This window comes from Coenobita brevimanus, chromosome 17, assembly GCF_032717465.1.
Source record: "Coenobita brevimanus isolate Jiangsu-jjx chromosome 17, ASM3271746v2, whole genome shotgun sequence".
Taxonomy (NCBI): Eukaryota; Metazoa; Arthropoda; class Malacostraca; order Decapoda; family Coenobitidae; genus Coenobita; species Coenobita brevimanus.
The window spans coordinates 7,056,388-7,128,476 of NC_136970.1; positions in this window are offsets into that span (position 1 = coordinate 7,056,388).

Genomic DNA, 72,089 nt, shown 5'->3' on the forward strand with positions numbered 1-72,089 from the left:
CTTGTACTACATATAAATTTGTACCAAATAAATAAATATTTACATATAAAGAGTGGTTTGGAATAGTTATCCCTCCCAAGAAAACGTCTTCTCTGGAGCCTGGCCTGAGAGAACACAGTGACAGTACCAAGGTGAGGCTACTGTCAAATGTGTTGGTATTTCTAAACTCAACTGAGCGCGTTCTTTCTAAATTTTCGATGTTTCTTATAAAAAGTGGATGTTTTAGCCCCCCCAAAAAAAATAAAAATAAAATAAAATGAATAAAAACTCTGCCAGGAATGGGGGTGGTCATTGGTGAAAAATTTTCCAGGATGTGGCAGGTTAATATTTTGCATACCATAACTAGCTATCAGGATGAGAGTATTCCCCACCTTTCAGATCCTTGGATTACCTGCGGTATATATACTGTACTATTTCTCCCGGGTTTCCCTAAAACATTGCTTACTTTTCTTATAAAGTATTGTTAAGAAGCTAGATTGCTAGTTAGATTGGGCTGAAGAGTTGCCGTCGATTTTTTTTTTCTTCCGTACGTGTCAGAGTTGCAAGTTGTCCTGCAATTGTGAGTGTAGGATTTTTTGTTACTAAAAGGGGTGAAAAGTTTTTATGTAAATAGTAGAGTGTGTGTAAGAGTGGGAAATGCTGTGAGTGTGGGGCTGTGACAGGGATGTGTGATGTCGTCTTGGTTGTTTAATATTTACATGGATGGTGTTGTAAGGGAGGTGAATGCAGGAGTTTTAGGTGGAGGTCTGAGTCTGGTGAATGTTGATGGTGGAGAGTGGAATCTGAAGCAGCTGCTGTTTGCAGATGATACTGCACTGGTGGCTGATTCAGAGGAGAGATTGAGACAGTTGGTAGAGGAGTTTGGAAGGGTGTGTGAAAGGAGGAAATTGAAACTAAATGAGAATAAGAGTAAAGTGATGAATTGTACGAGGTTGGTACATGGTAGGGGGATGAATATAGTTTTGAATGGCGAGTTGCTTGAGGAGGTAGAGTGTTTTAAATATCTAGGGTCACATGTTGCTGTGGATGGAAGAATAGATGCAGAAGTGAAGTTTAGAATAAATGAAGTAGGAAAGGTGCCGGGAGGAATGAAAAATGTGTTTAGATGTCGTTCGCTTAGAATGGATGTAAAGAGAAGGTTGTATGAGGGTGTTGTGGTACCGACTGCATTATACGGGGCTGAAACATGGAATATGGGTGTAGCAGAGAAGAAAAGTTTGAATGTAATGGAGATGAGGTGTCTGAGGAGTATGTGTGGAGTGACGCATATGGATCGAGTGCGAAATGATGAAGTGCGAAGGAGAACTGGAGTTGTTCGGGAGATGGCTGGTAGAGTTGAGCAGGGGGTGTTGCGATGGTTTGGGCATATGGAGAGAATGGATAATGAGCGATTGGTGAAAAAGATAACTATATCTGATGTGAGAGGTGTAAGGCTGGCAGGAAGACCACGAATAGGATGGATGGACAGTGTGAAGAGAGCACTGGATGCGAGAGGGATGTCTGTTGAGCAAGGAAGAGTGGCTGTGCGTGACAGAAAAAAATGGAGAGAAATTGTGAATGAGTAAGTGATGACACAGCCCTGAGGGGATATTCTCCCGCATTTGATCTGATCAGCTAGTCAGGTTAGGTGCGGGTAAGGGGATGGGTCTGTTATGATGTGGCAGGGGTAAACCAGCTCTGCTGTCGGGCCCTGCTGCGGATGTCACTGATTGCATTGCGCAGTTGACCCTTGTGCGGTGTGGTGCGGTGAGGATCTGTCCGTTCTCCCCTTGGGGCTAAGATGCGAATGAATGTGTTTGAATGGATGAGTAATTGAGGAGTGTGTTGTCATGTCTTGGCTACCTCCCTTTCCTTGGGGGAAGCAGCCTAGGTATATAGATAGATAGATAGATGTAATTTTATCTCAGTTTGTATGCTAATAACTTAGTGTTATATAATGTAAGAAAACTCTGGCATATTTTGAATGTCTCCGTCTTGCTAACTCTTGTATCTGTTGCTCCTTTGAGGATGCACAAGAGCTTCATAGAAGTAGTAGATCACTCTTGAATACAGAAAGCTTATATGAGGATGGGGAAGAGACAAGAGCAGTTTCAGTTAGTTTCAGTTCAGTTTGAGTGTAGTTCAGTGTCAGTGCATATTATATATCTTCGGCACTAGTGAAAATATTGAAGTGTAGTTGGGAAACATTAAGTGCAATTGGAGTTAGTAAAGATTGTATATCTTCGGTACTTATGAAAACAGGGAAGTGTAGTTTGCAAGTATTAAGTGTAATTATTTGGAAAATAAAAACAGTGAACTTTAGAAGCCAGTGTTTACCATGCCTGAGTTGATCCTGCATACTGAACACCAAAAGGCTGCCTCTAGGTAGAACATCTCACTGGGCAACATCCTTCCTATACTGAACTACTGCTGTTGGAGCCTGTGGCAGTATGTGACAGGGACGTAAGTGGTGTCAGGAGTGGGATCATAAAGTGCTGCAGTGAGTATAACCTTCGACATGGAAACAGAAGGTGTACAGACACAAGGCCAAGCAAGGCAAGAGGGGGCATCGCTGGCTGGAATCGTGAAGCTGTTGCAAGCACAAAGTGTACAACTACAAGAAGAGTTACAGGCCCAAAGTGAAGAACAGAAAGAGCTCAGTGATGAAATCAAAGAACAATTATTACATGCACAAAGTAAACAGTTAGAGGCATTACAGGAGCAACAGAGGAAGGAACAGCAGATGATGCAAGGACAGCTAGATGCTTTCAAGGGGGAAATGAAGGAAGAAAAACAACAACTGAACGAGCTACAGCAGCAGAAGTATAAGGTAAGGAATAATGTGATGGCGTGCATAAAGAATGTAGACAACCAGCTGAAGGCTACTGAGGGAATAGGGACAGAGTGCAGACAGCATGTAGACAGCCAGCTAAAGATTAGTGAGGGAATAGTGATGTAGTCCAGACAGCATGTAAAATACCAATTGAGGCATGTAGTCGACAATGTAAAGATAGTTGTTGAGAAAATTGAGGCTCTAAAGAAATATTGCTCTGCTAAGCCTCGGGTTAGTGGACAGGGAGCATATGAAAAGAATAGACAGTTTAAGGTGAATCTTGACAGACCCCTAGCATCGAAATGTAGCATTACAGGGTTGAACAATCAGAATGAAAGAATTTTAAGTCCTTGAGTTAATTATCCCCTAGGGTACGCAATTCTCCAGCCTTGACTGCCCCCCAGGATGAAAAAAAAAAAAAAGGCCTATTTTTCGACTTTCTCAAATGTTAAAAGTTTTATGCCCGATTTATAGAGCTTGAATTTACACACCTGAAAACGCAAACCCCACCCTCCTAGACTCAATAGTTACCGAGCTATGGCCCATCAAAGTTTATAATAGTTACCCGTCACAGCCCCGGCGAGAAAGAAAATACGCCGTACAAAAATCACCAAAATCAATTTTTTGGTATGTATTGATGTTATAAACCTTTGTAATGTGCTTAGAAAAAAATAGAATGGTGACAAACCCTCCAAATAAATATGATAAATAGTAAAAATTATCCTCCCCTCCTGTCCCCTCCCCATACCTCCAATCCCCTCCCTCCCCTTCCCTTCCCTCCCCTCCCCTCGCCTAACTTCCCTTCCCCCCTCCCCTCCCCGCTGAGCTGTCAAATCTAGCTAGGGAAAATGGTCATAAACCCCCCCAATAAAAGTATGATAAATAGTAAAAATTATCCTTCCCTCCCCATACCTCCAGTCCCCTCCCCCCCTTCCCTTCCCTCCCCTCCCCTCCTCTTTCCCCCCTTCCCTTCCCTCCCCTCCCCTCCTCTTTCCCCCCTTCCCTTCCCTCCCCTCACTTAATCCCCCTCCCCCCTTTCCCCTCCCTCCTCCCCTCCCCTTCGAGCTGTCAAATCTAGCAAGTTTTCGTTTTTTTCTTTTCGTTCTTGAAGGCTCCAACGTGTTTGCATGCGTCGGCATATTTTTTTTTTTCAAGTGGGTTTCGAATACAGACAGCTAAAATAATTGTGGTGTGCTTATCGGTATGCAAAGACTCGAATGAATTACAGGTAATGATTCAAGAACACGCGCCATTAAGCGTAAAAAATATGCAGTATTCGAGGCTGGGAAGGTAAAGATACTGCGTGCTAGGGGTTGGGGGTGAGAGTAGGGGTTGGGGTGGGGGGTTTGGGGTCGTGGTGGGAGGTGGTAAGGCCAAGAGGGGGAGTATGGGGATGGAGGGATGGGAGGAGACCACCACCAGACACAAAGGAAGGGCCCCAGTGGAGTACGGGGACATGGAGGGAGAGCAGTGGGGAAATACCCTCCCCCAGTCATGGGGGGATCCACATGGGAGGGGGGGGACGCATGAGGAGGGTGTGGGAGTGGTGGTGGTGGTGGTGGTAAGAGCGGTGGGAGGTAGGGTAGCAACAAGGTAGTGGGGTAGAGGGACGTGGCAAGAGGGAAGTGGAAGGTACACCCCCACCGTCTGGGTACGGGCCTGGGTCCCCCCTCCAGTGTGTCCCACACTTAGTTCTGATTGGTTAGAAGCCATCTGCGTCACAGTTGAGGTGGAGCCAGCTGCTGCCAGTTTTTTGTGGATGTTGCACGCTCGGTGTTGCTCGTCCTTTTAATAAATTGCACGAAAATCCTGATCGATGAGATTAATACTTTAGGGGTTAAGATGCCCCAGTTTTTAGGCCCCTAACTAGTGAAGTGTATGGCTATAATGAGGGTCCAATTAAAAAGAAACCTCCGGAATATGGTGGCAGAGTATCTCGAGAAGCTTACAATGACCAGTTTGAGCTACTTGTTGGTCACAATGGTTGGGATGATAGGCAGGGGGCAGTGCAACTGGGTACTAGCCTCAAGGTTGCTGCAATGGAAATTCTGGGCCAGATGTCAGTAGAGGAGAGGAATAGGTATCAGTCCTTGGTATAAGTACCGGGGCACAGATATGGGATCATGTACCGGACTGGCTCGAGGCGAATCCCCACAGCATCTTCCTTATGACATAGACAGTATGGCATACAAGGTGTGTGTGTGGGGGTGGGTGGGGGGCTGTATTGACATTGTTTTAGGGACTCACTAGGACAACTCTTCTAATTATTTTAATATTACACCGTTATAAGCTTTGGTGTCAATATGTACAGTATATAAAATGTGGAAAGGGGGAGATGGTAAGGAGTGCCCTTAACCAATGACAATATAAGCCAGTGATGTGCAGCGGTGGTGAAGGAAGGGAAAATGCTGGGAGGAGGGGTGAAGATATGTGGTACGGGTTTAGATTAGGCCAAGTTTGCCATCCACAGTTGGAATTTTTGAGGTTGGCCTGCCAGCAGGGCGATCTGTTTCCCCATCTCATTCCCAACTTATTGCTTCTCACTCCTCTTCCCAGCATCTTGCCTTTCTCATCCCACATATGGCCAGCTCAAATGAGTTTCCCCCTCCACTCAAAACCTTCATCAAGAGTGACTTGACTCAGTCCCTCTCCTTAGCCATGATGGTTTGGGATAAACTGATTCAGTCAGCAAAGTCATGGAGGTTGCATAGCAAGTCCATGTGCAAGGCTTGGCGGAGGAATACCTAGTGATGCTTTGTATAGACAGCTCAGGGTTTGAGTTCTGGGCATTCCATTGCTATCTGGCAGTTGGATTTAATACATTCACTCACTTGAAGTCATTGGGTTGCATTGTGTTTAACCCCTGGCATGCTCATCGCCTCATATGACGCGATATGCAGGCCACCCCTGGCCATGTTGATCGCCTCATGTGAGGCGATGGGTCTCAGCGCCATAATTTCAACCACAAGGAAGCGTCAGTGGTTTCCATGGGACGTTGAGTCTTCTACCCCACAAGAGCTGTTGCCAAACTCTGCCATACTTCAGTTGCCAAATACTGCATATTTAGTAATTCAGATATGCAGGCCACCCCTGGTCAGGCTGATTGCCTCATATGTGGCAACAGGTCACACCATAATTTCAAGTTTGAAGAAGAGCCAGTGGTTTCCATGGGAACGTTGAGTCTCCCTCTACCCCATGAGAGCTGTTGCCAGAGCCTGGCGTACTGCAGTTGCCAAATATCAAATATTTAGTGATGCATTTCTTGTTTGTAGTTCAGCAATGGCGAATTCACGCCAATCTACATCCCATGGTGCTGGTGACTTATTGCCACCCTCACACCCACCCAAGAGAAGTAAATTAGAAAAAGACGAGGGTGATGAAGAGTTCGCGCACAGAAACACTTGACCTGATGACAAAGAAAAAAAAAAGAACTTAAAATAAAAACTCTGAAAAAGCGACTCAGGGAAGGTAATCAGATTGATAAAAATTAGAGTTGTAGGTGTTAAAGACTGGAAGGTATAGATAGAGAGAAACACTGATAGGGATATTATAATTTACTTCTGTAAGTGTAAGTTTAAGTAAAATGGATCTAACAAAAAGAAAATAGTTTAGGAGAGAGACAGACAGACAGATAGACAGAAGGCTGGCGAACTGGACGTTAGGTGGATGTTGAAAAATTTAAGGAGACGTGAGAGAGGACTGGAGGAGGGGGAAGAAGAATAAGGAATGTAAAAGAAGAGAGTGAGGGGGATCATGGAGTGAAAAAAGAAAAAAAAAAAAAGGATTCTAGCCGAAGAGAAGGGGGAGGGGTTAAGGAATTTATGAAGGAGAGAAAAAATTGGATGCCATAGGAGGAAGAAAAAGAGAGGGAGAAGAAAAGAAGAGGGACAGGGAAAGAGAAAGGGGGAATAACGAAACAGGAGGATAAACACGACAAGAAGAAGGGAGAAAGATCTCGTCAATGAGAGGTAATAAATGTAGAAGGGGAGTGTGAGTGAGAATGGGGAATTAGGAGAGAAAGCATAAACGAAATTTATAATAACGAGAGGCAGACGAGATGTAATAACACTGGTTAACAGCCAAAATGGTTCTGACTTATTTTTAACATTTACTAACTGGTTTGTTACCCCTTATTTCTAAACTGACCCTAAAATTTGGCTGTCATGTAACCTTGAAGTAACACATCATAATACGTGAGGGAGACTTCCAAGAGACATGCAAATTCGTCAAGTAAGTGTCAAAGTGTCAATATATTGTCACAAAAATATTAAACTTAAGGTCTCTATTTATATCACATTGGTCTACTAAGCACAAACTGATATATACAAAACATTCTTAAAAGACCTTTGAACATTAGAAGTGCTTCTGCACTTTACTTTTGCGTTTGTAGTAGCAATTACTTTCAAGCCGTACAGTCCAACAATAGTCGTTCATCATGTTTGGACTGAATCGGCCTTGATATCGGCTCTCCATTATGACAATTTCGTGTTGAAACCTTTCACCACGTTCATCACTCATATTGCCAAGAATAAATGGGAATAAGTCCAAAAGAGAATGGAAGAAATTTATTTTGAGTAACATTCGAGCACCGAGTGCATAGAAACTTCAGCATCTTGTACACAAGCTCCTCATACTTCAGTGCTCGAAAATTTTCTAGGTAATTCTTGGTAAGAGCCATGAAGCTCTCCCAAGCAGCCCTTTCCAGGTCAGTTAAGCTCTTTACAAAACCCTGATCATTGAGTATGAGATGAATTTGAGGGATTGTTATAATAATCCTGTCTGTACTTTGGTCTCAGAGACAATGCCTTAGAACTTTGTTAGCAAGCAGTGCAAGCCAGCCCCATCTTGATCCAGGGTCTTCACAGAGGTCTTCGTCAAATCAAGTTTCAAATGAAGTGGAGGCAAGAATACCTTTTCAGGGTGAACAAGAGGTTTGTTAAGACAATTGAACCTTCCAGTCATATATTTCGGTCACACTGGGCATTCCTTTAGTGTCCAATGCATAGCACCTGCTCAGCTGTCCTATGGACAGAGAAAATACATGTGCTTTTTGTAACCTTACTAAAGTTCTAGAAGCAAGCATATCACTTTCAGGTCCCCACAGATGCTCCATTCATATGTATTGTAGTCAATAACGGTCAACAGAGTACTCATAGTTTCATAACTTTCATTCATTCCATGGGCATGAGCAATTGGAACAGAAGGAAGCTCTTTACCATTATGGAGAAGGACTGCCTTCAGTGGATTCTTCCCAGAATCTGTGAACAACCGCCATTTTCCATTTTGATAAGGACGAGACTTACGTAGGTGCTGTACCGTTATACATCATACCAGTAACAAAGCATGTCATTCATCCTGAAGTACACTGACAGATTTTCATGTCTATGGTGGAAGGTGGTGGTACAAACTCCACCTTGTAGCATGTTCCATTGCTTGAGTCGAGACCCAAGAAAATCATTTTTCTCCATGGGGGAGTTAAAGTCGTTTATAAGGTCATGCAGCTCTACCTGACTGATGAGGTGTGGCTCCTTGCTCTCTAAATCTTCTTGAAAGTCGGCATCCACCCAACACTCCTCCTTACTAGATTCTGATTCACTTGTGGTACTTAATGGAGGATCTGGAACTGGAAGCTCAGGGCCTTGGGGTGTTTGCCTTTGAGAATGTACGTAAGGATACCTGACCTTGGACAGAGTTTTGACTGAACTCCCTTTGGTGTAAGTGAGGCAAAAGTAGCAGTCAGGACAGTCATCATTTGGTTCGCGCCAAACCACTGGTACAGTGAAAGGCATACCTGATGGCCGTTTCATGTGGTTTACACCAAGCTTGCATGCCATACAGGGTGCCCACTTATTGTCTTGATTACCTTTAGGATAAATGAAGTAATGTTTGTAAGCACTTTTAACATTCCTTGTAATTCGTTTCTTCAGGCTTTCAGGTGTAAGGAACCCACAGATGTAGCAGAAAGAGTCTGGTGCCTTCATACAGTTGCGGTGCTACATTGCTTGCCAACAAAGATCAAGGCACTGTCACAGTAAAGAAAAGCTGAAATGGAATAAGAGCATATATAAGATTACCATTGCATACACTGGAGTCATTAAAAAAAAAAAAAAAAAAATCTGCTTGATGGTGGGAAAATTTTACGCAACTTTCGGCTGAGGATGATTCACTTTGAGTTGCTAAATATCTTGTGGTTCAGGTACTTAACTGAAACTGCATGCCAAAATGACCAGCTGAATGCAACTTTGCAGGGTATACAGTATCTATATGATTGGAGCAGAGTCGGATTTTCCAACACACCAGCAGATTTTCCTATGGCGTAATGGTTCTCGAAAACTGGATGCTCTGGCGAAAGTGGATACCATATTCGAAATTTACACGTTGATGTTGCTTAGAAACATTTAAAAATATACTAGATCCGTAACACTTTTTAAATTTTGTCGGCTAGTGGAGAGAGAGAGAGAGAGAGAGAGAGAGAGGAATATTATAATCAGTAATTCACATGACTGTCTGTGCCCTATCGTTCAATTTCAAAGGCACGTTGTTTTTTTATCTCCTCTCTCAGAAGGCCTTATAACTTATTATACAGTAGGTCTGTATCTTACATTAAGTGCAGATACCTGTATGTACTGTAGCTTTTTTTTTGGAAATTTCTTCATCCTTCTTTTCAAAATGGCACAGCAGATTATATATATATATATATATATATATATATATATATATATATATATATATATATATATATATATATATATATATATATATATATATATATATATATATATATATATATATATATATATATTATTATATATATATATATATAATATATATATATATATATATATATATATATATATATATATATATATATATATATATATGTATATTTCTATCTGTCTGTCTGTCTATATATGTATTATAGTTGTAAAAACAGCATAAACTTTTCAGTTCAATCCCCTCTCTTTAGCGCGGTTAAGGCTTTTTCATTTCAATGAAGACTTCGCCAGCGATTCCAGTTCACTTAGAGAGGAACCCTTGTACTGAAACGATTAACCCCCTCATTGGTCAGAGCAGTCCTAGTATTCTGTACCAACTAACGCTAGACGATATTATTCAGCTAAGAGTGACTCATACGAGCCTGGCAGGCAACAATGACATCAGTAATTAATGAAGTTTCTTGAACGTTTTTTTCCAAAGTAAGAGTGATATACACCTGTTAAAAACACAAGTCCATGGGAAAAAGTTGCATAGTTTGTAGGGTACGACAGTAAATATGGGTTTGTGTGTCATCAAAATGTATTGCCTGAATAAAGGTCAGATTATTGTACTACTTAGGCATTCTCTCTGTATCTCCAGAGGTAGATAGTTCAACTTTCTGTACAAAGGAACTGCTGAACTCAGCTGTAAATAGAAATCTAATCTTCTCAACAGCAACAATGGCTATCTGGAAACATTGCAACACCAGATTTGGTCATAAAAAGGGTTTTTGGGACTTCTCATAAGTACGCTGTGTATGCAAAGACATGGTAACGTAACAGGTGGATAGACAACATTACCAGATAGGTGAAGTGTTTTCAGAAGTCATTATTGGCCTTAGCAGTTGCCACGTCGGACAATTCGAGTCAGTTATGCAGTGTACTACAGTATCTGGAAAGTGAGTATGAGTTAAGCAAGCAACACTGCGATACTGAAAAGAACTGTGTAGTATTTATTTACGAATTTTCAGAAAATTAACAAACATATGAAAGACTGAACGCGGAGTTATTATGGAAAGTATTAACGTCTGTATGATATGCAACGCTTCCTGATTGTTGTCAAAAGTTTTGATGGAAGGGTCGTTCAGTGAGGGGACATACTAATGGGTTGCTGTCAGAAAGATTGGAGGATCGATCCTAAAACTGTAAAATAATTCCCCCCCCCACAAAACATTATGCCAAGCATTGTAATTTCATTCAAGATATATTAAAAATGTTCTTTTGCATGCAGTAGTCGTCTAGAACTTAAATCAATTCCATTTGTATTCTTAAGCCAAACAGCGTTGAAACGGGTTGCTGTCAGAACAGTATTGATATGTTTGCTGTCAGAAAGACTGGAGAATCGATCCTAAAACCCTACATTAAGTGTACCCCAACACACACACACACACACACACACACACACACACACACACACACACACACACACACACACACCATTATGCCAAGATTTATAAGTAATTTCATCCCAGTGGTATTAAAAAAATTTACCTTTGCATGCAAGTGTCACCTAGAAGAAATTAAATAAATCCCATTTACATTCGTAACCCAAACAGCTTTGAAATATGTTATGAAAGTTTCTGTTTCAACCCAGACAGCTTCCGACCTGATAATCCTATCACATGACTGAGACTGACCACGTAATGAGTGGTTGGGGTAAGGCTATTGTGATATGGGGCGTACTGGGAGGTTTGGGGGTTAAACAAATTATTTCACATCACCTGTCCTTCATCACCATAATAAATCTTGTAAAATTAGTGAGTTTTGAGGGTCATCCTGCCTTTTCCTTCCTCAGTTCATGTATATTTATATCTGCTTTCTTATCACATTCAAAAGGTATGTGTTATTCATCCCCAATTTTTTTGCTTCCTTCGTCACTACCCTATACGACATCTAGGTATTGTTAGGCATCTTCCTACAACTCTAGTGTTTCAGTCTTACAATGAAATAGGGGTCATACCCTCCATAACCTTGGGCCATTTCATTGATATTAAGTGTTTCTATGAACTGTAAATAAGCATCACATGACATATTTATCAACACAATATGCCATTTTTGTATTAAATGGTTGATCCATTACGACCTGTTCAACTTTATTATCATCATCATCATCATCATTATTGTTATTATTATTATTATTATTATTATTATTAAATCAATTAGCACTCATGCAGTCCTGACTAAGTAATATCCCACACTTACCACAACCTTGTATTGTATTTGTAGTATAAATAATCCACTGTGATGTACGTCACCATTCTGGTTATGTACTTTTAGGACAGCGTCATCCAGCAGTTTGGTGAGCTTGGTTTCTTTGCCCATTATGAATGGGTTAAAAGTTCTGTATTTCTTTCCATGACAGTTATGCCAAATTCATCATCTATTGTTACAAGTGTTACCATATACGAACAAAACATATTTGTAAAAACTGCAATGTAATAATTTTAGAATTGTGAAGTTTTCTTGTCCCCAAACTTCTTACCCATATACCATTCTCTGTAACACTGTATTATTAAACCGTTCTAATTATAGATCTCTTAGTAAACAGAATCGTCTGAAATTGTTGATCAATGAATACTTTGCTCGACTAGCCCAAGACTTTAATTCCCTTTAGTATTTTTAAAACTGTATTTGTAATTCATTTATATATCGATGTTCTTGAAATTATTAACAGTTTACAAACAGTATCGTGTTCACTTCACTTACAATCTCTTGTGCATTCAGTCTCTCAACATGATTCAGAGTGCATTTGACCTTGTCACAGTTGATAAGATTATTTACCACACTATACAGTACTCCCATTTGATTCTTGGTTATTGGTTGTAGTGCATACACATAAGCATAATAAGACAAGTCTGTACTTTAGGAGTTACTAATCTAACCATAAAATACACAAAACATTACTTTACTTTTATACTGATCTGCTCTAACCCTAGCTTTAAAAATACACATCAGATCTTTACATAAATCTAGGTGGTAGCAACCATCATCCACTCACTTGATGTAGTGCTGCCTACTTCATCCTTAGCCTTTATCATTTTTTCTTTCTGTGCCTGCCCTCCTCTCTTCCTATTACTCCCATCTTTCCTGTCACTTCTTATTGCTTTTCTTTCCTTTACAGGTAGCTTTATATTGAGTGACAAGCGAAATGGTTTCCTGTAAGCCAAGAAACCATTTACAACGCTGGGTGGTAACCATATAACGACACCATACATGCTCCCTACGTGTCAGCAACTGGGTTGGTGGAGGGTTAGTGCCACTCCCCGTAAAACAAATAACTCAAAGTCAATGGCCACCCCTTGAGGGATTATGGCGCCTGGCAATAGATAGATAGATAATTGAACGTCTTCGCAACCACCTCTGTCATTGGCTAGGTTGACCTAGTCTCTGCTAATCGATACAGTGTGTGTCTGCATGAATATCAACAATAACTGTAGCTTTATTCTTTAACTCAATTTCATTCCATAATGTTCCATCGAAACAAACAATAGTAGGTCTATTCTAACTAAGAGCTTTCATGTCTTCGCATATAAGCCCTCCTGATTATAGCGGGTTTTAAGAAAGCATCACGTCACAACTAAGACAGATGCATATACCGGCAGTCTTAAAACTAATCAAGACAATTGTACATACAAACAATGTGAAACACAATGAAGACAAACGTACATACAAATACTATAGTCTTAAATGCAATCAAATGCATAGAGGAGCAATCCTGAGCACCACACACACACACACACACACACACACACACACACACACACACACACACACCATTATGGCAAGAGTTATTAGTAGGCAATTTCATTCTAGAGGTATTAAAAGATTACTTTTTTATGCAACAGTCACCTAGTAGAATTTAAATTAATCCCATTTGTATTCATGAGCCAAACAGCATAGAAATATGTCTGTGTAAAAAAGTCGTTTCTGTCGCAACCAAAACAGCTCACTGTGTGATAATTCTATCTCATGTCCCTTATGCTGACTGAAAGAGGCTGAGCACATAGTGAGTGGATGAGCGTAAGGCCACTGTGGTGTGGCGAGTGGTTGAAGGTTTGGTGGTTAAAGAAAATTATTTCACATAACCATTTCTTCATCATCAATATCAATCTGGTAAAGTTAATGAGTCCTGGTGAGCTATCCTGCCTTTTCCTTCCTGGATTCATGTTTATCAATATGAGATTAATTACCACATTCAAAAGATACGTGTTATTCATCCCCAGTTTGCTTGCCTTCATCGTCACGACAGTATTAATGACATCTTGGTATGGTTAGGTATCTTCTTACAACTGTAGTGTTTCTTATATTCCTACACTGAAATCGGTCATCGCCTGTATAACTTTGGGCCATTTCATTGATATATGTTAAAATTCTTGGTACTCAGATGTTTCTTTGAACTGGACCAAAGCATCCCATGACATTGATCAACTCATTATGCCATGTTTGTATTGAAAGGTTGAACCTTTACGACCTGTTAGTCCTTATTATGTGAACAGTGAGCAGAGAGAATTTTTCTATTTGAAGGTTGGATTGAAACAGCGATGTGTCATGTCTCCACAGTTGTTCAGTCTGTATATTAATGAGGTTAAAAAAGAGATACAAGGTAGGACAGTGGATGCTGGAGCGGCCCTAATGAAAGAGGGCAGTGTGTGGAAACTCCCTGCAGTGTTGTTTGCAGACGACACTATGTTGTTAAGTGAAGACGAAGGGCAGCTGAAAGGCTTGGTGAATGAGTTTGGGAGTGTGTGTAAGAAAAGGAATCTAAAAGTGAATGTTGAGAAGAGTAAAGTTACGGTCTTCGAGAGAAATGAAGTCACTGAATGTACAGTAACTCAAAAAAGTATCCTCCCACAGCATGAACGCAGGACTTCACAATGTGTCGAGCGATTGAAGGAGTGTTTTTTTTTCTTCTTTTTTTTTAATGAGAGGAAGAAGGAACCAAAGGCCATGAGCCCGCAATAACAGTTCCCTCCAAGCGAAAAACAAAATACAATAGAGAGCCAAATTCAAGATCCGATCATTTTGAGATGCCTGGACACACTGCGTTTGAAAGACTGGAGATCATAGGCAGCAGGAAATACAGACAGAGGGAGACAGTTCCAGAGCTGACCTGTTGCATAAATGAAACTGGGAGTAACGGTTAACTCTTGCATTAGAGAGTTGGACAGAAAAGGGATGAGAGTTTGCTGCCAGACGGGTGCTACGCGCCCGTCGTAGAGGTGTAGGAATGCAAGCAGACAGTTCAGAGGAGCAGTGACCATTAAAGTAGCGATAGAAAAGAGATAAAGATGCAACAGTGTGGCGAAGAGACAGAGGTTGAAGGGAGTCAGTAAGAGGAGGAGAGTTAATGAGACGAAAAGCCTTTGACTCCACCCTATTGAGAAGAGCTGTATGTGGGGAGCCTCCCCACACATGTGAGTTGTACTCCACACAGGGGCGGATAAATCCCCTGTATAGAGTCAACAACTGTGCAGGGGTAAAGAAAGAGCGGAGTCGGCTTAGCACACCCAATCTCTTGGAAGCAGATTTTACAAGAGATGTAATATGATCTTTCCAAGATAAGTTCCGAGTAAATGAAACCCCAAGCATGTTCAAGGATGATGCAGGATTAAGCTGAATATTATTAAACATTAGTGGGTATACCTGTGTAAGATTTTGTCGGGTTGATAGGTGTAAGAACTGAGTCTTAGATGCATTAAAAACAACCATATTATTTTTATCCCAGTCAGAGATACGAGCCAAGTCAGACATTAGGTGTGCCATAGCCTCATTCCTTGTTTGTTGAAGTAACTGTTGAGATGGGCATTGCGGAAACTGAATGGAAAGGGTGGAGTCATCAGCGTATGAGTGGATAGGGTTAGATGTACAGCTTAGAAGATCATTGATGAATAAAAGGAAGAGAGTTGGTGATAGGACAGAGCCCTGAGGAACACCACTGTTGATAGAGCTAGGAGAAGAACGATGGCCGTCTACAACAGCAGCTATAGAACGACCAGAAAGGAAGCTAGCAAGGAAGGTACAGATAGAAGGATAGAAACCGTAGGAGGGCAGTTTGGAAATTAAAGCTTTATGCCAGACTCGATCGAAAGCCTTTGGGATGTCAAGTGCAATGGCAAAGCTTTCGCCAAAGTCCCGAAAGGAGGATGACCAGGAGTCTGAAAGGTAGGTGAGAAGATCGCCAGTGGAGCGTCCCTGATGGAACCCGTACTGACGATCGGAAAGAAGGTTATGATAGGAAAGATGCCTTAAAATTTTTCTATTGAGAATTGACTCGAAAACTTTTGAAATACAGGACGTTAAAGCAATTGGACGATAGTTGGAGGGTTAGGAGTGGTCACCCTTCTTTGGGACTGGCTGAATGAGAGAAAACTTCCAGCAAGAAGGAAAGGTACAAGTTGACAGACAAAGGCGAAAGAATTTGCCTAGGCAGGGTGTAAGCACAGAAGCACAGTTCTTGAGAACAACAGGAGGGACCCCATCAGGCCCATATGCCTTGTTAGTGCTGAGGCCAGTGATGGCAGAAGATACATCAACTGAAGAAATTTTAATGTCAGCCATGAGGAAGTCGGAGGGGGGAAGTGATGGAGGAACAGCACCGGAATCATCTAAGGTAGAATTGGAGGAGAAAGTCTGTGCGAAGAGCTCTGCTTTATCAGTAGAAGAAATAGCTACAGAACCATCAGAGTAGAAAAGAGGAGGGAAGGATGATGAGGTAAAATTGTTAGAAAGATTTTTGGCAAGGTGCCAGAAGGAGCGGGAAGAATTCGAGTTGGAGAGTTGAGAGCATTTAGTATGGATAAAATTATTTCTAGTAGAGCGAAGAACAGACTTAGCACGATTCTGGGCAGAAACGTAAAGATGATGTGATTCAGGGGTGGGTTGGCTCTGGTACCTTTTGTAGGCCCTCTCCTTGTTGCGGACAGCATCAGAACAAGAGTGATTAAACCAAGGCTTTCTTGCGTTAGTCAAAGGATATGAGAAAGGAATGTATGCTTCCATGCCCGAGAGAATAACCTCCGTAATGCGCAAGGCACACTCAGATGGCTCACGGCCATGGAAGCAATAATCATTCCAGGGAAAATCAAAGAAGTACTGCCTGAGAGCCTCCCAGTCCGCGGCGCCAAAATGCCACAGACGACGTTTCCCTGGAGGGTCCACAGGTCGTACTGGAGTGATAGGACAGATTAAGGTAATAAGGTTGTGATCGGAGGAGCCCAACAGAGAGAAAAGATTAACAGAGTAAGCAGAAGGATTAGTTGTGAGGAAGAGGTCAAGTGTGTTGGAGCTCTCTCCAAGGCAGTCAGGGATACAGGTAGGGTGCTGTACAAGCTGCTCTAGGTCATTAAGGATAGAAAAGATGTAGGCTTGTTCATCAGGTGGATCTGTTAAAGGAGAGGAGAGGCAAAGGTGGTGGTGAATATTGAAATCTCCTAGAATGGAGATTTCAGAGAAAGGAGAAATGGACAGAATGTGTTCCATCATAGAAGTAAGATAGTCGAAGAATTTTTGATAGTAGAATTAGGGGATAAGTAAACAGCACAGATATATTTAGTCAGAGAAGGACAGGAAAGCCGAAGCCAGAGTGTAGAGAATTCACAAGAATCGAGTTCAGGAACACGAGAGCAAGATAAGTCGTTGCGTATATATACACAACAGCCACCTTTGGCTTTGAAATGAGTATAGAGAAAGTAGGAAGATACAGAAAAGGGTTTGCTGTCAGTTGCCTCAGACACCTTAGTCTCCGTTAGAAAAAGGTGAGGTTTAGAGGAGGAGAGGTGGTGCTCAACAGAGCGAAAGTTAGAGGAAAGGCCACGAATGTTGGAGAAATGAAGAAGAGAATCAGACAGTGGTTCCAGGCACCTCGAGTCATCACCGGGAGAGGGGCGGATGGTGGGGGCATTTATGGTCCCCCCCCCCGGGGACACCGAGGCTTGGTGAAGAGACGCCATTTTAGTTGAATTTTAAATAGGAAGTGTAGTGTGTACTGTGCATGTAGTTTGGTGTAGATAGTTAGAGAAATTTGTACTGGAGAGCATGCTGGCCCACTCTCTGTGTAACTGAGACACTGAAAAAGTTCAGCAAAGGGGGATGGTCAGGAACTAGTCCTGAGGGCTGATGAAACGGGAGCTCCAGCACTCCCTGTCATCAGCTTTCCATCCACCTCGGGAGTACTGCCCTGCTCGACTGGTGCTACAGTCTGGTATTGTTGGCAAGCCTGGATTTGTCAAATATCACGACAGATTCGGTACCTCATATCTTGGTCTGAAGTTTGACTCAAGGATTTCAGATATCCGATACAGAGTCAATTTACAATAACCCAATAGTGTATGGTCAGTAAGTATGGAAACCTATCAGGAGACACGTGGTGCTATTGTTGCTCTGCATGTGGAAGGGCATTCAAATACAGAAATTGCGAGATGAACAGGTGTTTCAAAGAATACTGTGGCGGTAAGGGTGAAGAGGTACATGGAAACTGGCAACACTGACAACTGACCCAGGTCCGGCCACCCTAGGTGCACAACGCGGGATGAAGATAAGGTATGAAATAATATCGGTTATAAAATAGATAACTGAGATGAAGACATAATACCAGATCTTTCATGATATATGTTTTCCTAACCTTATCTCAACTCCTATTCCAGGTGATAGCTGGGGTCATAGAACGGAATCCCTTTGCAACAGCAGCTAGTATTAAAAATCAGCTTCAGCTGGAATGCACAGAGGAAACAAAACGGAACAGGCACCGGGATAGGGGCTCACGAGGAAGGCGACCAGCTATAAAGCCACACCTAACTGAGAGGCATATGGAGGACAGAATGGCTTGGGCGCTAGAATTCTGTGACAAGGAGGACACATTCTGGGAATAGGTTGTGTTTTGCGACGAGAAAACGTTCACCAGTGCTGATATTGGTGCTTCCTATGTCTGGCATCCTATAAACACAAGGTGTGTAGTAATCTGTCAGACTGTATACGTTTGCGTCTGCCTGCCACCATGGCGCTTCTGTTAATTTCACATTCCATATCAGTGATACATATTCTATAGAAGAAATACTAATCTTCAATTGGTCTGCACAGGTATAGCACACAGAACGTGGTTGGCAGCAGGAGAAGTGGGCGTGTCTGTGCTGGATTATTTGGATGGATACATGCAGTTGGGGTTGGTGAGCTGGTAGATGCTGAACCTGGAAGACTGACTGGTGCAAAATATGTAGATATTTTGGAGGAGGTTGTGCTTCCGACAGTGAGGGCAATGCTTGTTCCGGAGCCAGATTCATTTTACCTCCTACATGATATTAGTCCCATTCACACATCCCGGCCAGTGATACAGTGGATTTCAGGAACACCCAGCAATCAACGTGTTGCCACATCCAGCCAGATCCCCGGACCTCAATCCAATAGAAAACGTGTGGGCAGCCATGACTCGTAAAATGCCACATTTTGGCAACCCCACCAGGGAGGACGTGGTCACCGCTGCTATCTAGTCGTGGTAAGGCCTAAGGAATGTGGCAGGCCAACAGCTGGTGTAAAATGCTGTATCATCTATGCCTCAATGGCTTGATGCCGTCCTCTCAGAGGGCAGTGCATATACAAAGTATTAAATAAGAGCAACATCTTTCATGTATTTTGTTACCCTTAAGTTAGACACACAGAGCTTATTTGGAATATATGACAGAGGGTATCTCCTCCTTCATTTATTTGTTACCTGCAATAAATGATAACACCTGACATCCTATCTACCTCCTTCTGTGTCTGTAGGTTGTTGATCGCTGTGCTCTATATTGTTCTGTTCTACTCATACAGGCTGTGCATCAGAAATACATGAATAATTCCATTTCATATATCCGAGATAATACCGATATTGCATTTCACAAGGGCATAATGTTTCCATATGGCACTTAAACTCGTACACCACTGTGCTGTATGTAAACCAGGGCTACCAACAGATCTCATGCTCACTTAGTATTTTCCAAATTCGTCCGTTGTGTCAGATTGACTCACGGCACCTTTGGGAGGATAATTTTTTGAGCGACTGTACAGTGAGGTTGATTTTTGTGTGTCTATATATATATATATATATATATATATATATATATATATATATATATATATATATATATATATATCACGCTTATTCTAATGCTGTCTGCAACAAGATGGCCTATAAAAGGTACCGGAGCCAACCCACCCCTGAATCACATCTTTTGTATGTCTCTGCCCGGAATCGTGCTAAGTCTGTTCTTCGCTCTGTTAAAAATAATTTCATACTAAATGCTCTCAACTCTCCAACTCGAATTCTTCCCGCTTCTTCTGGCACCTTGCCAAAAACCTTTCTAACAACTTTACCTCATCATCCTTCCCTCCTCTTTTCTACTCTGATGGCTCTGTAGCTATTTCTTGTACTGATAAAGCAGATCTCTTCGTTCAGACTTTCTCCTCCAATGCCACCTTAGACAATTACGGTGCTGTTTCTCCATCACTTCCTCCCTCTGACTTCCTCGTGGCTGACTTTAAAATTTCTTCAGCTGATGTATTTTCTGCCATCACAGGCCTCAATACTAATAAGGCATATGGGCCTGATGGAGTTCTTCCTGTCGTTCTCAAGAACTGTGTTTCTGTGCTTACACCCTGCTTAGGCAAACTCTTTCACCTTTGTCTATCAACTTGTACCTTTCCTTCTTGCTGGAAGTTTGCTCTCATTCAGCCAGTCACAAAGAAGGGTAACCATTACCAACCCTCTAACTATCGTCCAATTGCTTTAACATCCTGTATCTCAAAAGTTTTTGACTCTGTTCTAAATAGAAAATTTTAAAGCATCTTTCCTATCACAACCATCTTTCTGATCGTCAGTATGGGTTCCGTCAGGGACGCTCCACAGGTGATCTCTACCTATCAGACTCCTGGTCATCCTCCTTTCGGGACTTTGGCGAAAGCTTTGCCATTGCACTTGACATCGCAAAGGCTTTCAATCGAGTCTGGCATAAATCTTTAATTTCCAAACTGCCCTCCTATGGTTTCTATCCTTCTATCTGTGCCTTCATCTTTAGCTTCCTTTCTGGTCGTTCTATAGCCGCTGTTGTAGACGGCCATCGCTCTTCTAGATCTATTAACAGTGTTGTTCCTATCACCAACCCTCTTCCTTTTATTCATCAGTGACCTTCCAAGCTATACATCTAACCCTATCCACTCATATGCTGATGACTCCGTCCTTCACCTTTCCATTCGATTCCCGCAACGTCCATCTCAGCAGTTACTTCAACAAACAAGGGATGAGGCCATGGCACAGTTAATGTCTGACTTGGCTCGTATCTCTAACGGGTAAAAATAATCTGATTGTTTATAATGCATCAAAGATTCTGTTTTTGCACCTATCAACCCAACAAAATCTTCCACAGGTATACCCACTAATGTTTAATAATATTCAGCTTAATCCTGCATTATCCTTGAACATGCTTGGGGTTTCATTTACTTGGGACTTATATTGGAAAGGTTATATTACATCTGTAAAATCTGCTTCCAAGAGATTGGATGTGCTAAGCTGACTCCATTCCTTCTTTACCCCAGCACAATTGTTGACTCTATACAGGGGTTTTATCTGCCCCTGCATGGAGTACAACTCTCGTTTTGTGGGGGGACTCCCCACACTCAGGTCTTCTCAATAGGGTGGAGTCAAAGGCTTTTTGTCTCATTAACTTTCCTCCTCTTACTGACTCCCTTCAACCTCTGTCTCTTCGCCACACTGTTGCATCTTTATCTCTTTTCTATCGCTACTTCAATGGTCACTGCTCCTCTGAACTCTCTGCATGCATTCCTCCACCTCTATGACGGGCGCATAGCACCCGTCTAGCAGCAAACTCTCATCCCTTTTCTGTCCAACTCCCTAATGCAAGATTTAACCGTTACTCCCAGTCCTTCATTTATGCAACAGGTGAACTATGGAACTATCTCCCTCTGTATTTCCTGCTTCCTATGATCTCCAGTCTTTCAAACGCAGTGTGTCCAGGCATCTCGAAATGATCGGATCTTGATTTTGGCTGTCTCTTGTATTTTGTTTTTCTCTTGGAAGGAAGAGTTTTGTGGGCTCGTTGCCTTTGGTTCCTTCTTCCTCATATAATATATATATATATATATATATATATATATATATATATATATATATATATATATATATATATATTCATTCAGGGGCAAGATCCCATTCCTACCTGGCGTGTCCCTGGGTGGCAGACGAGGGAAGGCCTTTTAACTATATTAGATACGTCTTAGACGGCGTGGACCATGGGACCCCCTATAGATATATAGGGCTCCACCATATATAACGAATAAGGTGGCACAAAAATTGCATCTCACCAGAACCTATGTGGCAGGGAGGTGAGATTATTTGCCACAATCCTCCCAACCAAACATGAGTTCTATTGCAAATGATTTGACAGGCGTTCCTGTTGGATCATCGTCTACTAAAGGTCCAGCCGCACTGCCTCCTGTACTTATGGGCAGTGTGCCACTGAAAGTGAGTAGGCACTGTGTTGGAAAATTAGACTCTTGGATATTAAACTAGTTTAAATCCATGAAGATCTATGCATACAATTTAAGAAGCCTCACAGAAGATTACAAACTTGATAACCTAATGACTGAATTGGAAAACATTAGTTGGGGTGGCCCCGAGAAGCAGAACTCGCCAAGCGCCAAAAAAAAAAAAAAAAAAAAGAAAAAAAGAAAATCGCGGTCAAAGTTTTCCGACTTTTAAAAGGCTAAATCTCCTGACTCAATTAAGATATCAAGTTGAATTTAGTCTCAAAATGATCAGTAAAGTATAACCTAACTACATAAGGACTAAAATCAATTAAAATCTGTCGATATTTCCAGCGGCAGGAGCGTGACTGCAATTTATTGGTGTTATGAATAAAATGTTCATTACACCTTATTGCGTTCATACTCCTGCCACTCAAAATGCTGAACGTTTATAATTTCGCTTATTACTTACGTGAATAGGGTATAAAATGCTGATCATTTTGAGACTACATTCAACTTCATAGCATTATAGGGTCACGAGGTATAGCATTTTGAAATTCGGAAATCTGTGACCTCGATTTTCTCCGTGTTTATTTTCATTTCATTTTTATGCCTAAGGAAAGAGGCAATGTAAGAATAGAGCAAAATAAAAAAAAAATGTACAATGAAAATAACATAATAATAGTAGGCTATAATAAGATAATAATACAATACAATAATAATACATGGAAGTAATGGGCATGAAAATAAAAAAAAATTATTGAGAAGAGAAAAACGACATTAATGAAAAAATGCAATGCACGAATCGTAGAATGAAGAAAAATAATAAAGCAATAAAATTAATGGAAAACATTATTATTATCTTACTCAAGAAAGTAATATTGTATAATAATAATATTATCGTTTTATTTTGCCACCTTCCTTCAGCTTTGGAATGGTCTAAGGTAGGTGTTGTTATTAATTTTTACTGTTACTTTTTTCCTTACAGAAAATTCATGGTAATGTCATTATGCATTGTGAGACAATAATCGTAAGCTGAATAAAAATTGCAAATAATAATAATATTATTTTTATTTTATGACCTTACTTTCATGATTGAATGACCTTACTTTCATGAAAGTGTGGTGCACTAACATGCGAATACGACCTTGAGGATATTTGAAAAACTCCCGCCTGTCTCTCTCCAGATAGGGAAGGGTGGGGGAAGACAATGCTATAATAACCTGGTTTTCGGCCGGGGTGGCGCTTGGCGAGTTCTGCTTCTCATGGGCTTTGTAGGTTTGAGTAAGATCCATAGAAAATGAGAAAATGTAATTTAGCTCGAAGACAGCAACCACCTATTTTACTACAGAGGAAGGGAAAATGAAAGAGTTAGTGGTGTAGGATTTCTAATTAACAGAAACCTTGCAGACAACATTGTTAAATTCAGCAGTGTATGTGACAGAGCAGCATTTGTTGTCATTAGACTGTGCAAAAAATATACCGGTACCATGAAAGTAATGCAAGTATATGCACCAACTTCTCAAAGTCCAGATGAAGAAATAGAAACATTCTATGATGACATCTCCCAGATTATGGAAGAGGAAAAGACCACCTTTACTATACTCGTGGGAGACTTCAATGCAAAAGTTGGGAAGTCGAAAAATGGAGAAGCTTGTATGGGAAAATTTGGAGTGGGAGAAAGGAATGAAAGAGGAGAAATGCTGGTAAATTTTGCCGCAATGTTTAACATGAGAATAATGAACACATTCTTCCACAAAGGAACAGGGAGAAAGTGAACCTGGAGAAGCCAAATGGAGAAACAAGAATGAAATATACTTCATTATAGCTGATAAAAATAACACGATCACAAATGTCACAGTTAGCAACAAAGTAAATATAGGAAGTGATCATAGAATGGTCGGTTGCACAGCCAGATTACATTTCAGAAGTGAAAAAAAGATGACTGAAGATAAGATATGCATAGTAGTAGTAAACGAAAACAAAGCAGCCCCTCTGTTGGAAATAAGGAACAGATTTCAGGCTCTAAGTAATGCTGAATGTGACACTGATGAGCTGAATGACAGACTAACAACAGTGCTAAGAGAATCAGCGGAGGCGGTTGGAAAACCTAATGCAACCAAAGCCATGAAATATTCAGAAAAGACACTCGAGCTTATGAAAAACCGAAAGGAAAGGAAAGTAAAAACTGAGAAAGTCGAAATAGAACGAGCGGAATTAAATACTCCTATCAGCAAAAGACAAAGAGAAAAATAAAGAAGGAAAACCATGGATCAGATCAAAGAAACCATCAAAAACGGAAAAAGTCTGAAACAGGTCCGAAGTAAAATGGTACTAGGAAAGAAACAAATGACATCATTGAAAGAAAAAAAACTGTGAAATCATTATATGCAGTGATAAGATGGTGAAGAGAGTTCAAAAATTTTACAGAGAACTGTATGCATCAAAGACAGTAGTACCAATAGCTAACTTTTCAGTTGACGTAAGTGAAATACCTGAGGTAACACTAGACAAAGTAAATATTTGTCTTAAAAATATGAAAAGAGGGAAGGCTCCGGGAGAAGATGGAATAGTAACAGATTTACTGTTGGATGTAGGAGTAGAAGTACAAAACTAGGCTTGCTCACTTATTTACCCACTGTATAAAACGGAAGAAATTTCCCAAAACATGGTGTCATGCAATAGTTGTTTTACTGTACAATAAAGATGACTCAAAAGATCTTAGTAACTATCGACCCATTAGCTTATTATCAGTCATCTACAAACTGTTCAGTAAAGTCCTTATGAACAGAATAACAACAATTTTGGAGGAAAACCAACCTCGTGATTCCGAAGCGGGTATTCGACTACTGATCATCTGCATACAGTGAATCAGCCAATTGAGAAAACTACAGAATATAATAAACCACTGTGTTTAGGTTTTATTGATTACGAAAAGTCATTCTAATCAGTGGAGCACATAGCAATTATAAATTCATTGCGAGAACAAAGAGTGAATGAGAGCATTGTAAAACTGTTCGACAGCATATATAAAGAGGGAAACTACTACAGTTAAATTACATAAGGACTCGGAAAAAATTAAGATTGAGAAGGGCGTACGTCAGGGAGATACAGTTTCACCAAAATTATTTACAGCATGCCTAGACAGTATTTTCAGAGAGCTAAACTAGGAAAACGAGGGAGTGAACATAGATGGATAAATGCTAAACCATTTAAGATTAGCAGACGACATTGTCCTAATCTCAGAAACAGGGGAGGCATTGCAAGAAATGTTAAATGACCTGAACAGAGAAAGTTAAGAAAGTAGGACTGAAGATGAACCGGAGTAAAACTAAAGTAATGTTTAATCCACAAACACCAAAGAGCGTCACCAGAATAAACTAAGACATTCTTGAAGATGTTGAGGAGTACAACTACTTGGGACAAATACTAAAATTAATGAAAGATCATGATAGCGAAATAAAAAGACGCATTACAATTGGATGGAAAGCTTTCGGTAAAAATAGAGACATTATGAAGAATAGCTTGCCAGTTTGTATGAAACGAAAAGTATATCACGAATGTATAATTCCAGCTATAAACGTATGGTTGTGAAACCTGGAAAGTGACAAAATCAATGGAAAATAAATTAATTCGTTCCCAGAGAGCAATGGAAAGGTCAATGTTGGGAATATCTTGAAGAGACAAAAAGAGATCAACTTGGGTGAGAGAGCACACAAAAGTCAAAGATATTATAGAAGTTATAAAAGAACAGAAATGGAGGTGGGCAGGCCATGACGCAAGAATCAGGGATAGCCGATGGAGAAAGAGGCTGACTGACTGGACACCAAGAGATTGTAAACGTAGCAGAAAAAGGCCAGACAGAAGATGGAGAGATGAGATAGAGGAATTTGAAGGGAAAACGTGGCAAAGATTGGCCCAGTCAAGAAATTCGAGGAAAAGGTTGGGGGAGGCCTTTGTTCAGCAATAGACTTGTAATCCTGATATATATATATATATATATATATATATATATATATATATATATATATATATATATATATATATACCTATCTGTCTATATATATCTGTATCTATCTATCTATACGTATATATATGTATCCATCTATCTATCTATCTATGTATCTATCTATCTATATATATCTATACCTATATCTATATATATCTATCTATATCTCTATCTATATATGTATATATATGTATATCTATCTATCTATCTATCTATATCTATATCTATCTAAATATATATATATATATATATATATATATATATATATATATATATATATATAAATCTATCTATATCTATCTATATATATATATATATATATATATATATATATATATATATATATATGTGGAGAGGATGGAGGGTCAAAGACTGACGAAGTGAGTGTATGTGAGAGAGGTGGAGGGGGCAAGAGGGAGGGGGTGGCCGAGGATGAGGTGGAGGGAGGGGGGGGAGTGGTCTATGAGAGGGGGGGGGGTGAGGTGGGAGCCGGGGAGTGAAATGGCGGGGGACAGGGCGACTTGGAGGCGATTTGTTTGTGGCCACCCCAAACGGGATTGAGGCGTCTGGCAATAGATAGATAGATAGATAGATATATATATATACTTATATATATAAATATATATATATATATATATATATATATATATATATATATATATATATATATATATATATATATATATATATATATATATATATATATATATATAATATATATATAAATATATATATACAGTATATATGTGTATATCAATATCTATCTATCTATCTATATCTATCTCTCTCTCTCTCTCTCTCTCTCTCTCTCTCTCTATATATATATATATATGTGTGTGTGTGTGTGTGTGTTTGTGTGTGTGTATGTATGCATGTATCTATCTATCTATCTATCTATCTGATATAAATGAATGTATGTATCTGTCTATATCTATATCTCTATCTATCTATCTCTATATCTATCTATCTATCCATCTACCTGTCTATCTATCTATCTATATACAGTATGTATATATATATGCATGTATATATATGTATGTATGTATATATATATATATATATATATATATATATATATATATATATATATATATATATATATATATATATATATATTCATTCATTCATTGCCAGACGCCATGTATCCCAAACGGGGTGGCCAAGGGCTTAGAGTTAATTGTTTTACAGGGAGGGGCACTAATCCTCCACCAACCCCATTTGACACGTAGGGAGAACGTTATGCCAACAGCATCTGGTGTTCCCAGGCGGTCACCCATCCGAGTACTAACTCCAGACACCTTCACTTAATACTAAATTGAACACAGCCAACAAAACACAATCTGAGAGTAGTAGATGCTAAGATATAAACTGGATAGGGAAAGGTAGATGAAAAAGAGCTATATCTGGAAATACTGAAAGGGAATGTTATATTAAATATGGTTCTCTCTCTCTCTCTCTCTCTCTCTCTCTCTCTCAAAAACCTACTATATAACCCACTACTGCACACAAGACTAGACACATACCTTGTACATTAACCTTTGGCTTCAAACAGTAGCTTCTTACGACCATAACATCACACAACTTATACTTCATCAACTTAGCCATAATGATCTCAATGACTGGTTTAATTAACCATTCTATTCTGTTTTAACCAATCAAACAAATCTAACATACCCTAGCCTAACCTACTCTAACCTAACAAATCCGACACCTTAACCTAACCTAACGTATCTACCTATTTACCTAACTATCCAATTCAGCAGAGCCTGAGATATCTTACTTTACCAAAGCCTTAGCCAAACTAAAGCCTCTCCACTGAATTAAAGCCAACCTTGCTGAATTAAACCCAACCTTGCCTAACCTATATTAACTCAATCCTTTGGCTGCACTATAGTAACCTTATACAGTATTATGCTCTAGTACTGCCACAAACTATATTCAGCTCCGAAGAAGTTAGACACCATCTTGATTAACATGGACTAGAAATATCATCTTTGCACTACTGTATATTCCTGTTAAATCCAGTGGTAGACTAGAATTAAGTAACTTTGAGCCATAATATTCAACTGAGAGTGAGAGGGTGTAAGCTATCTGTCTATCATAGCCTGATGCCTTAATCCCCACACCTCACACACCACATTTCACAACACACATTGAAAATACAATTCAAATGCTTGTTACTGCAACCTCACATCCCAATGCTCTAACTATTCTGAGACTATCATTATCTTGCTTAATAACTCACTTCACACACAACGACAAACATTCTAAATGCTCAAACAGTAAAAAATTTCAAATATATCAATGCAACGTCACATCCCACCTCTCCTGTTCTACAAGACTGCCATTACCTTGCTAATTACTTCACTTCACACACCACACAACACACTTCACATGAACAAAAAGTACATTTCAAGCACCTGCCAAAGCAACCTCACATCCCAACACCTACCTATGTTGTAAGTCTGCAATACACCAACGCACAGTACCTCACACACACGCACACTTCACTCCACACGCCAAAATCCACAGCAACATCTCGGTTCACATGCTTATCATCGCACTCTCATGACACTCTCTCCTGTCCTATGCACCTGATTTGATACTGTCTGTATCTGATTATCACAGCAATAAGTAGTCCAATTTTTAAATTATAAGCAACGATCACTACAAAATTATTTACCTGTGTCTCAAATCTTCCTATTAGTATTCACGAGTTTTATTTATACACCCCCAAACTTTACGTTGCATCAGGCGGCATCCACAACAAATGCCTGCTGGAGTGAGCAGGTTTAGGTGGGAGTTTTATATCTGAAGAGGCTCCTCTGGACACGGGTGGGTGTGGGTGTGAGCTTTTAAGGGTTAAAGTGATGCAGAACCACCACTCAGACCCACCCATGCCACAAGCATTTGGTGTGGATGTGGCCTTAGATTGCTTGTGTTTACCTTTGTCATCGCTCATACAGCCACCAAACATTTTACAACCAAACCTGAGCGAATATTAAAGTGACAAATATGTGGAGCTCCATAGAGTAATCCTGAACATAAAAAAAAAAAAAAAAAAAAAAAAAAAAACGAAGTCGGGACAATACAGCCAATGTATCTCTACCAAGTGGTTTAGGCTGTCTGGTAGAGATTGTATGTAGGGTGAGAAGTGCTTGTACGTGTAATTGTAGTGTTGGAGTGGCTTTGGACGTGTATGTAGTCTGTGAACCAAGTGTAATCGGCCCAGGCATGCCGACTGAGTGCAAGCATACATTATAGTATGCGGCACTGGTTCAACCACAGCACCCCTTGTGTCCTCCAATGCAGTACGTGGCCGGTATATACAGTGAGATTATATATATATATATATATATATATATATATATATATATATATATATATATATATATACGTATCCATGGACTTATACATACACCCAGCCTGAGTCCCCAGGGGGGGGGACCACAAATGCCCCCACCTTCCGCCCCTCTCCCGGTGACGACACGAGGTGCCTGGAACCACTGTCTGACTCTCTTCTTCTTCATTTCTGCAACATTCGCGGCCTTTCCTCTAACTTTCGCTCTGTTGAGCACCACCTCTCCTCCTCTAAACCTCACCTTCTCTTTCTAACTGAGACTCAGCTGTCTGAGGTAACTGACAGCAAACCCTTTTCTGAATCCTCCTACTTTCTCTATATTCATTTCAAAGCCAAAGATGGCTGTTGTGTATATATACGCAACGACTTATCTTGCTCTCGTATTCCTGAACTTGATTCTTCTGAATTCTCTACACTCTGGCTTCGGCTTTCCTGTCATTCTCTGACTAAATATATCTGTGCTGTTTACTTATCCCCTAAGTCGACTGACTATCAAAAATTCTTTGACTGTCTTACTTCTACGATGGAACACATTCTATCCATTTCTCCTTTCTCTGAAATCTCCGTTCTAGGAGATTTCAATGTTCACCACCACCTTTGGCTCTCCTCTCCTTTCGCTGATCCACCTGGTGAACAAGCCTACATCTTTTCTATCCTTAATGACCTAGAACAGCTTGTACAGCACCCTACCCGTATCCCAGACCGCCTTGGAGAGAGCTCCAGCATACTTGACCTCTTCCTTACAACTAATCCTTCTGCTTACACTGTTAATCTTTTCTCTCCGTTGGGCTCCTCTGATCACAACCTTATCACCTTAACCTGTCCTATCACTCTGGTATGGCCTGTGGACCCTCCAGGGAAACGTCGCCTGTGGCATTTTGGAGCCACGGATTGGGAGGTCCTCAGGCAGTACTTCTTTGATTTTCCCTGGAATGATTATGGCTTCGATGGCCGTGAGCCATCTGAGTGTGCCTTGCGCATTACGGAGGTTATTCTCTTGGGCATGGAAGCATACATTCCTTTCTCATATCCTTTGACTAACGTAAGAAAGCCTTGGTTTAATCACGCTTGTTCTAATGCTGTCCACAAGGAGAGGGCCTACAAAAGGTATCGGAGCCAACCCACCCCTGAATCACATCATCTTTATGTTTCTGCCCGGAATCATGCTAAGGCTGTTCTTCGCTCTGCTAACAATAATTTCATCCGTACTAAATGCTCTCAACTCTCCAACTCGAATTCTTCCCGCTCCTTCTGGCACCTTGCCAAAAACCTTTCTAACAACTTTACCGCATCATTCTTCCCTCCTCTTTTCTACTCTGATGGTTCTGTAGCTATTTCTTCTACTGATAAAGCAGATCTCTTCGCACAGACTTTCTCCTCCAATTCTTCCTTAGACGATTCCGGTGCTGTTCCTCCATCACTTCCTGCCTCTGACTTCCTCATGGCTGACATTAAAATTTCTTCACCTGATGTATTTTTTGCCATCACTGACCTCAATACTAACAAGGCATATGGGCCTGATGGAGTCCCTCCTGTTGTTCTCAAGAACTGTGCTTCTGTGCTTACACCCTGCCGAGGCAAACTCTTTCGACTTTGTCTGTCAACTTGTACCTTTCCTTCTTGCTGGAAGTTTTCTCTCATTGAGCCAGTCCCAAAGAAGGGTGACCACTCCCAACCCTCCAAGTATCGTCCAATTGCTTTAATGTCCTGTATTTCAAAAGTTTTCGAGTCAATTCTCAATAGAAAAATTTTAAGACATCTTTCCTATCACAACCTTCTTTCTGATCGTCAGTACCGGTTCCGCCAGGGATGCTCCACGGGTGATCATCTCACCTACCTTTCAGACTCCTGGTCATCCTCCTTTCAGGACTTTGGCGAAAGCTTTGCCATTGCACTTGACATCTCAAAGGCTTTCGATCGAGTCTGGCATAAATCTTTAATTTCCAAACTGCCCTCTTACAGTTTCTATCCTTCTATCTGTGCCTTCATTGCTAGCTTTCTTTCTGGTCGTTCTATAGCCACTGTTGTAGACGGCCATCGTTCTTCTGCTAGGTCTATCAACAGTGGTGTTCCTCAGGGTTCTGTCCTATCACCAACTCTCTTCCTTCTATTCATCAATGACCTTCTAAGCTGTACATCCAATCCTATCCACTCATATGCTGATGACTCCACCCTTCACCTTTCCATTCGGTTCCTGCAATACCCATCTCAGCAGTTACTTCAACAAACAAGGGATGATGCTATGGCACACCTAATGTCTGACTTGGCTCGTATCTCTGACTGGGATAAAAATAATATGGTTATTTTTAATGCATCAAAGACTCAGTTTTTACACCTATCAACCCGTCAAAATCTTCCACAGGTATACCCACTAATGTTTAATAATATTCAGCTTAATCCTGCATCATCTTTGAACATGCTTGGGGTTTCATTTACTCGGGACTTATGTTGGAAAGGTCATATTACATGTCTTGTAAAATCTGCTTCCAAGAGATTGGGTGTGCTAAGCCGACTCCGTTCTTTCTTTACCCCTGCACAATTGTTGACTCTATACAGGGGTTTTATACGCCCCTGTGTGGAGTACAACTCTCATGTGTGGGGAGGCTCCCCACAGACAGCTCTTCTCAATAGGGTGGAGTTAAAGGCTTTTCTTCTCATTAACTCTCCTCCTCTTACCGACTCCCTTCAACCTCTGTCGCTTTGCCGCAATGTTGCATCTTTATCTCTTTTCTATCACTACTTTAATGGTCACTGCTCCTCTCAACTGTCTGCATGCATTCCTACACCTCTACAACGGGTGCGTAGCACCCGTCTGGCAGCAAACTCTCATCCCTTTTCTGTCCAACTCTCTAATGCAAGAGTTAACCGTTACTCCCAGTCCTTCATTTATGTAACAGGTCAACTCTGCAACTGTCTTCCTCTGTCTGTATTTCCTGCTGCCTATGATCTCCAGTCTTTCAAACGCAGTGTGTCCAGGCATCTCGAAATGAATGAATCTTGAATTTGGCTCTCTCTTGTATTTTGTTTTTCTCTTGGAGGGAACTCTTTTTGCGGGCTCATGGCCTTTGGTTCCTTCTTGCACGCATTAAAAAAAAACTTTTATACACACATACACACGTACAATTTATATATCTATCTATCTATCTATCTATTTCCAGACGCCTCAATCCCCTTTGGGGTGGCCATAAACAAATCGCCTCAATGTCGCCCTGTCCCCCTCCATTTCACTGCCCTGCTCCCAACTCACACCCCCCTCTCTCATATACCTCTCCACCACATCCCTCCATCTCATCCTCGGCCTCCCCCTCCCTGTTTCCCTCTCCACCTCACTCACATACACTCTCTTCGTCAGTCTTTCACCCTCCATCCTCTCCACATGGCCAAACCACCTCAGTGTGTTCCTCATAACGCTTCCTATCACATCCACATCAACACCACAAAGCTCCTATATGTCCTCATTCGTCAGCCTGTCTCTCCATGTGACTCCACAGGCTCCTCTTAAATAACTCATTTCCACTGCTCTCACTCTTGGCTTGTGTCCTTCCAACAACGTCCAAGCTTCACTTCCGTACGTTAGAGTTGGTATCACAGTACTGTCATGTAGTAACTTTTTCACTTCCATGCTCACTTCCCTGTTTCTTATCACTGCTTTCAAAGAACCAGCAACCTTCTTCCCTGCTGTACCCTTTCAAGCACTCCACCCTCCAAACTTCCATCCTTACTCATCACACTACCCAAGTACTCAAACGTACTCACATTTTCCAATTCCTCGCCATCCAACCTTGCTGTACATTCACTGACTTCACATCTCTCAAAGACCATCACTTTACTCTTCCCTACATTTACCTTTAGATTCCCTTTCTTACACACTCTCTCAAACATCCACCAAGCCTTGCAGCTCCCCTTCGTCTTCACACAACAACAGAGTATCATTTGCAAACAACAGTACAGGGAGTTTCCAAACACTATCCTCTCTCACCAGGGCCACTCCAACATCCACTACCCTACCTTGTACTTCTCTTATTACCCCATCCATGTACAGATTGAACAACCATGGAGACATGACACATCCCTGTTTCAACCCAACCTTCAAAGAGAAAAATTCACTTAGTTCACCATCCACACGCACTGCAGCCTTCGCACCATCATACATACTCTTCACAGCATTCAACAACTTCCCATCTACTCTATATATTCTTAACATTTTCCACAATCCTTGTCTATCCACCCTGTCATATGCTTTCTCCAAATCCATGAAAGCCGCATACAACTTCTTTCTCTTCTCTAGAAACTTTTCCACTAAAGATCTAAGAATGAATATCTGATCTACACAACCTCTTTCCTTCCTAAAGCCTCCCTGTTCTTCTCCAACTATTTTCTCTGTTCTTTCTCTTACTCTGTCAATAAGTATCCTACCATGCAGTTTTCCTATTATACTAAGAAGACAAATGCCCCTATGATTACCACACAGTTCTTTTTCCCCTTTTCCTTTGTACAAGGGAATAATTATACCTGACTTCCAATCCTCCGGGACTCTACCTTCCTCCCAGGCCAATCTGCACATCTTCCACATCCATTCCACTACTATCTCTCCCCCATGCTTCAGCATTTCACCACACACTCCATCAATTCCTGGGGCTTTCCCTGATTTAACTTTCTTCATTGCTTCCACAACTTCTATCCTATTGATTTCTTCCTGTCTTCTCACCTCCCTCCTTCTCCCAGCCATTCCCCAGCCACTTATACTCGCATTATTCCATCCTCTCCATTCAACAATTCCTTAAAGTATTCTCTCCATCTGCTCACTTTTTCTCCCTTCTCCACTAGTAATCTACCATTTTTATCTTTCACTCCCCTGCTAACTTCACTTCCACCCTGTCTTACTCTTTTCACCTCTCTCCAGAACATTTTCTTACAGTCCCTCCACTTTACACTCAAATTTCTTCCAAATTCCTCATCCACTCTCTTCTTACTCTCTCTTACTAATCTTTTCACCTCTCTCTTTCTTTCTACATATAACTCTCTCTTCCGCCTCTCAACCTCTTCCACGCCCCTATTGCTCATCCATTCATTGTCTGCTTTCTTCTTTTGTGCCACAGTCTGTTTCACCTCTTCAGTCCACCACGCTGTTCCTTGCACCCCCCCTCTGTCTTCTCTTCCTTCCACACACCACATGACATGCTGCACATATATCTTCTGTAAATATTCTACGCACACCTTCCGCGTCTCCCATCTGCTCCAATTCATATTTGCCCAATCGTTCCTCCACTTCTCTCTTATACTCTGCCTTTTTCTCATCCTCTTGTAACCTTTACACTCTCCTTGCAACTACTCCTTCCTCTCGTCTTTCCCTTCTTCTATTCCTCCATCTTACTTGAACTCTAATTCTGGCCACCACCAAGTAGTGGTCAGAAAGTCCACTCCCCCAACCTCTATAAACTCTTGCATCCATTACACATCTTCGCATCCTTTTATCCACACACACATAATCAATCATTGCCTTCCTTTCATTCAGTTCACCACCAACCCTTCTCATCACTTGCCATGTATACCTGTGGATCATTTTATGCCTGAAGAGGGTATTGGCTATCACCAACCCCCTCCCAGCACAAATGTCCACTAACGCACTGCCATTCTCATCTATCTCAGCAGGCACACCCCACTCACCAACTATTCCATCCACCTTCACATTCCCAACTTTACCATTCATACCACCAATCAAAAACACTCATTCATTCCTTCCAAAATTTTCCATGCACACTTCTACATTTGTCCAGAACTCTTCTCTCACTCTTCTAGCACGATCTTGCATTGGCGCATACACAATCGGCCACATTTGTATTCCAACTTTCAACTTTACCCACACAATCCTTGACCCAACTGATCCATACTGTCTTATGCTCCTCTTCCATCTTTTACTCACAACTATACATACTCCTTCCTTTGCCCTCTCATTCTCACCTACTTCTGCACATATACCTCATCCATACTCCCATTCTCTCACACTTTCTCCTCTCCATTTTGTTTCAGTTATTCCACATACATCCACTTTCGCACCCTCAAGCACCTGGACAATCTCTCTCTCTTTCACCTCATCATTCGCTCCCCTTACATTCCAAGTTCCAATTACAATGTCCTTTGTCCGGTCCTTGGTCGTCATCGTTTGGTCAGTCCTTGTCCGAGGCTTATTGTTTGTTTTTTTAGTTAGTTGTTTTCCTGGGAGGGGCACTAACCCTCCGCCAACCCTTTTAGTCGCCTTTTACGACAAGCAGGGTTACTGGGGAGTATCCCTACCCCCAGGGGTCTTACATTATTTATTAGAAAAAAAAGAGGCCTAATCTAAAGACCCTGAAACTAATAACCTAACAGACAAATCGCTAACCTATACTAAATCCTAAAGAGACAAATAGGTAAACCTACATTAATGGTAAAAATACCTCAAGCAAGAGCACACCATCGTCTGTAAATATGTAATGTCTTTCAACATTACATACCCGAACTCATTACTTGCTGACTGTCAATCGAGGCAAAAAATAATATAGGGGACATCAGTATATGAAAGAGAACCTGAGGATTTGGGAACTATTCCATGTACGTCAGCTGTCGACCCTAATTAAGATAACTTATACAAGGTGATGGAATGCACTTACATAAGTACAGAAAGTGTAGTACCCCACCCAACGGAACACCATCGACTGAAAATGCCCAATACCTTTCTACAGTAGTGGAGAAATTATTATAGATTTTTCTGAAAACGAGCATTTTTATGATTGAAGGTCACTGAAACTCATTTACAAATCAAAGTGCATCTGTATTTTGCTAAATCTATATACACACCTTGCCTTAGTACTTTGTTTGACCACCCTTTGCTGAAAGAAGTTTCTGGACAACTTGTGGCATTCCACAAATGTAGGATTAACACAATTCCTTGATTTTTGCCGAATTGAACCAATCATGTATTAGCCGCTGTATGAGTTGAGTGTCTGCTATTAGTACCTTGTGTATTTCATCTTTCGGTTCATCCCATAAACTCTCAATTGGGTTCCTATCAGGTGAATTTCCTGCCCATGGTAGCATTTGAACAGTATTCTGCTTGCACCATGTCTTCACTTCTCTGTATGGCATGGAGAAGAGTCCTGTTGGAAAATCCATTGTCTCTTTATACCATTCCCTTGTCTGAGACATGAGGAAAGTTCTAAGATCTTGATGTACATATCTTGGTTAATGGTGCCATCAATAATGTGCAAACGACTCACACCATTCACTGATATCGCCCCCAAGACCATGATTTTCTGTGGAATTTCACGGTTTTCTTCAGACATTCTTCCATGACTTCCTTTCCGGGTCTTCCTCAGACAGTCTGGATGCGATCGTCAAGTACTTGGATGGTGGACTCATTGGAAAACACCAAATGAAGCAAAGTGACACAAGAAACCATTAGAGCCAATCCAAGGAGAGTAAATGAACTTTGTGACGTCTAGTGGTGTATCAACATAAATTTGAGATGAGGCATTACTTTTTGTGTAGACATCGTTCCATACTAGTAAATTTCATAAGATTTTATTTTAAAAGCTCATATTTATACTTTAGAATAGTAAGTCAGACTTTTTTACCTATTTCTAGTCATCTGAAGTTTATCGAGCTTGTTGCCTGGCCCATTAACACAGGGAGTGTTCATGGTCTTCATAAGTCGCGGTTTCTTCCTCAAACAATATGCGCACAATCCAACTTTAAGAAGCCTGTTACTCACTGTTCTGGGGTGCAGATTCACTTCCTCCTCATCCATCAAACTTGCAGTATTTCTACATGATAGTCTTCGGTTCTTAAAGCCATATGTACTATCTTCCTATCCACTCTGGGTGTAGTTTTCCTTTTTGTGCTACTCTCCCATTCTTTTTTTGTTCAGATTTAAATAATTTTCTGCCATTTTCTTTAAAAAAAAAAAAAAAAAAAACTAACAGCTTGTGGTGAAATGTTCAATTTCTTGGCAGTTTCATACATGTTTCTTGCAGCATAACCTGGATTTGTCCAACTTTTATAGGACTCAAAAACTTTATTCTTTCCCGTTTTCAATAAAACATGTATAACAAGAAATATGCCTCTGAAATTAAAAACAAGAAAAATAAATGCACATGGGAAGTAGAAAAAATTCCTAATATAAACGTTGTTATCTGTCAGAGAATAGCATCTCACATCCTTGCTACACAAAGTCCTAAGCAGCACTGAGGACAGTGTTGCCACACTTTTAGATGGGAATTATCTTACTGGCCCCCTCTATGGAAGCATAGAGGGAAGGCCCAGTCCAGGTGGACACAAGGGCACAACCCTGGTCAAGGTAGTGGCGGAGGGAGGGTGGTCGGCCATGGAAAGGGCGGACGAGCCTCAACCTCCTGGTGGGCTGATCAGGGCACTCCCGTAGGTGGAGAGGACAGGCCCGTCCCTCAGCTGAAACGGCTGCTGTGGAGAGCTGGTCCCGCCGGGAACAGCGGTGGAGGTGTTGCCTCGGCGAGAGGTGGGCTGCGAGTGACGACAGTGTTGCCATAAAGATGTTTATTTTTACATCAAAACCTGACCTAAATATGTGTACATATGAATTTTGCAAAATATAGATGCACTTTGATTTGTAAATGAGTTTCAGCGACGTTCAAACATAAAAATGAAAATTTTCAGAAATATCCATAATAATATTTCCAGTACTGTATAATGGACACTTGCACTCATGAACTGGTAGCTTCCAAGCAAGGAACGTGGTTTCATGTAGGGGACATCAATATCAGAAATAAAGCAGTCAGAAGTAGTTGCTATTTCCAATACGTCAACTGTCAACCCTAATTAATAATAAAATATACACATATATACATTTGATAAAAACCATAACCATATAGCAAAAAAGTCACATCACTCTGATAAGTCCGGTCTTTCTCAAGAAAGCCATGAATTTATTAGTCATAACAATATCCTCACCCAGGATGGTGGAAAGGGTGAAGGGGACGTCTGCTGCGCCACAGTAATTTATAAGTGAAGCACGTTCACGAATAAGTCGCCGACAGTGCAGGATGATATGACTAATAGATAACACCGCATTACAGATGTCACAGTGTGGTGGGAATCATCTATCCACATATGGTTTCATGATGGTTAGTACGGTGGCATTAACCTGCAAACGTGCCAAAACTTTTTCTTCCAGACGACTGAGATGGTTGGCAGTATCTAGTTGCCCAGGTATGGCTTGCAGATTGGAATATTTAGTCTGGTCACCTGACCTTGCCACAGAAGATTGATTAATTTCTTTTTGAGAGAGAGACTCGACCGTAGATCACGAGGAACATCCCAGGTATCCTCAAGCACAACAGCCGACTTTGCAAGTAAGTCAGCCTGCTCATTACCGTAGATACGACAATGGCAAGGCACCCAGATCAGCATGAAGGACTTGTTGCACGAATGCAATTTATTAACCATGCAGCCCTGTATCTCGTGTGAGTCCGTAGTGCAAGATGCAGTTGCCTGAAGGGCTGATTTCGGATTTGAAATTATGATAAATGAGTCATGCATAGAATATAGAGCATAGTCTATGGCTCTGTCAATAGCAAAAAGTTCGGATGTAAACACAGATGTATGAGTCAGCAACCGATACCTGAGGGAACATTCAGTAGACCACACACTATCACCCACACATTCACTGGACTTGGAGCCATCGGTGTACAATTGATGGGACCCCCAGGTGACAAATGATGATGTTACAAAACAAGTGATGGACCTCCACCTCTGGCGCCTTGGTCTTTGGTGCTGGGGGCCATGAAACATCAACTGTAAGGCCGAGTGGCTCCCAAGGGGCTGTATTTTTAAGTACTGACTTGTCACAGTCAATGAGATCCCCACCAAGCTCCTGATTCAGTAAGTGGAGGCGAACGGCAAGTGGCTGACGCACCCCCCGCAGAAGATGGTGGTGCTGACGCAGGGGGTAGAGGCCACATTGCCAATATCACTTTTCCTAAATGTTTGTATTCCATACATTATAGCCAGATGGTCACGGCGAATACGGAGGGGAGGCACACTTGCCTCCAGTTCCATTCAAGATACACATGTACACCAGATGGCTCCAAGACACATTCGCAAACATTTATTCTCTAACACATCCAACCTCCTCAGTGTGGCATCGGATGCCGAGCCATGCACCTGTGTGCCATACTGTGGTCTAGCTTGGATCTAATAAGGGTCTTATGCACCATTAATAAATATTTTCTGTCGGCACATGAAGTACCTGATAGGTACTTGAGGACATTTAATGGTTTATTTCAACAAGCAAGCAAGTTATTAACATGAAGTTTAAAACTTAATCTGCAATTAAAGTGAAGGCACAAAAACTTTACAGAATTTTAAAAAGGTACTACCTGATTATCCACAAATACACGCAAATCGGGAACGTTACGATGAGTGAAAACTACAGCAACACACTTAAGGACAGAAAGCTTAAATCCCCACTGCAAGGCCCATCGGTGGACGGAGTCAAGGGCTGTTTGAATCCGCCCAGCCGAAAATTGTCCATTATGGGAAGAGTGCCATATTGCTCAATGGTCAGCATAGAGTGAGTATTTAAGATTCCTCAGGATGGGAGCTGATGACAGAATATCATTGATCATAATACTAAATAAGGTGGGACTAAGAACACGTCCCAGAGGCACCCTGTTTTCCTGAATAATTATGTCCGAAATTACGTTATAGGGCATTTTGACAGAGAAAGTTCTGTCCCTTAAGAAACTGGAAATAAAAATGGGCAAATTACATCTTAAGCCATAAGCAATAAGCTTCATTAGTATACTGTGTAGCCATGTCATGTCATAGGCTTTATTGATGTCCAAGAACACCCCTGTCATGAATTCTTTATTGGCAGATGCCTTTGCAGTGCCATGCTCCAAATTCATTAAATGACCTAATGAACTTCTGTATTTACAGAAGCCACATTGTTGCTTATTTCATGAATTTTTCAACTCTAAAACAAAAAAGAAACCTATTATTAACCATTCGTTCCATGACCTTACATAGACAAGAAGTCAACAGAACAGGATGAAATGAAGTGGGATTCATAAGACGACCAGCCTCTTTAGGTATCAGTATGATGTGTGCAAAGTGCCATGAGTTTGGGAACATTCGAGACACCCAAATCTCATTGTACAATGCTAACATATTAATAAGGTTGTCCTGATTAAGAAGCTGGATCATACCATACGTGATGGTGTCTGGTCCAGGGCTGGTGTCTTTACAGGATTTAAGGGCAAGAAGCAGTTCATCTATCGTAAACTTTTGGTTGTAAGGGAAGTCTACGTCTTCGGTGGCAAAGTATAATATCTGTAGCTCAACCGTGCGTTTATGGTGTTCGAAACGTGGGTCATAATTGGCTGAGATACATGAGAAAATCTCCTGGCGAGGATGTCAGCAACGTCCACAGGCTCTTCATAGATGTTATTATTGACCTACAGTGTGGTCACAGGAATATATGGGCCTTTATTAAATATTCTTATAGTGGACCAGACTTTACTTAATGGAATAGTACGATTCACCGTGGACACAATCTCTGCCAGGAATCACGTTTGGCCCTTCTTATTATTCTCCTTGCCTCAGCCCGTGCCTGTTTGCATGTAATGAAATTTTCCTCAGTAGGCTGACTGTCAAAAATCCTGTGTCTCCTACTGTGTTTCCTTAATGCTTGTCGGCAATCCGGTGTCCACCGATGTGCTCTATGCTGCACATGAACTGTAGAAGTCTTGGTAATAGCAGCCTCAGCTGCGTGTATTATGGAATTTGTCAGGTTTTCGACCTTAACATCTATGGTCTCCCCAGATATATCTAAATTGGCAGTCCTTGAGAAGGATCCCAAATCTCCTTTCTTATAGTTAAGTTTTCGAGGTGGAGGGTCCAAAACAATGTCATGTGTATAAGAAAGGCAGATGGGTAAATGATCACTTCCCAAGGAGTTGTCATATTGATCCCACGAGAAATCTTGATGTATACCTAGGGAGGCCAGAGATAAGTCAATAGCCAAAAAGTTATCAGAACAATCATCTACACAAGTCGCTCTACCATCTTTCAGAAGATGGAGGTTGGACTGTAGTATTAGGTCAGCTACTTGCTCCCCACGACCACTGATCCTCAAGTTACCCTATTGATAGTGATGGGCGTTAAAATCTCCCAACACTACCTTGTTCCCTGGAAGATGTTTGAATAGTGAATTCAAAGCATCACTATCAATGGGTAGATGGGAAGTTGTTGAATGCTGTGAAGGGTAGGTATGATGGTGCTAAGGCTGCAGTGCATGTGGATGGTGAACTGAGTGAATTTTTCTCTTTGAAGGTTGGGTTGAAACAGGGATGTGTCATGTCTCCATGATTGTTCAATATGTACATGGATGGGGTAATAAAAGAGGTACAAGGTAGGGTAGTGGATGTTGGAGCAGCCCTGATGAGAGAGGGTAGTGTCTGGAAACTCCCTGTTCTGTTGTTTGCAGATGATACTGTGTTGTTGAGTGAAGACGAAGGGGAGCTGCAAGGCTTGGTGGATGAGTTTGGAAGAGTGTGGAAGAAACGGAATGTAGGGAAGAGTAAAGTGATGGTCTTTGAGAGAGGTGAAGTCAGTGAATGTACAGCGAGGTTGGATGGTGAGGAATTGGAAAATGTGAGTATGTTTAAGAACTTGGGTAGTGTGATGAGTGAGGATGGAGTTTTGGAGGGTGAAGTGCTTGAAAGGGTTCAGCAGGGAAAAAAAGGTTGCTGGTTCCTTGAAGCAGTGATAAGAAACAGGGAAGTGAGCTTGGAAGTGAAAAAGTCACTACATGACAGTATTGTGATACCATCTCTAACGTATGGAAGTGAAGCTTGGACGTTGTTGGAAGGGCATAAGTCAAGAGTGAGAGCAGCGGAAATGAGTTATATAAGAGGAGCCTGTGGAGTCACATGGAGAGACAGGCTGACAAATGAGGATATAAAAGAGCATTGTGGTATGGATGTGGATGTGATAGGAAGCATTAGGAAGAATACACTGAGGTGGTTTGGCCATGAGGAGAGGATGGAGGGTGAAAGACTGAAGAAGAGAGAGTATGTGAGTGAAGTGGAGGGGGGGAGAGGGAGGGGGAGGCCGAGGATCAGATGAAGGGATGGGGTGGAGAGGTATATGAGAGAGGGGTGTGTGAGTTGGGAGCAGGGCAGTGAAATGTCGGGGGACAGCACGACGTGGAGGCGATTTGTTTGCAGCCACCCCGAACGGGATTGAGGTGTCTGGCAATAGATAGATAGATAGACTATCAATGGGGTCATGTGGAGGACACTACAGAGAGCAAACAGACAGATATGTGTCATGAAATTTTACTCTGCACGTGACAGCTTCCAGAGCAGAATATAGAATGACTTCCGTTTGTGGGTGTGATTTGTGTGTGTATGTGACAACTCCGTGACCTTCATATCTTCTGTACAAGTGGTAGTGTTTGGACTGGGGAGGATCTGGGTGATCCACTAAGCACATCTTCTGTAAACAAATAATATCTGACCTGTGTATAGAATGCAAGATAGCTATGTTGTGTAATTTATTCCCAAGAGTCCTAAAATTCCACTGTAATACCGTGAATGAGGCAGTTTAAGATGTACAAGGGTGGCCAATGGCCTTACTTTTTTTATGCCTCGCGCCAACAGTTGGGCGACGACCGGGGGACCTATCCTTGTGCTTGTTGATGGAAACATCCATATTTTCGTCAATAACTAGGCTCCCAGACTCAACCGAGGAAGAGCTACCCTTTCTTTTCCTCGCTGGACCAGGAGCAGGAAGGACATGAGGACGTGACTGCATGGTGAAGGTGGTCAAATAAATCTTATCTGACTTGTTAGACTTAGGTTTTGTCAGCACCAACTGCAAAGGAGCAGCGGCAGCCTGAGAGTAGGAAGTAGCGACAGAGATGTCCATAAGAGAGGTGGAGCGTCCAGGAGGGGGAGACGTAGAGGTAGGGCTCTTGGCATGAGAAGGGAAAGTAAGGTCAGTCTGTGTCCCCATGGTGCAAATCAAAGGACGGGACACAACCGCTAAAGCATTGGAGACATTAGGCTTGTGTGTTCCATGCAACTCCTTCACCTTCTTTCCAGCATCGTAATAGGGAATGCCCTCTGTTGCTTTCACAGTGCAGACCTTCTCCTCTTTCCACTTGGGATAAACCCTCGAGGAAGTAGAGTGAGCATCCTTGCAGTGAAAGCAGCACTCAGTCTCAGACATACAGTGGTCAGCAGAGTGACATACAGCCATGCACTTGCCACACACAAAGTTGGAAGCCAGACAAGTCTTTTCGTGGTGTCCATAGATCTGACATTTTGCATAATGAAGGGGATTTGGGATGTATGGTCTGACGTTAACAATTTCGTATCCAACTTCCACATTAGCTGGAAGAGAGACTTTTCCAAAAGTTAAGATAATGGTTGTGGTCTTAGTCGTCCTGCCTTCCGGAAATCTAGTAATAAATCTTGCATCTATTACATCTTGCTGAGCAAGTTCCTGTACGATGTCGTCTTCCTCCTTAAGCACGAGATCCCTGAAGGTGACAACACCCCTGCAGGAATTCATGGAGTGTGAGATCTTGGTCTTTACATCGTAATAATGAACTTACTCAGTTCAAGCAAACCCTTTACCTGGCGTGAGTTTATGGTCTTTACACGAAGGTCCCCATTAGCAAATTTTATAATCTGTTATGCCTCACCGGCACACCCATCAATCACGTTCTTGATGATGAAGGGACTGAGGCTGGACAGGGGAGTAGAACCAACCGCATGAATTTATACAAATGAGGCGTTGTTGATGTTTATGTCTAGCGGAGTGCGTGTCTGGGATCATTCAGTCTGGGGCTGTCAGTCTGTAAATCAGTTGGGGGACGGTCAGGACCACCTCCCACCCTGAGGCAGGGGTGAGGCGAAAAGGGTGTCCGCCATAGTGACCACTTCCCTCTAGCGGGGGAAGTGGGAAGAAGGAGAAGAGCAAGCAAGGGACAAACACCCCGTGACCAAACACCTAAGGCTGAGATTACCCTCTCAAACAACTCCAGGAAGACCCGACCATGTTTATTCATGTCCCAGAGCGATCACTGGGGGGGACCTGTCGTGGGCGAATAGGCAAAGGCAAGCTCAGTAAATAGGAACAGACATCTACTGTTCCTAGCTAATCAGGAGGGATGGAAAATGTGTAACTAGCTATCCTATTGAGCACCAGAAGGGTGAAAAAAAAAAAGAACTAATGCCAGTGAGGCAGCCCTATGACGCTAGAGAAGAGAGCACACTAGCATGCACCCACTCTCCTCACGACCAAGTATAAAAGTCCGCCTCTGAGGCTGAATGAGGAGAAATGGAAGATGTGTGCGTGTGTTTAAGTACTTGGGTAGTGTGATGAGTAAGGATGGAAGTTTAGAGTGGAAGTGCATGAAAGCACAACAATGAAGAAAGGTTACTGGTTCTTTGAGTGCAGTGATAATAAACAGGGAAGTGGGCATGAAAGTGAAAAAGTTACTGCATGACAGTATCGGGTTCCCATCTCTAATGTATGGAAGTGAAGCTTGGACCTTGTTGGAAGGACTCAAGTCAAAAGTGAGAGCAGTGGAAATAAGTTAGTTGACAGGAGCATGTAGAGTCACATGGAGAGACAGACTGTCGAATAAGGAAGTGAAGGAGCATTGTTGTGTGGTTGTTGATGTGATAGGAAGCGTTTGGTGAAACACACTGATGTGGTTTTGCCTTATGGAGAGGATGGAGAATGGGAGACTGATAAGGAGCGTGTATGTGAGTGAGGTGGAGGGAGGGTAGAAGAAGGGGGAGGCCGAGGATGAGATGGAGGGGTGGGTTGGAGGGGTATATGAGAGAGAGGGGTGTGAGCTGGAAGCAGGGTCTGGCAATAGATAGATTATTACTATCATCTCTTTTATTATTATCATCATTGTTATCATCTTGTTATTATTGTTATTATTATTATTATTGGCCATGTGGAGAGGATGGAGGGTGAAAGACTGACGAAGAGAGTGTATATGAGTGAGGTGGAGGGGGGGAAGAGGGAGGGGGAGGCCGAGGATGAGATGGAGGGATGGGGTGGAGAGGTATATGAGAGAGGGGAGTGTGAGTTGGGAGCAGGGCAGTAAAATGGCGGGGGACAGGACGACGTGGAGGCGATTTGTTTGTGGCCACCCCAAACGAGATTGAGGCGTCTGGCAATAGATAGATAGATAGATAGATGGATTATTATTATTATTATTATTATTATTATTATTGTTGTTGTTGTTGTTGTTGTTGTTCTTCTTCTTCTTCTTATTATTATTATTATTATTATTATTATTAAATCAATTAGTACTCATGCAGTCCAGATTAAGCCAGATGCCAGACATACCACAACCATGTATTTTTAGTATATATACTCTCCTGTGATGTATGCCACCATTCTTGTTAGGTACTTTTAGAAGACCGTAATACAGCAGTCTGGTCAGCTTGGTTTCTTTGCCTATTATGACTGGGCTCGAAGTTCTATCATTCTTTCCCTGATAATTATGTCAAGTTAATTATTATATTGTTACAAGTGGTACCATTTGCGTACAAAATATATTTTAAAAAATTATGATGCAATGATTCTACAACAGTGAAGTTTTCTTGTCCCCAAACTTCATATCCATATACCATTTCAGGCAACACTGTACTGTTAAACAGTTCTAATTATAGATCTTTTAGTAAACATAGCCGCATGGATTTGTTGTTTAAAGAATACATTGCTCGACTAACCCGAGACTTAATTCCCCGTTAACATGTTCGAAAATATTTTTCTAATCTATTGATATCTCAAGGTACTTAAAATTATTAACAGTTTCCAAACAGTATCTTGTTCACTTCACTTACACTCTGTTGTGCACCCAGTCGCTCAATATTATTCATAATGCGGTTGGCCTTGTCGCGGTTGATAAGATTATATACCTCACTATCTTTCTACTTGTTTCTTGCTTGTTGGTTGTTCTAAGTACACAAAAATATAGTCACAGAACTCTGTACTTTAAGCGTTGCTAATCCATTCATCAAATACACAAGAAATTGCTTTACTTTTATGCTGGTCTGCACTAGCCTTTGCAGTAAAAATACACAACATTAAATCTTGACATAAATCCAAATATGCATCTCCTCCTCTACCTCTGTCAGTGACTGGATTGACCTATGCTCCGCTATTCGACACACTGTGTGTCTCTATGGCTATATACTTATCGATATTAACTCAAGCTTTATTCTGTAAGTAAGTCTCATTGCATAATGTTTCATTAAAACAAACAAAATCCGGACTCTACTAAGTTCTTGCATTTATGTCTCCGCATATAACTCCTCTAGATTATAGCGGGTTTTAAGAATGCAATGTTTCACAGCTAAGAAAAATGCATATATGGGCAGCCTTAAAAACAATGAAATCAAACGTAAATAAAAAAAAAATCTCAAACACAATCAAATCAAATGCATATAGAAGCAATCCTAAACACAATCACCACAAATGCACACTCACATGTTAAAATCTATTCGCCTCTCCTGGCTATTTTTTCACCATTGGACTAGATGATGCCTAGATGAAGGATAGCAGACTGGGGTGCACATTATCATCTCTTGGTAGGTGGTAATACGAGTATGCACCTTTGTCCACTATGTCACATTGAAGCACCTAGCTCCAGCGATGAGAAAGGGGCAAGGGAGGCGAATGGACTTTTGTTTTTGGTTGAAGGAAACAATCCTATACAATAATCTGACAATGTAAAAAAAATAAAATGAATAGAAACGAAATAAGAAATAAAATGAATTTACAAAAAGCCTTAAAACACAACTTACACAAAATGCAAATACAGTCCTAAAAAAAAAAAAATCTTAGGAGAGTTTAAGCACACTCCTCTTTATTGATAAGTTAGCTCAAGTGTCTCTTTGGTCATAATACCACTCATGTCTCAGGTGTTGTGAGGAGAAAGCAGAGCACTCTCACCAGTATTGTAGGTCTCGAGACCAGTTTGATGTGGTCTTGGTCTTGATTTTGGTCTCGCTTGATGTGGTCTTGGTCTTGATCTTGATCTCGAAGCTTCTGGTCTCGGAGTTTTGACACGAGACCAGATCGAGATCAGCATTACAAAGCGCATTGCAGCATGGGGAAGGTCGGAATTTATGATCATACACGGGGAAAAATCATGGCTGATTCGATTCACGCGCACCATACAGCTTTGTAATGTCAATAGATACTGCCTGGCTAGCGCTATGGTAATGATGTATGAGCTGAGCCCTGCAAGCGCTGATAGAGTGCGTGGGAGTCGATAGAGCATGCATGACGTGGCCATTCTCGCAGTGATATTCTCTATTTGCACGTATCCTTGTTTGCAGCTCTGTTCACCCCCGTGTAATTCATATACGTATATGGTGTGTGCAGTCCCCGCACCCTTCGTACACGTACACCGAAAGTTTAGCTAGTTTGCTTGGAAAACTCAACCACAAAAATTTCTATATTCATGTGTTTGTTTCTTTATGCCAATGAAGCAATGAAATCAGAAATATTTTACCTAGATGGTCAGTTGTTCACATATATATTAAATTTTGTAAATATATTTCCACCCTTACTGGAGCATAGCCAGGATTTTGGAGCAATCGGGGCCAAGCCAGACATCAGTGGCATCCAACCTTTAGAGTTATGAACCTTCAGAGCAAATGGCTATCACGGAGGCCTGCAGTGACTTTTGTGACCTGTTTAGAAGAAATCAGAATATTTTCTAGTGTTTCACAGCCACCCTCGTATTTCATACAACTTACAGTATTCACCTGTAGGCGGGGGGCCATGGCCATGTGGTCCAGTGGCGTTTGTAGCCCCACTAAAATTGGGGGGCCACCTGGGGGACGATAAATCATCTGTAGTAGCAAGAAGGACAGTGAGCAAACTCGAATGATGGCCCTTTTCAACAAGGAAAGTTAGTGAAAACTGTTCTCTTAAATAGTGGGTACGACCGTAAGAAGTATTTGGAGTGCTTATGGAAGTAAAATATAGGCTATATTTTAAATGTATGAAAGTTTTTGCTTCCCACCTCTGTATCCCGAAACTTCTTCGGTCTCTTGTGTAATTACCCTGAAAAATAGGTAGCCTCCCTCGACTGTTCTCAAGAAACGAAAGATGAATATGTGTATGGAACGTTTGGGCAGGGGTAAAGCTCTGAGAGAAGTGCGAAAATTTGTCTTCCGAAAACCAGCTGTCGCATAAGGAAGGTACAGCTATCCATGAGTACGATGGCATTGAGAAAATATGCAACACCATACATTATAACATCAAAACCGTACTTTCAAAAGCTTAAAAACTTAAAAAAAAATCTTTCAAAAACCGTAACATCGGTGTGCAAGGCCGTAGAGAGCTCTGACCGCGCCCTGGGGTGCCTGGAAAACGTTTGACACAGGCCAGTAAAAGAAGTAACATTGTCACAGTCCTGGTGAGGGCCCTGGTCCCTCCATACTCTTGAGCTTTGGCCTTGAGAATGATACCTATTGCCCTCTTCTCTCTTTCATTCTTCTTAGTAATTTACTTCCTAGAAACTCCTCGGCCTCACTCAACTCATGTGCGACAATCAATTTAAATTCGTTTAAAAGGTGTTGAGTATCACATCGATACATAATCTGCAACTGGGTGATTGGGGTACTAGTGCACTCACTCAAGGGTCCGAGACGCCTGTGAAAACTGACCAGCAGTGCAGCACCTGCAGGCTGCAGCTACTTTTCATTCATTCAACAGACACATAAATTCTTGGTCTTGGTCTTGGTCCCGGAAGGTCTGGTCTTGGTCCTGGTCTCGAAGGATCTTGTCTTGGTTTCAGAGAGTTTGGTCTTGGTCTTGATCATGGTGTTGAGGTGCCTGGTCTTGACTACAACACTGACTCTCACTTTAACACGACGTAAGTAGATTATTAACCCTTCTGTCCGTTGATGCGTATTTGTTTTTCTTAGTAAAAAATTTTTTTATTGGAATAAAAAGGTAATTTTTCAGGTTAACACCCTCCTCTCTAGCACGGTGATGTCTTTTTCATTTCAATCAAGCCATCACCAGCGATTTCAGTTCACTTAGAGGGGATCCCTTGGAACGAAATGGTTAACCCTCTCACAACAGTCCCAGTATTCTGTTTCAGATAATGCCAGACGATATTATTCAGCTAAGAGTGAGTCTTATGAGCCTGGAGGGTAACTGTCACCACTAATTAATGACGTTTCTTGACCTTTTTCCCAAAGTATGAGTGATAATACAGCTGTTAAAAAAATAAAATTCAATGGGAAAAGGTGGCACAGTATGTCACATATGACAACAAATACGAGTTTATGTGTCACAATACAGTATAGCAAGATAAACGGCCTGAAATAATTTCTTCTCAACCGTGCGTTGATGGTGTTGGAAACGAGGATCATACTTGGCTTGGCTACTTACATCAGAAAAACTCCTGGCAAGGATGTTAGCAATGTCCACAGGATCTTCATAGATGTATTTTTGACCTGCAGTGTGGTCACAGGAATATATGGGCCTTTATTAAATATCCTTATAGCGGAGCAGACTTTACTTAATGGAATAGTACGATTCACCGTGGACACAATCTCCGCCTGGAGTCACGTTTGGCCCTTATTATTCTCCTTGCCTCAGCCTGTGCCTGGTTGCATGTAATGAAATTTTCCTCAGTAGGCTGACTGTCAAAAATCCTGTTTCTGCTACTGCGTTTCCTTAATGCTTCTCAGCAATCCGGTGTCACCAATGTGCTCTATGTTTCGCATGAACTGTAGAAGTCTTGGGAATAGCAGCCTCAGCCACGTGTATTATGGAATTTGTTAGATTTTCAACCTTAACAACTATGGTCTCCCCAAGTACATCTAAACTGGCAATCCTTGAGAAGGATCCCCAATCTGCTTTCTTATAGTTAAGTTTTCGAGGTGGAGGGTCTGAAACAATGTCACATGTATAAGAAAATCTAATGGGTAAATGATCACTTCCCAAGGAGTCGTCATATGGATCCCACAAGAAATCTTGATGTATAACTAAGGAGGCCAGAGATAAGTCAATAGCCGAAAAGTTACCAGAACGATCATCTACACAAGTCGCTCTACCATATTTCAGAAGACAGAAGTTGGACTGTAGTATTAAGTCGGCTACTTGCTCCCCACGACCATTGATCCTCAAGCTACCCCATTGATAGTGATGGGCATTAAAATCACCCAACACAAACTTGTTCCCTGGAAGATGTTTAAATAGTGAATTCAAAGCATCACTATCAATGGGGTCATGTGGAGGACACTACAGAGAGCAAACAGTCAGATACGTGTTATGAAATTTCACTCTGCACGTGACAGCTTCCAGAGCAGAATTTAGAATAACTTCCGTTCGTGGGTCTGATTTGTGTGTGTACATGGCAACTCTGTGACCTTCATATCTTCTGTACAAGTGGTAGTGTTTGGACTGGGGAGGATCAGGGTGATCCTCTCAGCACATCTGTAAACAAATAATGTCTGGCCTGTGTATAGAAAGCAAGATAGCTATGTTGTGTAATTTATTCCTAAGAGTCCTAAAATTCCACTGCAAAACTGTGATTGCGGGAGTTTAAGATTTACAAGGGTGGCCAATGCTCTTGGTTTTTTTATGCCGCCCGCCAACAGTTGAGTGACTACCGCGGGACCTAACCCTGTGCTTGTTGATGGAAACATCCATATTTTCATCAATAACTAGGCTCCCAGACTCACTGAGGAAGAGCTACCCTTTCTCTTCCTCGCTGGACCAGGAGCAGGAATAACATGAGGACATGACTCTATGATGAAGGTGGTCAAATAAAGGTGGTCAAATAAATCTTATCTGACTTGTTAGACTTAGGTTTTGTCAGCATCAACTGCGAAGGAGCAGCGGCAACCTCAGAGTAGGAAGTAGCGACAGAGATGTCCATAAGAGATGTGGAGCGTACAGGAGGGGGAGACGTAGAGGTAGGGCTCTTGGCATGAGGAGGGAAAGTAAGGTCAGTCTGTGTCTCCATGGTGCAAATCACAGAATGGGACACAACCGCTGAAGCATAGGAGACATTAGGCTTGTGTGTTGCATACAACTCCTTCACCTTTTTCCCATCATTGTAATAGGGAATGCCCTCTGTCGCTTTCACTGTGCAGACCTACTTCTCCTCTTTCCACTTGGGACAAACCCTCGAGGAAGTGGAGTAAGCGTCCTTGCAGAGAAAGCAGCACTCAGTCTCAGACATACAGTGGTCAGCAGAGTGACATACAGCCATGCACTTGCCACACACGAAGTTGGAAACCAGACAACTCTTTTCGTGGTGTCCATAGATATGACATTTTGCACAATGAAGGGGATTTGGGATGTATGGTCTGACGTTAACAATTTCGTATCCAACTTCCACATTAGCTGGAAGAGAGACTTTTCCAAAAGTTAAGATAACGGTTGCGGTCTTAGTCCTCCTGCCTTCCGAAAATCTGGTAATAAATCTTGCATCTATTACATCTTGCTGAGTGTGTTCCTGTACGATGTCGTCTTCCTCCTTAAGCACGAGATCCCTGCAGGTGATAACACCCCTGCAGGAATTCATGGAGTGTGGGATCTTGGTCTTTACATCGTAATAATGAACTTACTCAGTTCAAGCAAACCCTTTACCTGGCGTGGGTTTATGGTCTTTACTATAGTAGCCACAGCGAGAAATGAACGCTGTGGTGGGGCAGCCGGTCATCCGGGGATTCCCCCACTGTAGCCATATCCACTTGTCACCGACCATAGAGGTAGGATGTCACCGACCATCGGCCACCGCTGCAGCCCCGCTCCATGATCCTTACCCTGTGTCTCTGGCTTTCTCTTTCTCTCTTGGTTTCTATATAAACTGCTGTATTTCCGAAACTAATTATGAAATTATTATGACTTTTGTTCCACACCACCACTGAGGTAAAAATCAAGGAGAGTTTTCTGTATAAAGGTTTCCCCCCCCTTGTCTGAGGGCAGGTCAGTTCTGGCGAGTGTATAATTATAGGTCAGGGGGAGGTATCGGCAAGGCCGCACTACCCCGCTCATATGCCACATTTAGGAGAGGGGGGAAACCTTTATACAGAAAACTCTCCTTGATTTTTACCTCAGTGGTGGTGTGGAACAAAAGTCATAATAATTTCATAATTAGTTTCGGAAATACAGCAGTTTATATAGAAACCGAGAGAGAAAGAGAAAGCCAGAGACACAGGGTAAGGATCATGGAGCGGGGCTGCAGCGGTGGCCGATGGTCGGTGACATGTGGATATGGCTGCAGTGGGGGAATCCCCGGATGACCGGCTGCCCCACCACAGTGTTCATTTCTCGCTGCGGCTACTATAGAAGGTCCCCACTAGCAAGTTTTTTAATCTGTTCTACTTCACCAGCACACCCATCAATCATCTTCTTGATGATGAAGGGATTGAGGCTGGACAGGGGAGTAGAACCAACCCGCATGAATTTGTACAAACGAGGCGTTGTTGATGTTTATGTTTAGTGGAGTGTGTGTCTTGGGCCATTCAGTCTTGGGGTTGTCAGTCTGTAAATCAGTTGGGGGTCAGTCAGGACCACCTCCCACCCTGAGGCAGGGGTGAGGCAGAAAGGGCGTCCGCCATAGTGACCACCTCCCCCTGGCAAGGGAAGTGGGAAGAAGGAGAAGAGCGAGCAAGGGAAAAACACCCCGGGACCAAATACCTAAGGCTGAGATTTCCCTCTCAAACCTCTCCAGGAAGACCCGACCGTGTTTCTTCATTTCCCAGAGCGATCACTGGGGGGGACATGCCGTGGGCGAATAGGCAAAGGCAAGCTCAGTTAATAGGAACAGACACCTACTGTTCCTTGCTAATCAAGAGGGGTGGAAAATGTGTAACTAGCTATCATATCGAGCACCAGAAGGGTGAAAAAAAAAAAGAACTAATGCCAGTGAGGCAGCCCTATGAAGCTAGAGAAGAGAGCACACTAGCATGCATCCACTCTCCTCACGACCAAGTATAAAAGTCCGCCTCTGAGGCTGGATGAGGAGGAAATGGAAAATGTGTGTGTGTTTAAGTACTTGGGTAGTGTGATGAGTAAGGATGGAAGTTTAGAGTGGAAGTGCATGAAAGCACAACAGTGAAGAAAGGTTATTGGTTCTTTAAGTGCAGTGATAATAAACAGGGAAGTGGGCATGGAAGTGAAAAAGTTACTGCATGACAGTATCAGGTTCCCATCTCTAATGTATGGAAGTGAAGCTTGGACCTTGTTGGGAGGACTGAAGTTAAAAGTGAGAGCAGTGGAAATAAGTTAGTTGACAGGAGCATGTAGAGTCACATGGAGAGACAGACTGTCGAATAAGGAAGTGAAGGAGCATTGTTGTGTGGTTGTTGACGTGATAGGAAGCGTTTGGTGAAACACACTGATGTGGTTTTGCCTTATGGAGAGGATGGAGAATGGGAGACTGATAAGGAGCATGTATGTGAGTGAGGTGGAGGGAGGGTAGAAGGAGGGGGAGGTCAAGGATGAGATGGAAGGATGGAGCAGGGTAGTGAAATGGCAGGAGACAGGGTGACATGGAGGCGATTTGTTTATGGCCACCCCTTTCGGGCTTAACCCTTACACCGCGGGCATGTTTCTCAATGTTTTGCGTCTCCCGCGGGGTTATTCGGGCTCCGACAGACTCTCAAAAAATATTTGCCAAAAATCAGTTATTAGTCCTAGAATATTAAAGTTAAATACGCATATGGGACATACCTTCAGCTTTCTCATGGGATGTTTGTTTAGCCTTCGTCGATTACCGTAGGACTTGTGGAGACCTCTGAATTTGGGTAACGAATTTTCCACTTTACACTTCCTGACAACCCATAATATGATTACCACAGCCAGATATTAACACTATAAACACTACTCTATGATTATCAATTAGTTTGGGATCCATACTCCAAATAAAAACCACTGTGAAAGCAATGAAAATTACGAGCGCGTATGACCTTCCCACGTGCGCTAGTTCGCTGTTGGTATTCTGTCATTTATTATTCATAAAACCCCTCACACTTTATATTTCTATTACTAAAAAACACTTATATATATCTACAGTCTTTATCCATAAGTTTCCTTCAGTAGTATTAGTTTATTGTCACTGAAATCATTCAATTTCTTTCAGTAAAATACGTAGCATTCACTTTCTCATCCTGTATACTAGCATTGGGAGTGAATGTCACTTTCACCTTCACTCTCATAACTCATAGTATTCAGACATGCTAGAGTGAAACTTTCACTTTCATTACTCCTAGGGTATATACTCGTATTCTTACAATACTACTCATTTACATTTCTATTTACGTTCTATATTTTATTTACGTTATTTACATTTCTATTTTATTTACACTGTGTTATGCACTGTCACTTGAAGTAACTTATAAAACTATTTTCCACTGTTCATGTATATTTATATTCATTACTTTCACTTGCTGTTTACACATTATTTACAATTCCACTTGCACTGTTTTACTCAATAGAAAGATCGTAGTCACTCTTTTATCAATTGTCAGCCCTTTACCTCTTTCAACACGAGGTTTAGTAGGGGGTAAAGGTCACAGGGCCCTTTGCATGGGGGTAAAAAGTGCCTGAAGTTAGCAAGAGCAAACAGACGTACCTTCACATTGGAAGATGAGAGTGAACTGATAAGGGTGGGCCGGGGTGGTGGCCTACCTAGAGCAATGCATTACTGCCAACGTTAGCCTCTTGACAGCAGCTAATATATAGCAGTGAAATGATTGGCAGGAAATCTAGACAATACAGTATAAATTAGGTAGTTCCAGGTGAATGTAAATATCACTTAGACTTCTCCCTTCCCTCCTTATATGTATATTTATTACGAAAATAGATTATACAGCATATTTCAAGGGGAAATAAACAGCGAAAATTAGCGAACGAATTCACGTGAGGTGTTGTCAGGTGATACGAAGGGTGATCAGAAAGTAATGACAGTGCGTGCTATAACATGAAAACCTTGAATGATGGGAGGTAGGGGAGCAAGGAGAGTGCAGAGTTGCCTGTCCTTACGAGTTTGAACTTGTCGACGTATGCCTGACTTTTCTTGTTTTATTGTTGTGAGTGAATGCTTCACTCTTGTTTTTGCTCTCTGGCCAGAAACATGGATTACTCGAAAGAAGGCTGTATGTTCTACATTTTTACGAGGTGGAAACTGGGAAAGAAAGCAACAGAGATTCGAGGGGAATTATTACAAGTTTATCCAGACACTACTCCTTCCCTGGAAACTGTTTCCCGCTGGATTCGTGCTTTCACAGCAGGAAAAACTGAATTGAAAGATGAACAACGCTCTGGACGCCCCCGGACATCCGTGACCGAAGCAACAACTGTCCGTGCACGGTCCATCATTGACGAGGATCCAACTGTAACTCTTAGGTTCTTAGCCTTGGAGCTTGATATCAGTTATGGGAGTGCATATGACATCGTGCATGAATAATTACACCTGAGGAAGAAGTGTTGTCGATGGATACCCCATTTGTTGACTGATGAGCAAAAGGCTGAACGGGTGAGGATTTGTCGTGTCTGGCTTGCTGAATTTGAACCAAATGGTCCAAAACGGTTCTCAGATGTTGCTACTGGAGATGAGTGTTGGATTTCATTCTTCACAACCCGTGACAAGCAGTCAAACATGGTGTGGTTGGGCGATGAAGACCCTCGACCTCAGATTTTGAAGGAAGGATTTCGCAGCCGGAAGCGCCTTTTCACCATCTTTTTCAATTCTCAAGGACCAATATGCGTGGATGTGATGCCTGAAAAGTCCACTATCACAGCCCAATACTACACAGACCAGGTCCCTCCACAAGTCTTGGAACACAAGGCCAACACCGCACCAACCCGCCGTCGGTCTCGCCTTTTGCTGCACCATGACAATGCTGCACCCCACAAAGCTCGCCTCACTATGCAGTACCTGGAACAACAAGGTATAACTCTGCTCCCCCACCCACCCTACTCCCCTGACCTGGCTCCCTGTGACATTTGGTTGTTTCCAAAAATTATATCTGCCATCGCTGGGAAGCAATTTCATCGCATCCAAGACTTGGCACGGACCGTCAATTCAGAACTCCGAAGTATACTGTCTTCAGAGTACCAAGCTTGCTTCATGAAGTGGAGAAAGAGAATGGAATGCTGCATAGAGGTTGGAGGGGAGTACTTTGAAGGAATGTGAGTCATAGTTTGATAGTTCTTCATGCTAATAAAAGTTTATGGACTCACTGTCATTTCTTTCTAATCACCCCTCGTAATTAGCCAATTCCAGGTGTATGGCACTCTCACTTACCTTATTTCTTTCTTGTATATATTATTTGGTATAAGAATAGGGCATAGGGCTTATTTCAATGGATGAAATCAGTGAAAAATTCCGGGGAAGATTTACTTAGCGTAGCATGGCTGAGCAGGTGAGAGGATAGGGTAGTGGAGGGGGGGTAGGGAGGGGAGTCAAGAACAGGGAGAAATGACTAAATTGTCAACAATGGATGGGAGTACAGATGAGATTAGGAGTGCTGACTAGTGTTGGACATTGGCAGTACTGATAGATGATACAAGCCACCACTTGAAAGCCTGGGTGAATTCAAAATAACACAGAATCACAAAAGTGACGCCCCGCAGTATGATCCCTTGCTCCCAAGCATCACGAAAGTGAAGCCCTGCGGTTAAGGAGTTAAGGCATCTGGCAATAGATAGATCTATCTATCTATATACCCAGGCTGCTTCCCCCAAGGAGGGGGAGGTAGCCGAGACAGGATGACACACTCCCCATTTACTCATCCATTCAAACACATTCATTCGCATCTTAGATAAGTATTATTACTTCCATCTTTTTTATTATTAATATCATTATTATTATTATCATTGTTATCATCTTATTATTGCTATTATTGTTATTATTATTATTATTATTATTATTTTTATTGTTGTTCTCTTTGTTGTTGTTTTTGTTGTTGCTGTTGTTCTTCTTCTTATTGTTATTAAATCAATTAGTACTCATGCAGTCCAGATTAAGCCAGATGCCAGACATACCACAACCATGTATTTTTAGTATATATACTCTCCTGTGACGTATGCCACGATTCTTGTTAGGTACTTTTAGAAGACCGTAATACAGCAGTCTGGTCAGCTTGGTTTCTTTGCCTATTATGACTGGGCTCCAAGTTCTATCATTCTTTCTCTGATAATCATGTCAAGTTCATTATTGTATTGTTACAAGTGGTACCATTTGCGAACAAAATATATTTTAAAAAATTGTGATGCAATGATTCTAGAATAGTGAAGTTTTCTTGTCCCCAAACTTCATATCCATATACCATTTCAGGCAACACTGTACTGTTAAACAGTTCTAATTATAGATCTTTTAGTAAACATAGACGTATGGATTTATTGTTTAAAGAATACGTTGCTCGACTAAACCGAGACTTAATTCCCCGTTAACATGTTCGAAAATATTTTTCTAATCTATTGATATCTCAAGGTACTTAAAATTATTAACAGTTTCCAAACAGTATCTTGTTTACTTCACTTACAATCTGTTGTGCACCCAGTCGCTCAATATTATTCATAATGCAGTTGACCTTGTCCCGATTGATAACATTATATACCACACTATCTTTCTATTGTTTCTTGCTTGTTGGTTATTCTAAGTACGCAAAGATATAGTCACAGAACTCTGTACTTTAAGCACTGCTAATTCATTCATCAAATACACAAGAAATTGCTTTACTTTTATGCTGGTCTGCTCCAGCCTTTGCCATGAAAATACACAACATTAAATCTTGACATAAATCCAAATATGCATCTCCTCCTCTACCTCTGTCAGTGACTGGATTGACCTATGCTCCGCTATTCGACACACTGTGTGTCTCTATGGCTATATACTTATCGATATTAACTCAAGCTTTATTCTGTAAGTAAGTCTCATTGCATAATGTTTCATTAAAACAAACAAAATCCGGACTCTACTAAGTTCTTGCATTTATGTCTCCGCATATAACTCCTCTAGATTATAGCGGGTTTTAAGAATGCAAAGTTTCACAGCTAAGGAAAATGCATATATGGGCAGCCTTAAAAACAATCAAATCAAACGTTAAAAAAAAAATTTCAAACACAATCAAATCAAATGCATATAGAAGCAATCCTAAACACAATCACTACAAATGCACACTCACATGTTAAAATCTGTTCGCCTTTCCTGGCTATTTTTTCACCATTGGACTACATGATGCCTAGACGAAGGATAGCAGACTGGGGTGCACATTATCATCTATTGGTAGGTGGTAATACGAGTATGCACCTTTGTCCACTATGTCACATTGAAACACCTAGCTCCAGCGATGAGAAAGGGGCAAGGGAGGCGAATGGACTTTTGTTTTTGGTTGAAATAAACAATCCTATACACTAATATGACAATGTAAAAAAACTGAAATGACTTGAAACGAAACAAGAAATAAAATGAATTTACAGAAAGCATTGAACACAACTTTCACAAAATGCAAATACAGTCTTTAAAAAAATCTTAGGAGAGTTTAAGCACACTCCTCTTTATTGATAAGTTAGCTCAATTGTCTCCTTAGTAATAATACCACTCATGTCTCAGGTGTTGTGAGGAGAAAGCAGAGCACTCTCACCAGTATTGTAGGTCTCGAGACCAGTTTGATGTGGTCTTGGTCTTGATCTTGGTCTCGCTTGACGTGGTCTTGGTTTTGATCTTGGTCTCGAAGCTTATGGTCTCGGAGTTTTGACACGAGACCAGATCGAGATCAGCATTACAAAGCGCATTGCAGCATGGGGAAGATCGTAATTTATGATCATACACGAAGAAAAATCATGGCTGATTCGATTCACGTGCACCATACAGCGTTGTACTGTCTATAGATACTGCCTGGCTAGCGCTGTGGTGATGATGCATGAGCTGAGCCCTGCAAGCGCTGATAGAATGCGTGCGAGTCGATAGAGGATGCATGACGTGGCCATTCTCGCAGTGATATTCTCCGTTTGCATGCACGCTTGTTTGCAACTCTGTTCACCTCCTTGTACTTCATATACGTATAAGGTGTGTGCAGTCCCCGCACCCTTCGTACACGTACACCGAAAGTTTAGCTAGTTTGCTTGGAAAACTCAACCACAAAAATTTCTATATTCCTGTTTGTTTCTTCATGCCAATGAAACAATGAAAGCAGAAATATTTTACCTAGATGGTCAGTTGTTCACATATATTAAATTTTATAAATATATTTCCACCCTTACTGGGGCATAGCCAGGATTTTGGAGCAATCGGGGCCAAGCCAGACATCAGTGGCATCCAACCTTTAGAGTTATGAACCTTCAGAGCAAATGGCTATCACGGAGGCCTGCAGTGACTTTTGTGACCTGTTTAGAAGAAATCAGAATATTTTCTAGTGTTTCACAGCCACCCTCGTATTTCATACAACTTACAGTATTCACCTGTAGGCGGGGGGCCATGGCCATGTGGTCCAGTGGCGTTTGTAGCCCCACTAAAATTGGGGGGCCACCTGGGGGACGATAAATCATCTGTAGTAGCAAGAAGGACAGTGAGCAAACTCGAATGAGGGCCCTTTTCAACAAGGAAAGTTAGTGAAAACTGTTCTCTTAAATAGTGGGTACGACCGTAAGAAGTATTTGGAGTGCTTATGGAAGTAAAATATAGGCTATATTTTAAATGTATGAAAGTTTTTGCTTCCCACCTCTGTATCCCGAAACTTCTTCGGTCTCTTGTGTAATTATCCTGAAAAATAGGTAGCCTCCCTCGACTGTTCTCAAGAAACGAAAGATGAATATGTGTATGGAACGTTTGGGCAGGGGTAAAGCTCTGAGAGAAGTGCGAAAATTTGTCTTCCGAAAACCAGCTGTCGCATAAGGAAGATACAGCTATCCATGAGTACGATGGCATTGAGAAAATATGCAACACCATACATTATAACATCAAAACCGTACTTTCAAAAGCTTAAAAACTTAAAAAAAATCTTTCAAAAACCGTAACATCGGTGTGCAAGGCCGTAGAGAGCTGTGACCGCGCCCTGGGGTGCCTGGAAAACGTTTGACACAGGCCAGTAAAAGAAGTAAAATTGTCACAGTCCTGGTGAGGGCCCTGGTCCCTCCATACTCTTGAGCTATGGCCTTGGGAATGATCTCTATTGCCTCTTCTCTCTTTCATTCTTCTTAGTAATTTACATCCTAGAAACTCCTCGACCTCACTCAGCTCATGTGCGACAATCAATTTTAATTCGTTTAAAAGGTGTTGAACATCGCATCGATACATAATCTGCAACTGGGTGATTGGGGTACTAGTGCACTCACTCAAGGGGCCGAGACGCCCGTGAAAACTGACCAGCAGTGCAGCACCTGCAGGCTGCAGCTACTTTTCATTCATTCAGCAGACACATAAATTCTTGGTCTTGGTCTTGGTCTCGGAAGATCTGGTCTTGGTCTTGGTCTCGGAGAGTTTGGTCTTGGTCTTGATCTTGGTGTCGAGGTGCCTGGTCTTGACTACAACACTGGCTCTTACTTTAACACGACGTAAGTAGATTATTAACCCTTCTGTCCGTTGACTCGTATTTGTATTTTTGTTTTTCTTACTAACAAATTATTTTATTGGAATTAAAGGGTCATTTTTCAGTTTAACACCCTCTTCCCTAGCACGGTGATGTCTTTTTCATTTCAATCAAGCCATCACCAGCGATTTCAGTTACTTAGAGGGGATCCCTTGGAACGAGATGGTTAACCCTCTCATAACAGTCCCAGTATTCCGTTCCAGTTAATGCCAGACGATATTATTCAGCTAAGAGTGAGTCTTATGAGCCTAGAGGGTAACGCTGTCACCACAAACTAATGACGTTTCTTGAACATTTTTCCCAAAGTATGAGTGATAATACAGCTGCTAAAAAAATAAAATTCCATGGGAAAAGGCGGCACAGTATGTCGAATACGACAACAAATACGAGTTTATGTGTCACAATACAGTACAGGAAGATATACGGCCTGAAATAATTTCTTAATATAGATCAGACCATTGCCCTACCTGTACAAAGGAACTGCTGAACTCAGCTGTAAATGGAAATCTAACCCTCCCAGCGGCAACCTACTAATGTTTAATAATATCCAGATCATTCCTGCATCATCTTTGAACATGCTTGGGGTTTCATTCACTCAGGACTTATCATGGAAAGATCATATTACATCTCTTGTAAAATCTGCTTCCAAGAGATTAGGTGTGCTAAGCCAACTCTGTACCTTCTTTACCGCTGCACATTTGTTGACTTTATACACGGATTCTATTCGCCCTTGTGTGGAGTACAACTCTCATGTGTGGGAAGGCTCCCAACATACAGCTGTTCTCAATAGGGTGGAGTCAAAGGCTTTTTGTCTCATTGACTCTCCTTCTTTTACTGGCCTTCTTCAACCTATGACTTTTCGCCGTACTGTTGCATCTTTATCTCTTTTCTATCCCTAGTTTCAATGGCCACTGTTTCTCCGAACTATCTGCTTGTATCCCTCCACCTCTACGACGTGAGTGTAGCACTGGTCTAGCAACAAACTTTTATCCCTTTTCTGTCCAACTCTCTAATGCAAGAGTTAACCGTTACTCCCAGTTCTTCATTTATGCAACAGTTCAACTCTGGACCTGTCTCCCTCTGCCTGTATTTCCTACATACTATAATCTACAGTCTTTCAAACGCAGCGTGTCCAGGCTTCTCGAAATGAACAGATCTTGAATTTGTCTCTCTTTTGTATTGTATATTGTTTTTTTTTTTTTTCTTGGAAGGAACGGTTTGTGGGTTCCTGACCTTTGGATCCTTCTTCCGTGCATTAAAAAAAATAAAACAGTGGCTATCCAGAAAATTTCAACAGCAGATTTTTCGTTTAAAACTATTTCTAGCGCTTATGAGTATGTAATGTTGTGTATGCAAAGTAATGGTAACGTGGCAGGTGGATAGAGAACATTATCAGGTGCATGAATTATTTTCTGAAATAAAGTTATTAATGGCCTTGGCAACTGCCACGGCAGACAGTTCTAATCGATTATACAGTGTCGGTAAGGTGAGTATGAATTAAGCAAGGAACATTTCGATAATGAAAAGAACTGTGTGGTATATATTTACGAAATTTTTGGAAAAGGAAAAATCATACGAGAGACTGAATGCGGAATTATGAAAAGTATTAACGTCTGTATGATGTGGAAAGACGCTTGCTGAATTTTGTCAAAAGTTTTGATGGAAAGGTGGTTGAACGAGGGGACATCAGGGTTAGCACCAAAGTGGGTAACCCGGCTTTACCAACCCGGGTTTTTTTTAAAGTAAAATCCACTTGAAAAAACCCTCTATTTTACCAACTTTACTGTTTTTTTAAATAATGTATTTAATAACAAATTCAGTTTTATTTGATTAAATGGTTATAATTTTTGCAAACAATATCAGAAGTAAATACTAGCTACATAATCATATTCAATTTCACTGGTTAAAAAAAAAAAACAATATCGCCAAGCATTTATAATATATCTTGGAAGCAGAGTCTAAGTGATAAAAAAAATATATATATTACATTTGTCATCACCAACGTAAGAAAAACATGCTCTGTGCAAATATGAATGTTGTTCTTTGATTATTTTTTCAAAACTATTCATAATACTTCTATTTTTCTAATAGCTTATATAACTAATATCCTATTCTTTTGAAATGATATTTTTGTGTCACAGTATATTATGGTTCTTGTCATGTTACAAAACACGATAAAAAAAGCTTATTTTTCCAAATAAGAATGCAAGTCTTTGCCTTAATGATAAAATAAAAATGACACTTCACTTATAAATGACTTACCAACTTGAAATAATAATATTTCCTGAAATATAATATTTTTCCTTACTGCAATTTTTAAAAATCAGGTCAAAGCTTTCTTCATCTTAATATTTTTACACTGCTTTCCTTCTCAGCAGATTCAGTTTTTATACGTCCACATGTAATGTGGTCGTATTATGCAGTCGAGCCTGTGTGTGTGTGTGTGTGTGTGTGTGTTCTTACCAAGTTGTAGGTTCTTACCTAATTGTATCTTTACAGGAATGAGTCAAGCTCGTACTGTCCCGTGTCTTAAACCATATTTATCGTACATATAAATTTGTGAATTTTTTGGCACACACTATTTCATTTGAGTGTGCATTCCACTGATCAAATGCTTTGTATGGGAAACTAAATTTCCTTACGTCTTTATCACGTCTCCTTATGCAGTTTTTTGCAGTGTCCTCTTGCTGATGCTTCCCCATAGGTTAAGTAATCATTTATGTTTATTTTCTCCTTCCCTGATATGAATTTATATAGCATAATCATGTCACCTCTTTTCCCTCTCTCCTGCAGTGTTGGTAGATTCAGTTTATTTAGTCTTTCTTCGTAACTTAGATCCCTTAAGCTTGGTACCCATCTTGTAGCGGCCCTTTGAACTTTTTCAATATTGTCTATGTGTTTTTTGAGATAAGGACTCCAGACTACTGATGCATACTCCAGGGTTGGTCTGATGAATTATGTTATTATCTTTCTTAGCATGTCTTCATTTATGTATGTGAACGCTATTCCCATATTTGCAAGCAGTGTATACATGTTCCGTACCCTCTCACTGATGTGGTCAGCCGGAAATAGTCTGTTTATTGATAATCACACCTAGGTCCTTCTCAATTTCTGATCTGTGTAGGGTTTTATTTCCTAACTTACAATCCCAATCAGGAAGTTTTTCACTTTTGCCAAACTTGATTACATGACATTTGTCCACATTGAATTTCATTTGCCATGTATTACTCCATTCATTAAGTTTACTTAATTCTTCTTGTAGCTCTTTACAAGAGTCTGCGTTAGTAATTCTCCTTTGTATTTTTGCATCATCTGCAAACATATTTAGATTGCTTTCGTTTCCAGTGTTACTGTCTATATCATTTATATACACCAAAAACATGATTGGTGGCAGCACTGAGCCCTGTGATACTCCACTAGTCACTTCTCTCCATGATGAGTAATTTCCCCTTAGTATTGTTCTCATTTCTCTTTTTATGAGAAATTCTTGCATCCAACAATACAGTTTGCTTCGAATTCCTCCTTGATGGTACAGTTTCCATAAAAGTCTTTGGTGTGGTACTGTGTCAAATGCTTTCTTGAAATCTACATAGATACTGTCCACTCATCCTTCTCTTTCCTGTAATGTGTCTGTTACTCTGTCATAGAAGCTCAACAGATTAGTAGCACATGATTTTCCTTTCCTGAACCCAAACTGTCTTTCTGTTATCATATTGTGTTCTTCTAGATGAGTTACCCAAGCTTTTCTTATAAGCTTTTCTAATACCTTGCTTACAACACTGGTTAGTGATACTGGTCGGTAGCTGAGTGGATTTTGTCTATTCCCTTTCTTGAATAAGGGAACAGTGTTTGCTGGGGGTAGGGGGGGTTTTCAAGAATACTCCCCCAGTAACCCTGCTTGTCGTAAAAGGCGACTAAAAGGGTTGGCGGAGGATTAGTGCCCCTCCCCGGAAAACAACTAACTAAAAAAACAAACAATAAGCCTCGGACAAGGACTGACCAAACGATGACGACCAAGGACCGGACAAAGGACATGGTTATCGGAACATGGAATGTAAGGGGAGCGAATGATGAGGTGAAAGAGAGAGAGATTGTCCAGGTGCTTGAGGGTGCGAATGTGAATGTATGTGAAATAACTGAAACAAAATGGAGAGGAGAAAATGTGAAAGAATGGGAGTATGGATGGGGTATATGTGCAGAAGTAGGTAATGAGAGGGCAAAGGAAGGAGTATGTATAGTTGTGAGTAAAAGATGGAAGAGGAGCATAAGACAGTATGGATCAGTTGGGTCAAGGATTGTGTGGGTAAAGTTGAAAGTTGGAATACAAATGTGGGCGATTGTGTATGCGCCAACGCAAGATCGTGCTAGAAGAGTGAGAGAAGAGTTCTGGACAAATGTAGAAGTGTGCATGGAAAATTTTGGAAGGAATGAAAGAGTGTTTTTGATTGGTGATATGAATGGTAAAGTTGGGAATGTGAAGGTGGACGGAATAGTTGGTGAGTGGGGTGTGCCTGCTGAGATAGATGAGAATGGGAGTACGTTAGTGAACATTTGTGCTGGGAGGGGGTTGGTGATAGCCAATACCCTCTTCAGGCATAAAATGATCCACAGGTATACATGACGAGTGATGAGAAGGGTGGGTGGTGAACTGAATGAAAGGAAGGCAATGATTGATTATGTGTGTGTGGATGAAAGGATGCAAAGATGTGTAATGGATGCAAGAGTTTATAGAGGTTGGGGGAGTGGATTTTCTGACCACTACTTGGTGGTGGCCAGAATTAGAGTTTAAGTAAGATGGAGGAATAGAAGAAGGGAAAGACGAGAGGAAGGAGTAGTTGCAAGGAGAGTGGAAAGGTTACAAGAGGATGAGAAAAAGGCAGAGTATAAGAGAGAAGTGGAGGAACGATTGGGCAAATATGAATTGGAGCAGATGGGAGACGTGGAAGGTGTGTGTAGGATATTTACAGAAGAAATATGTGCAGCATGTGATGTGGTGTGTGGAAGGAAGAGAAGACGGAGGGGGGTGCAAGGAACAGCGTGGTGGACTGAAGAGGTGAAACAGGCTGTGGCACAAAAGAAGAAAGCATACAATGAATGGATGAGAAATAGGGGCGTGGAAGAAGTTGAGACGCGGAAGAGAAAGTTATATGTAGAAAGAAAGAGAGAGGTGAAAAGATTAGTAAGAGAGAGTAAGAAGAGATTAGATGAGGAATTTCGAAGGAATTTGAGAGTAAAGTGGAGGAACTGTAAGAATATGTTCTGGAAAGAGGTGAAAAGAGTAAGACAGGGTGGAAGTGAAGTTAGCAGGGGAGTGAAAGATAAAAATGGTAGATTACTAGTGGAGAAGGGAGAAAAAGTGAGCAGATGGAGAGAACACTTTAAGGAATTGTTGAACGTAGAGGATGGAAGTAATGCGAATATAATTGGCTGGGGAATGGCTGGGAGAAGGAGGGAGGTGAGAAGACAGGAAGAAATCAGTAGGACAGAAGTTGTGGAAGCAATGAAGAAAGTTAAATCTGGGAAAGCCCCAGGAATTGATGAAGTGTGTGGTGAAATGCTGAAGCATGGGGGAGAGATAGTAGTAGAATGGATGTGGAAGATGTGCAGATTGGCCTGGGAGGAAGGTAGAGTCCCGAAGGATTGGAAGTCAGGTATAATTATTCCCTTGTACAAAGGAAAAGGGGAAAAAGAAGTGTGTGGTAATCATAGGGGCATTTGTCTTCTTAGTATAATAGGAAAAGTGTATGGTAGGATACTTATTGACAGAGTTAGAGAAAGAACAGAGAAATTAGTTGGAGAAGAACAGGGAGGCTTTAGGAAGGGAAGAGGTTGTGTAGATCAGATATTCATTCTTAGATCTTTAGTGGAAAAGTTTCTAGAGAAGGGAAAGAAGTTGTATGCAGCTTTCATGGATCTGGAGAAAGCATATGACAGGGTGGATAGAAAAGGATTGTGGAAAGTGTTAAGAATATATGGAGTAGATGGGAAGTTGTTAAATGCTGTGAAGAGTATGTACGATGGTGCGAAGGCTGCCATGCGTGTGGATGGTGAACTAAGTGAATTTTTCTCTTTGAAAGTTGGGTTGAAACAGGGATGTGTCATGTCTCCATGGTTGTTCAATCTGTACACGGATGGGGTAATAAGAGAGGTACACGGTAGGGTAGTGGATGTTGGAGTGGTCCTGGTGAGAGAATAGTGTTTGGAAACTCCCTGTACTGTTGTTTGCAGATGATATTGTGTTGTTGAGTGAAGACGAAGGGGAGCTGCAAGGCTTGGTGGATGAGTTTGAGAGAGTGTGTAAGAAATGGAATCTAAAGGTGAATGTAGGGAAGAGTAAAGTGATGGTCTTTGAGAGAGGTGAAGACAGTGAATGTACAGCGAGGTTGGATGGTGAGGAACTGGAAAATGTGAGTACGTTTAAGTACTTGGGTAGTGTGGTGAGTAAGGATGGAGGTTTGGAGGGTGAAGTGCTTGAAAGGGTACAGCAGGGAAGAAAGGTTGCTGGTTCTTTGAAAGCAGTGATAAGAAACAGGGAAGTGAGCATGGAAGTGAAAAAGTTACTACATGACAGTATTGTGATACCAACTCTAACGTACGGAAGTGAAGCTTGGACGTTGTTGGAAGGACACAAGTCAAGAGTGAGAGCAGTGGAAATGAGGTATTTAAGAGGAGCCTGTGGAGTCACATGGAGAGACAGGCTGACGAATGAGGATATAAAGGAGCGTTGTGGTGTTGATGTGGATGTGATAGGAAACGTTATGAGGAACACACTGAGGTGGTTTGGCCATGTGGAGTGGATGGAGGGTGAAAGACTGACGAAGAGAGTGTATGTGAGTGAGGTGGAGGGGGGAAGAGGGAGGGGGAGGCCGAGGATGAGATGGAGGGATGGGGTGGAGAGGTATATGAGAGAGGGGGGTCTGAGTTGGGAGCAGGGCAGTGAAATGGCGGGGGACAGGGCGACTTGGAGGCGATTTGTTTGTGGCCACCCGAAACGGGATTGAGGCGTCTGGCAATAGATAGATAGGTAGATAGACCATTTGCTTTCCTTTTTCTAATTTACTTAGCTCCTCCTGAATTACTTTTTCTGATATTTGTATATCTGGCCGTATGTGTGGGCATGCATGTTCCACATAATCCCTCTCAAAAACTTTTTCCTCTGTAGAAACTGATTGGAAATTCTTGTTTAGTGCTTCACAAATATCCCTCTCTTGTGTATAGGTGATTCCCTCGTCCGTAATGGATTGTATTTATCTTTTATTTTGGTTTTGCCTCTGATGTAGCTGTAAAATAGCTTCGGTTGATCACTACTTTTTTTTTATGATATCCTCCTCAAACTGTTTTTGGGTTTCCCTCCTTATTCTTGTATAATCGTTTCTTGCTTGTTTATAATTGTTATATGCCCTTTCACTAGTGTGTCTTCTGGATCTAGTCCACAAATATCTTTTTTCTTTACATTTTTTACATTCTGTATTGAACCATTTCTTTATTTTCTTTTCTGCTTCTTTGTGCTGTGGGATGTACTTCTGGAATCCTATTTCATAAAGTTCACAGAATTTTTTATATATATCATTTAAATCTTGTCCTCTAAGCTTCCTTTCCCAATCAGTTTCTAAGAAGTACTTCTTTAGGTCATGATACTTTCCCTTTTAATAGTGTAGGCTCTTTTTGTAACTTTCATTGCTGTTAACTATGTCATATGCAATCCTGAAGTTGCAATTTAGTACTGCATGGTCGCTTTTGCCGAATGGAGGGTGATATATTAAATTGTCAATATCGTTTTCTTGTATAGTAAATATGAGATCTAGCATTGAGGGTACATCAAGTCCTCTTTTTCTGGTATAGTAAATATGAGATCTAGCATTGAGGGTACATCAAGTCCTCTTTTTCTGGTGCTTTTCCTTACATGTTGCGTTCGGAAAAACTGTTGCACGAGATCCAGGAGATTTTGGTCCCAACAGCTTTCTTTGCTTATTATATCTAGAGTATTCCAATTTACATTTGTATTAAAATCTCCAGTTAATATAATTCTTTCCGATTTCTCTTCCATTTTATGTAGTAATGCTTTTAAACTCTGAAATGTACTCTCTGCTAGGTCCTCATATTAGCTCTTTCCCATGTGTTTGATCTGGGTGGCATGTACAAATTGGCTACAATTACTTTCCCTTCAGATGTATTGATCTCTACTGCAATCAGTTCTACTTGTGAGGGTAAATCTAGTTCTATTTCTTTGACTTTTAGATTTTTATTAGTTAATATTATAATTCCTCCTCCATTTTTTAAGTTCCTATCTCTTCTCCATACATTGTATTCCTCTAAGTTTAGGATGTCATTTGATATTCTTGGTGTTAATTTTGTTTCAGTTAGGCATATTATATATGGTTCATTTTCTCTGATATAATCATTCCTCTCAAATAATTTAGATACCATTCCATCCACATTTGATTACGTCAACATAATTATCTTGTTTATATACTTGTCATGATTTGGTTCTACTACCTTCCTCCTTTTTATTCCCTCCTGTTTATGTACCACTTTCGTATCTGCAATCCAATTACTTTGTAAAAAAATGTATTCTTCTCCTCCTCTGATCTTCCCTCATTTTTTGTTTTTGCTTCCTCTCTCTTCTCTTTCAGTAAGTCCAGTTCCTCTTGTGTTAGGCATCTTTTTATCCATACATTTTTGGACTCCTCTTTTTCCATATGATTCTTTGCATTTTTTAGTGTCTCCTCCACGGTGTTTACACTCTGGAAGGTTACCTTTAGAGGCCTTGACTTGCTTCTCTCGTATTTCCCTAACCTTTTGTGTTCCTCTGTCTTTTCTACAGATTTCCTCTGATATATCTTTCAATATGCTCATTACATTTGCCATCTCCTTTTTGTCTCTTGAGATCTTGTTTCTTACTTCTTCCTTTTCTATACCAGTGATTACTGTAGATTTGTTGATTCAGCTGAATCTCTGACTAATTTAGGATTGTTTTGGATTATTCTTTTCACTTCCTTTTTAATGTTTTTTTCTTCCACCCTTGTTTCTAAGTCTTTCTTTACTTTCACCATTTCAGTATATGTGGTGTCCACATCATTTTTGTAGCTTTGCATAGCTTCATTCACCTGTGCTATCTTCTTCTCATTATCACTGCTGTGGTCTATCAGACTCCTTACTTGCCTAATTGTCTCTGTATCATTTTTGAAGTCTTCCATAATACTCTCGTGGTTGACTACTGTACTTGGCTAAGTGTACCCACTTCTACTGTCAACTCATCTGTGGTTGTGTCTTTCTTGTTGACTTCTTTTCCTAATTTTTTTATTTCATCCTTTTGCAAGTGCATCTGTTTCTTAATTTCATCAATCTCATTCTGTCAAGCCATCTCTAGTCTGTGTACTCATTCCATCAGTTTATTGTGAGTCTCCATTTCAACTAGTTCTTGGTAGAAATAATCATCCTGCTTTCTACCTTTACTTGTTTTCTTTTCCAAATTTGCTTTACTAAAGTATGCAGTCATCCTGCAGTACTAAAAGCACATATACTACTTACATTCTCTGGTGCAGCCGTAGACCAAACAAATGATCAGCTGATTTTGCGCATTCTTGCGCTACTTTGTTTTCTTTACTGTTTGAACAAGTCTTACTTAAAACTTCTTCTTTTTTATATTAGAACACCATTTACTCTAACCTGGTACAGAGGTTGACTCATATAAAGATACTAATTTATGTAATGCCACTGGCCAAGTTGGCCTGGTATGGAGTGGTGGCGACGTGCATCTGCTCCCCTCGGTGCCGTGTGTGTGTGTGTGTGTGTCATGTTGAAGCATGTTTTGCTGTGTAGCAGGCAGCCCAAGGATAACAGCCAAACAGGTCAAAACATGATTGTGTTCATTTCCCTCATTCTAATAACTGTGTGAAAAATAAGATTTTACTGGGCTATTCATAATTATGTGTAGCAGAAGTATTATTTCATTTAAATTTAAGGTAAACTTTGAAAGAAATCCACTTTTGCCCGTTTGGGGGAGTATTTTTTGAAAAAACAAAAAACAAAATAACCCAGGTGGGTTGGGCTTTAATTTTTTTTTTTTTTTTTTTTTTTGACAACCCTGGGAGACATACTAATGGGTTGCCGTCAGAAAGAGTGCAGGGTCGATCTTAAATTTCTGTTCTACCCCAGCACACACACACACACACACACACACACACACACACACACCATCATGCCCAGAGTTATAATTTCATTCGAGGTATTAAAAAATTACTTTTGCATGCAACAGTCACCTACAAGAATTTACGTTAATCATTTTTTAAGTTCCCAGGCAAACAACACTGAAATATGTCTGTGTTAAAAGGGTCATTTCTGTTGTAACAACTCACTGCCTGATAATTCTATCTCACGTCCCTTGTCCTGACTGAATGAGACTAAGCAGTGAGTACATAATTAATGGGTGAGGGTAAGGGTACTGTGGTATGGGAAGTGGATGAAGGTTTGGGGGTTAAACAAAATTATTTCACATCACCTGTTCTTCAACATTATAATAAATCTTATAACATTACTGAGTCTTGATGAACTATTTTGTCTTTTACATCCTATGTAAACGTCTGTCAATTTCAGTCAGTATTAAGCAGAGTTCGAGAGATTGTAGCATAATTTCTAATTATTTTTGGACTTTTTCTGTAAAGTTATGAACATACATGTTGATTCACTTCGTAATGATAAACGAGACAGCAAAAACAAAAACCCAGTGTTGAGTTCCAACAGACTTTCTAAAATATAATGGAAAAAAATTAATTACTCTTCGACTTAAGGATGGCGAGATATTACCATTGGCAACTCAACCAAGCGACATTTTTAGCACTCTTGTCTTGCATCTTTATCTCATTGTCATTTAGCACCATATCAGGAAAAGTTAATATCCTGCTCGAAATTTTGATGAAGTGTAATGATATTTTACAGTTTTGGCCATTACATTAGAAATTTTCAAGAAATTTTTTGCCTTTCTTTAATTAGTGAGAGAGAGTAAGAAAAGAGTGGA